Source organism: Odocoileus virginianus, unplaced genomic scaffold (assembly GCF_023699985.2).
Source record: "Odocoileus virginianus isolate 20LAN1187 ecotype Illinois unplaced genomic scaffold, Ovbor_1.2 Unplaced_Contig_10, whole genome shotgun sequence".
NCBI lineage: Eukaryota > Metazoa > Chordata > Mammalia > Artiodactyla > Cervidae > Odocoileus > Odocoileus virginianus.
In genome coordinates, this window is record NW_027224327.1 from 1691868 (window position 1) to 1763956 (window position 72089).

General features: G+C 39.4%; 1 long non-coding RNA gene across 1 annotated transcript; it reads right to left on the bottom strand.

Moving 5' to 3' along the window:
- Positions 1-34511: 34511 nt before the first annotated feature.
- Positions 34512-37508, bottom strand: LOC110142333 (uncharacterized). Its single transcript, XR_002315294.2, has 2 exons — positions 37106-37508; positions 34512-34660 (listed from the first exon to the last, which is right to left on the bottom strand). It is a non-coding gene; the product is annotated as an uncharacterized lncRNA (long non-coding RNA).
- Positions 37509-72089: the final 34581 nt, after the last annotated feature.

Consider the following 72089-nt stretch of genomic DNA (forward strand, 5'->3'; position numbering starts at 1 on the left):
GAGTTGACTCATTGGAAAAGAGCCTGATGCTGGAAGGGATTGGGGGAAGGAGGAGAAGGGGATGACAGAGGATGAGATGGCTGGATGGCATCACCGACTCGATGGACATGAGTTTGAGTAAACTCTGGGAATTGGTGATGGACAGGGAGGCCTGGCGTGCTGAGATTCATGGGGTTGCAAAGAGTCAGACATGACTGAGGGACTGAACTGAACTGAATAAGTGTGTAATGGTAGTTCATTTCAATGTGAAATTATCTAATGCCAAAAAATTTTTAGTGTTTTTTTTATATGCTTATTTTCTGTCTACTATATATCTTCTATTCAAATAGAACATAGTCTAATAGTCTATTCAAATCGTTTGTCCAGTTTTTAGAGATTTTTTCCCCTTTTTTAAATTACAAAAGTATGATAATACATTTTCAGAAGACTTAGAAAATACAGAACAAATGTACCTATAATTTCAGTGTATATTTCAATTATTTCTTTTAAGTAGGTAAATTAAGATTTTAGTTGGAATTTCAATACCAAACCCAAGAAAAGCAATAAAATGAATAGACAGGAAACAGAAGAATATATAGTAGGCCTGGAAAGAACTATGAAGCAATTCAACATAAGTAAGACATGTACAATTATCACACAACATCTGCATTAAAAATCTATTCAAGTTCCCATAGACGATAACCTAGGAGACACTGGAACATATTCAGGGACATAACATGAGGTACAAAAATTTTATGGTCTAAAGGTATTGAAATCACATAGAATCTGTCTGCTTATCACTGTGGAAAAATGTTAGAAATCAATGTCAAAAGATATTTGAAAATAACCTTTATATTTTCAAGTACAATGTGACATTTACCAAGAGAGATCTTTGACATAGCCACTGAAATCTTTAATAGTTAAAACACTAAAAAAGCACATGAAATTAAAAGATGCTTGCTCCTTGGAAGGAAAGTTATGACCAACATAGATAGCATATTAAAAAGCAGAGACATTACTTTGCCAACAAAGGTCCATCTAGTCAAGACTATGGTTTTTCCAGTGGTCATGTATGGATGTGAGAGTTGGACTACAAAGAAAGCTGAGTGTTGAAGAATTGATGCTTTTGAACTGTGGTATTGGAGAAGAGACTTGAGAGTCCCTTGGACTGCATGGCAATCCAACCAGTTCATCCTAAAGGAAATCAGTCCTGAATATTCATTGGAAGGGCTGATGCTGATGCTGAAGCTGAAACTCCAATATTTTGGCCACCTGATGAGAAGAACGGACTCATTTGAAAAGACCTCCTACTGGGAAACATTGAATGTGAGAAGAGGAAGGGATGACAGAGGATGAGATGGTTGGATGGCATCACTGACTCAATGGACATGAGTTTGAGTATACTCCAGGAGTTGGTGATGGACAGCGAGGCCTGGTGTGCTGCAGTCCATGGGTTTGCAAAAAGTTAGACATGACTGAGTGACTGAACAGACTGACTAACTGCCCTCTGATAGACACGGATAAGAGGTTGTTTATTGAAGTTTCCTGTTGGGAGAGACTGTCTGTGGGGGAAGCTTGGTCTTGTTGTGATGGGCAGGGCCATGCTCAGTAAATCTTTAATTCAATTTTCTGTTGATGGACGGGGCTGTGTTCCCTCCTTGTTGTTTGACCTGAGACCAAACTATGGTGGAGGTAATGAAGATAATGGTGACCTCCTCAAAAGGTCCCATACATCACTGCTGCAGTCAGTGTCCCCGACCCTGCAGCAGGCCACTGCTGACCCACGACTCTGTCAGAGACTCTTGAACACTCACAGGAATGTCTGGGTCAGCTTCTCCTGGGGCCACTGCTCCTTTCTCCTGGGTCCTGGTGCACACAAGATTTTGCTTGTGCCCTCCAGGAGTCTGTTTCCCAGTACTGTGTAGGCTTTCTAATCAAATCCCACTGACCTCCAAAGTCAAAGTCTCTTGTGGTTCTCAATCCCTTTTCCAGATTCCCCAGGTTGGGAAATCTGTTGGCAGTCCTAGAACTTTCTTAACAGTGTGAGAATTTCTTTGGTATAATTTTTCTGCAGTTTGTGGCTCATCTGCTTGGTGGCTCTATGGTAGGATTCATAGCAACCTCCTCCAAGAGCAATTTTGCCACAGGCTGTGTAACTCAGGTAGGTTCACCCAGAGTCTCTGCCCCTGCAGCAGGCCACTACTGACCTGTATCTCCTCAAGAGACACAAACATAGGTCTGGCTCAGTCTCTGTGCAGTCTCTGGGTCTTGGTGCAACTCTATGGACTATGCAGTCCACGGAAATCTCCAAGCCAGAATCCTGGACTGGGTAGCCTTTCCCTTCCCCAGGGGATCTTCCCAACCCAGGGATCGAACCCAGGTCTCCACATTGCAGGTGGATTCTCTACCAGCTGAGTCACAAGGGAAGTCCAAGAATACTGGAGTGGGTAACCTATTCCTTCTCCAATGGATCTTCCTGACCCAGGAATTGAAACAGGGTCTCCCACATTGCAGGCAGATTCTCTACCAGCTGAGCTTTCAGGGAAGCCCATGACCAACCTAGAGAGTATATTAAAAAGCAGAGACATTACTTTGCTGACAAGGTCTATCTAGTCAAAGCTATGGTTTTTCCAGTAGTCATGTATGGATATAAGAGTTGGACCATAAAGAAAATTGAGTGCTGAAGAATTGGTACTTTTGAACTGTGGAGTTGGAGAAGATTCTTGAGATCCCTTGGACTGAAAGGAGATCAAACCAAGTCAATCCTAAAGGAAATCAGTCCTGAATATTCAGTGAAGGACTGTTGCTGAAGTTGAAGCTCCAATACTTTGGCCACCTGATGTGAAGAGCTGACTCATTAGAAAGGACTCTGATGCTGAGAAAGACTGATGGCAGGAGAAGAGGGTAACAGAGGATGAGATATGTGGATGGCATCACCAACTCAATGGATATGAGTTTGAGTAAATTCCATTAGATACTGAAGGACAAGGAAGTCTGACGTGCTCCAGTCCATGTGGTCACAAAGAGTTGGACACGAATTAAGTGACTGAACAACAAGACCAACCAGAATAATGGAAATAAAAGCAAAAATAATCAAATGAGACCTACTCGAAAAACTTTTGCACAACAAAGGAAACAATAAACAAAATGAAAAGAAGACACACCAGTTGGGAGAAAATATTTTCAAATGATGTGACTAACAAGGGATTAGTTTCCAAAATTCACAAACAGCTTATGACGCTTAACAGCATTAAAGCAACCCACTCAACGAGTGGGCAGATGATGTAAACAGACATTTCTCCAAACAAAACATACAGATGGACAAGTGGCACATGAAAATGTGCTCATCATCACTATTTATTAGAGAAATGCAAATCAAAACTAAAGTGAAATTCACCTCACAGCAGTAAAAATGGTTATCATTAAAAAAAAAAAAAATCCACAAACAACAAATGCTGGAGAGAGCATGGAAGAAGGGAGCCCTTCTACACTCTTGGTAGGAATGTAAATTGATATAGCCACTATGGAGAATAGTATGGAGCTCCCTTAAAAAACTAAAAATAGAAAAATAGGGCTGTAATATGACCCTGCAATCCCACTCCTAGACAAATTTTGAGAGAAAACATGATCTAAAAGGATACATAACCACCGTGTTCATTGCAGCAATGTTTACAATAGCCATGGCATGGAAAGAGCCTAAATGTCCAACAACACAGGGGTGGATAAAAACCTTGTGGGGCATATATACAATGGAATATTAATCAGCCATTAGAAGAAGGAGATAACATCATTTGCAGCAACATGAATGGCCCTAGGGAGTGACATACTGAGTGAATTAAGTCAGACAAGGAGAAATATTGTATGCCTTTCCTTATATGTGTAATCTAAAAGCAAATGACCCTAATAAACTTACTTATATACAAAACATAAAGAGACTCACAAATGTAGAAAACAATCTTATGGTTGCTGGAGGGAAGGTGTAATTAGAGAGTTTGAGATAGTCATGTGTGCACTGCCATATTTATAATGGATAGCAAAGGACCAGTTTTATACCACATGGAACTCTGCTCAATGCTTTGTGATAGCCTGGATAGGAGAGGGTTTCAGGGGAGAATGAATACACATATATTAAAGCTGAGTCCCTTCACTGTTTACATGAAACATGCAACATTGTTAATGAGATATACCACAGTACAAACTAATAAGTTAAAAAAAAAATTTTGTGATTTTCATTTTATGTTTAAGTGTTTTGAATTAATTTATGTGAAAATCATAAGACCTGTGTGAAAGTATTTTTTCATAGTAATGTCTAATTATTGCAGCAATATTTTTTGAAATATATATTTTCCATTGAAATTGTCTTTCTTCCTTTTCAAAGATCATTTGACTATAGATGGGTCTATTCCTGGGATTTCTATTTAGTTCTGTTAATCTACATGTCTGTTTTTTCCCTGACACCAAATTGTCATGATTAGCTTTGTAGTAGCCATGAAATTAAAAGATGCTTACTCCTTGGAAGGAAAGTTATGACCAACCTAGACAGCATATTCAAAAGCAGAGACATTACTTTGCCAACAAAGGTCCATCTCATCAAGGCTATGGTTTTTCCAGTGTCACGTATGGATGTGAGAGATGGACTGTGAAGAAAGCTGAGCACCGAAGAATCTATGCTTTTGAACAGTGGTGTTGGAGAAGACTCTTGAGAGTCCCTTGGACTGCAAGGAGACCCAATCAGTCCATCCTAAAGGAGATCAGTCCTGGGTGTTCATTGGAAAGATTGATGCTGAAGCTGAAACTCCAGTACTTTGGCCACCTCATGCATAGTGTTGACTCATTGGAAAAGACCCTGATGCTGGGAGGGATTGGGGGCAGGAGGAGAAGGGGACTACAGAGGATGAAGTGGTTGGATGGCATTGCCAACTCTATGGACATGAGTTTGAGTGAACTCTGAGAGTTGGTGATGGACAGGGAGGCCTGGTGTGCTGAGATTCATGGGGTCGCAAAGAGTTGGACACGACTGAGCAACTGAACTGAACTGAAACCTCAAATAGTAATAGCAATACAGTAGATCTCAGACAGTTGAGTCTTCAACATTGTCCTTCCTGTTTGCTAGTGTATTAGTTACCCTAGGTCTTTTGACTTTTTGGATACACTTTAGAATTTGATTGTTGGTCTCTACAAAAAGGTCTGATAGCACATAGAATTTCAAGGGACCCCAGGTTGCCAAGGCAATTTCAAAAGATAAGAGAGTTGGAGGACTCATTTATCCTGATTTCAAAACATACTGCAGTGTTACAGTGATCTAAATAGTTTGATACTGGCATAAGGCTAGACATATAGACCAGTGGAATAGAATCAATTTGCCAGAAATTAATCATTATATCTATTGCCAATTAATTCTAAACACATATGCCAAGGCCATTTAATGGAGAAAGAACAGCCTTTTAACCAACTTATGTTACTAGGAAAACTGGATATCCACATTCAATAAAATGAGCTTTCCTATGTCACATATATACAAAAATTAATTGATCAGAGCAGATCAAACACCTAAGTGTAAAAATGAAAACTATAAAAGTCCAAAAGGAAAATATGGGAGTATTTTTTTGACTTTGGACTTTGCAAATGAGTCTTAACTATGATACTCAAATACAAGAAACAGAAGCAAAAAGAATAATTTGGATTCTTAAAAAAAAAAAAAAAGAACCTTCATCAAAGGACAATAACAAAAAAGTTAAAAGCTCACCTGCAGCATGGTATAAATATTTGCAAATAATATTTCTGATAATGGTTAGACATCTAAAATATATGAAGAACTCTTAAACAACCCAATTAAAATCTGGCCAAAGATCTTGCACAGACATTTCTTCAAAGAAGATATATAAATGGATCCGAAGCACTTGAAAATGTGTTCAGTATCGTTAGTCTTTAGGAAAATGTAAATCAAAACCACAGCCGGAAGGAGAACAAGATGGCAGAGAAGTGCACGTGTAATACATCTCTCTACGGATGCATCAGGACACAGATGAGCTTGCAGACCACCAGCTAGGAGAGGGCAGAAGTACTTGACCACTGGAAAAGAATGGATATAAGCACACAAAACTCGGTAGGATGAAGCAAGTTGGGGGAAAAAGAGAAAAATTAGTAGGACTGGATCTGCCCTTGGTGGGTGGAGGAGCAGAAGAAAGTATCTGATCCCCACATCAGGGCACTTGTTTGGGACAGAGGAGAAACATTTGAGGCAGAGAGAGTGAAGCACCTGATCTGCAACAGTCTAAATGGAATAAGAATAAGAATCGCACAGACAGTCCTTGCCACAGCCATACGTACCTCGGACAGGGACGTGGGTCCCCTAGAAGGCACAGTGACTGGAAGCTTGAGTGTAGTGATCGTGGAGCAATCCCGGGACAGGTCTGCTGTTGACTACAGGGAAATGGCCTGAGGGGACGTGAGGGGGGAGACTGTGATGGGAAATGCCTGTGAAGGAAAACCTGACAGACACGGAGGCAAGGCAGTACTGCTGAGTCATGTGTAGGGGGTGGAGCTATCACCATATCCTCTCTCTCCCCAAATGCCAGTACCACTGGCAGCTGAACTATAGAGAGGTTGGCCCTTTAAGTGCCTGAAGTGCCCAACAACAGAGAAGGACCTCAGACAGTGTGTTCTTCAAGTGCCTGAATGGGTGGAGCAGCCAAAGAGGCCCTTTGATTGCCATCTGCCAGAGGCTAGAAAAAGACTGATAGGGCCACAGCTCCTGCAGCTGAGGGAGTCAGTCCCAGCACACTTGGCACTGCCAGGGTCCCTGAGACCCAAGCTGCTGCACCACCGTTGCATTCAGTCCTCACTGGGGCAGAGCTGCCACAGGTTAGAGAAAGCCCTAGTAGCACCATATCTCCCGTGACAATAGCCACCAGTGCTCATATTTATTCAGCATGGCCAGGGTTCCCATGATCCAAGCAACTGCGCCACCTCCATGCATGACCCTAAGTGGGGCAGAACTGCCAGAGGCTAAAAAAGTTCTGCATCCATGCATGCTGCATCACTTCAGTCATGTCCAACTGTGCGAGTCTGTGGACTGTGACCTGCCAGATTTCTCTGTCTGTGGAATTCTCCAGGCAAGAATACTGTAATGGGTAGCCATGCCCTTGTAGGGTACCATATGTCCTGCTGCCCTAGCTGATGGCTCCCCTGAGTATCTGGTGCTGTCAGGGTACCTGAGACACAAGCAACTGCGCCACCTCCACACCTGGCCTTCACTGGGAAAAACCCAAGTCCTCCAGGGCAAACTCAGGAGCAAACCCCCATGGACGACTCACATGCAGTGAAGTGAAAGTAGCTCAGTCGTGTCTGACTCTTTGCAACCTACATGGACTATACAGTCCATGGAATTCTCTAGGCAAGAATACTGGAGTGGGTAGCCTTTCCCTTCTGCAGGGGATCTTCCCAACCCAGGGACTGAACCCAGGTCTCCCGCATTGCAGGCAGATTCTTTACCAGCTGAGCCACAAGGGAAGCCCAAGAATACTGGAGTGGGTAGCCTATCCCTTCTCCAGCAGATCTTCCTGACCCAGGAATTGAACCGGGGTCTCCTGCATTGCAGGTGGATTCTTTACCAACTGAGCTATCAGGGAAGCCCACATGCAGATGTGGAGATAAAACCACAACTGAAATCCAGGGGCAGTGTGGCTAAGGAAGAGAACTCAAAACCTCCCCACCAGTTGTAGAAGCTCAGATTAAATCTAGATGATCAACTATTCCATTGTCTATGGACTATACAAAAGGACAATGGTAGTTCCCACAAAAGAAAACACACTAGTTCTGACAACTGTGGACATTGGAGGCAAGAACACACAGGAGTAGGACCAGATTAGAGTGTGAACTGTTCCCACAGTAGGTCCAGAGTCTAGCCTAATGTTGAAGGGTGTCCTAGGGAGGTGAGGTGGACAGTGTCTTCCAGCAAGGGAAAGGACTCTGACAGCGGACATTAAAGAAAAACATCGATTTATTCTCATATTTTAACTTGTTCTGTAGTTGCTTCTGGATTTTCTTTTTCCTTTTACCTTCTTTCCCCCTCTGTTATTGTAGTTGTTGATTTTATTAGTACTATTAAATCTATTTAGACTTCCCTGGTGGCTCAGATGGTAAAAGCGTCTGCCTACAGTGTGGAAGACCTGGGTTTGATCCCTGGGTCAGGAAGATCACCTGGAGAAGGAAATGGCAACCCACCCCAGTATTCTTGCCTGGAAAATCCCACGGACGGAGGATCCTGGTAGGGTACAGTCCATGGGGTCACAAAGAAGCTTTTGAGAATTTCTTTAAAATCACACTTTCTATTTCTTTCATATACTCCTGCCTCAACATTGGGCCTGTCATGGTTTTGTGCTGTTCTCTGTTTTTCTTTTTTTCTCTCTCTTTTTTAACTTTAATTTTAAACTTTTCTACATTCACAATTGTTATTTTTTTCCTACATTTATCCTTTTGTTTGTTTTTCCAACCAAAGAAAAAAGCCTTACTTCTGGGGTATGTATGGCTGTTTGTTCTTTTCTGTTGTAGTTAATCTATAACATATATAAATCTTCTTTATCTACCCCTGTGTTAACTTTGCATTTCTATTCTTTCTTTTCTTCTTTTTCTCACCATGTTTGTTAGTTTGTTTTGTTTTCATTGCTTTATTTACCAGTTGACACCTTACTTTAATTTTTTTTTCCCATTTTGTGCTTCAGATAGTTTTGTTTTTAACTGTAGATATCATTTTTTTGGTTTCTTTTGTTTGCTGGGTCAATCTATTGTTCTTTATTTATTTATTGGACTCTTTTGGTTTTGTCTATTGGTGTATATGTATATGTGTGTATTTCATTATTTTAGCTATTATTTGCCTGATTTTGTAATTGCCATTTGTCTGGGGTGCATCTTTTGTTTCTCATTTTTGTGTATTTGTTTTAATCCCATCTAATGCCATAAAAACCTCCTGTGAAATCTCCATTCCCCAGCCAGAGATCAAGTGCTGAGGCTTTGGAGTGGGAGTGCTGGTTCCAAGACCCTAGATGACCACAGAACTTCTAACTCTAGGAAGTATCAATTAATGAGAACTCTTATAAAGGCAACCGCTTGTATGCAACACCTGGCATCACCCAAGTGACACCAGCACCCTGTGCAGGATGCCTCATCCAAACAGCAAAGACAAAAATATAAACTCTAGGAAGTATCAATTAATGAGAACTCTTATAAAGGCAACCGCTTGTATGCAACACCTGGCATCACCCAAGTGACACCAGCACCCTGTGCAGGATGCCTCATCCAAACAGCAAACAAGACAAAAATACAAACCCAGTCTTCAGCAGACAAGATTACCACTTCAAACAGACCTGCCCATCAGAGAAAAAAAGAAAAAACAAAAAAACTAACCTCCTCCCACCAGAATGCAAGCACCAGTCATACCCTACACAAAGTTACACAAACCACTGGACCAACCTTATGAGGGCAGAAACCAAAAGAAAGAAAGAATTCAGCCTCAAAGCCTGGGGAAGGTAGACATCAAGTACAATAAGTTAAGAAAAAACAAAAACAAAAAACAACAACCAACAAAGGCAGAGAAATACTGAACAAATGAAGGAACAACCTAGAAACACACAAGTCAAAATAAATGAAGAGGGAATAGGCAAGTTACCTGACAAATAATTCAGGGTAATGGAAGTAAAGATGATCCAAATCCTCAAAGATAGAATGGAGAGAATGCAAGAATTAACACATTTAACAAAGACCTAGAAGAAATAAAGCAAAAATAACCAGAGACAAACAATGCAGGCATGCTAAGTTGCTTCAGTCATGTCTGACTCTGTGACCCTATGGACAGCAGCCCACCAGGCTCCTCTGTCCACGGGATTCTCTAGGCAAGAATACTGGAGTGGGTTGCCATTTCCTTCTCCACAAACAATACAGTTACTGAAACTAAAAATACTCTAGAAGGAATCAATAGCATAATATCTGACACAGAAGAATGGATCAGTGAGCTGAAGATAGAATGGTGGAAATAACTGCTGAAGAGCAGAATAAAGTAAAAAGAATGAAAAAAATGAAGGATAGTCTCAGAGACCTCTAGGAAAATATTAAACATACCAACCTTCTAATTAAATGGGTCCCAGAAGAAAAAGAGACAAAAAAAGGGTAAGAAAAATTTTTTTGAGGAGATTATAATTGAAAATTTCCCCAACATGGAAAAGAAAATAGTCAATAAAGTCCAAGAAGTACAAAGATTCCCATGCAGGATAAACTCGAGGAGAAATATGTCAAGACAAATACTAATCAAACTAACAAAAAGTGAAACTGACTCAGTCATGTCTGACTCTTTGCGACCCCATGGTCTATACAGTCCATGGAATTCTTCAGGCCAGGATACTGGAGTGGGTAGCCTTTCCCTTCTTCAGAGGATCTTTCCAACCATGGGATTGAACCCAGGTGTCCCACATTGCAGGCATATTCTTTACCAGCTGAGCCACAAGAGAAGCACAAGAATACTGGAGTGGGTAGCCTACCCCTTCTCTAGCAGATCTTCTCGACTCAGGAAAGTAACAAAGATTAAACACAAAGAAAGAATATTAAAAGCATCAAGGGAAAAGCAACAAGTAACATACACGGGAAACCCCATACTCTTAACAGCTGATCTTTCAGCAGAAACTCTGCAGGTCAGAAGGGAATGGCAGGATATATTTAAAGTACTGAAAGGGGAAAATTTACCACTAAGATATACTCTACATGGCAAGGATCTCATTCAAAATTGATGGAGAAATAAAAAGCTTTACAGACAAGCAAAAGTTAAGAGAATTTAGTACCACCAAACCAGCTTTACAACAAATGTTAAAGGGACTTATATAGTCAGGAAATACAAGAGAAGAAAAAGATCTACAAAAACAAACCCAAACAATTAAGAAAATGCAATAGGAACATATATATTAATAATTACTTTAAATGTAAATGGATTAAATGCTCCAACCAAAAGACACAGACTGAATGGATACAAAAGCAAGACCCACATTTATATGCTGTCTACAAGAAGCCCACTTCAGACCTAAAGACACATATAGACTGAAAGTAAGAGGATGGAAAAATATATTACATACAAATGAAAATCAAAAGAAAGTTGGAGTAGCAATCCTCATATCAGACAAAACAGTCCTTAAAATAAAGAATATTATAAGAGATAAGGAAGGACATTACATAATGATCAAGGGATCAATCAAGAAGAAGACATAACAATTGTAAATATTTATGCACCCAACATAGGAGCACCTCAATACATAAGACAAACACTAACAGACATAAAAGGAGAAATTGACAGTAACACAATAATAGTAGGGGACTTTAACACCCCACTTACACCAATGGACAGATCATCAAAACAGAAAATTAATAAGGAAACACAAGCCTTAAATGACACATTAGACAGATGTGTTAGGTAGTTAGAACAGGAAAAATAAGTCCATAATGGCAGTGGCTAAAAGACAGTGAAAATAGAACAAAGGAAGGTCTGAGGACTGGAGTGAGGACCTCAGGTAAAACAAACAGCCCTCCTGGCTAGCCCAGTTTACATAGGGCAGGCTCAGGGGGAGGAGAAAAAACATATAAAAAGAGGAGCCAAAATTGAGCTGGGGGCTTCTCTTCTCTTTTGGGTCGACTAGCCTTCACAACTCGAGGAATTTTCCCTTGCTTGCCAATAAAACTGAGCTATAACATTGGTTAGTCCTTTGCTTCAAATTTTTATGCAGCGAGACAGAACCAAGGAAATTATACACTCCCCCGACATCTATGGTGCCGTGACTCAGATTTAACCTGGCTGAAACAGCCTTGGCTTGGCCTCCCAGCAGAAGCCCAAATCAGTGAAAACTCCTACAGTGGAAGCTGACTGCAAAGAAAACCCAGGGCAGTGGAAATGACAAGAGGCCCACCGTGCTGGAAATAGGGATAGCAAAAACAAACTCAGCAGACAAACAAGCTCACACAGCTCAGTCTCAGATTCCAGGAGACCTCTGGTTGGGGTAGGAAGTCCTCACCTCTATGGCTGGAAGGACACATGCCGGGAGCCAGCACATGAGATCCCACCCATGACAAGGTCGTGAGGAGGAGACCTGACAAGCAAGGCAGATCAGGACTTCAGGGATTTTGAAAAGCTGCCCCGGTGCCCACCTTAAAGATGATCTCTGTCTTTCTGATGCTTGCTATATTAGACTACTCCCTAATTTCTGTGACATGGGTAGAAGGCCTTCCCTGATCTCTTTCCAAACAGAATCAACTTAGAACTTTAATTAATATGTCCCCCGGATGGTGGTATCCTATAAGATTATCCAGGATGAAAGGAGTGTTTCAATTTAGACCCCTTTGCTGGCATTCTAGCCTGCTTGGCAAATGTGTACTGAGGCACATGACTGCTCACAACACCTTAATCATAAACAGCATAAAGAACCTGATCACACAAAAGGCCCTAATAGGTACAGAGCCCTTCGGGGGTGAGGAAGCCCTATTAGAGAACATAAAATATTATTCTAAAAGTGGTTATAGTTAAAGATTTAGAAAAATAAGAGTTTAGAATTGTTAATTTTAACCAGGAATGCTAAACAGGCGCTGCCTCACTGGAGCTGCAGAGTCTTTGTATGGTAAATCTTTTAGATAAATTTAACTGATAACTTCTGCAAAAGGACTGAACTTTGCGTTCATTAAAGAATAGATTACAGAAATGTCTGTTTAGTTCTTTGGCCCATTTTTTGATTGGGTCATTTATTTTTCTGGAGTTGAGCTGGAGGAGTTGCTTGTATATTTTTGAGATTAATCCTTTGTCTGTTGCTTCGTTTGCTATTATTTTCTCCCAATCTGAGGGCTGTCTTTTCACCTTGCTTATAGTTTCCTTTGTTGTGCAAAAGCTTTTAAGTTTCATTAGGTCCCATTTGTTTATTTTGCTTTTATTTCTAAAATTCTGGGATGTGGGTCATAGAGGATCCTGCTGTGATTTATGTCGGAGAGTGTTTTGCCTATGTTCTCCTCTAGGAGTTTTATAGTTTCTGGTCTTACATTTAGATCTTTAATCCATTTTGAGTTTATTTTTGTGTATGGTGTTAGAAAGTGTTCTAGTTTCATTCTTTTACAGGTGGTTGACCAGTTTTCCCAGCACCACTTGTTAAAGAGGTTGTCTTTTTTTCCATTGTATATCCTTGCCTCCTTTGTCGAAGATAAGGTGAAATGACCCAATCAAAAAATGGGCCAAAGAACTAAACAGACATTTCTCCAAGGAAGACATACAGATGGCTAACAAACACATGAAAAGATGCTCAACATCACTCATTATCAGAGAAATGCAAATCAAAACCACAATGAGGTACCATTATACGCCAGTCAGGATGGCTGCTATCCAAAAGTCTACAAGCAATAAATGCTGGAGAGGTTGTGGAGAAAAGGGAGCCCTCTTACACTGTTGGTGGGAATGCAAATTAGTACAGCCACTATGGAAAACAGTGTGGAGATTTCTTAAAAAGCTGGAAATAGAACTGCCATATGACCCAGCAATCCCACTTCTGGGCATACACACTGAGGAAACCAGATCTGAAAGAGACACGTGTACCCTAATGTTCATCGCAGCACTGTTTATAATAGCCAGGACATGGAAGCAACCCAGATGCCCATCAGCAGACGAATGGATGAGGAAGCTGTGGTACATATACACCATGGAATATTACTCATCCATTAAAAAGAATTCATTTGAATCAGTTCTAATGAGATGGATGAAACTGGAGCCCATTATACAGAGCGAAGTAAGCCAGAAAGATAAAGACCATTACAGTATACTAACACATATATATGGAATTTAGAAAGATGGTAATGATAACCCTATATGCAAAACAGAAAAAGAGACTCAGATGTATAGAACAGACTTGTGGACTCTGGGAGAAGGCGAGGGTGGGATGTTTCGAGAGAACAGCATCGAAACATGTATATTATCTAGGGTGAAACAGATAACCAGCCCAGGTTGAGTACGTGAGATAAGTGCTCGGACCTGGTGCACTGGGAAGACCCAGAGGGATCGGGTGGAGAGGGAGGTGGGAGGGAGGAACGGGATGGGGAATACATGTAAATCCATGGCTAATTCATTTCAATGTATGACAAAAACTACTGTAGTGATGTAAAGTAATTAGCCTCCAACTAATAAAAATAAATGGACAAAAAAAAAAAAAAAAAAAAAAAAGAATAGATTACAAAAAAACAGCTTTGCATTCACCTAGGTCATAAAATGTCAATAGGCCCCAAGGCCAGAAGATAATGTACAAGACCCTCATAAACAAAGAAGCATGCAGAAAACACCCTGGTTTCGTGAAGAACAAGCTGATGTAATGTTAAACTATCTTCCCCTTAGAAATGTACTAATTTAGGGTATAAAAGCCACGGTAAAAAATAAAGCATTGCCAGACCCTGCTGCACCCCCCGTCTGGTCACTCTGTCTCTCCCTTGCAGACTTGGCCCTATCAAGGCTGGTCTCGTGTCTCTCTCTCGCCGACGCCGTTCATCCTGAGGGTATCCCCTGGATCCTGCCTAGGCTGGACCCCGGCAGACATATGGCTAACAGAATCTTAATTCCTTTACAATCTCTCCTTTCTTGTTTCTCTGAAACCCCCACTGACAGGCGAGCAGCAGTGGGTGCAATTGAGGGACTCTGGAGGGGCTACTCCCCAGTGTGTCCTGAAGGCTCCACTATCTGCTGTGCCCTAGTAGCTGTTGCCCAAGTGGGTGGGGGTTCTTCTGTCCTTAATCTTCTTTGTGCCAAGGATCAGGCCAATGAAAACTGTGAGCACAGGTCAGGTATTTAGCAGATTTTCCAGCAGGTTATGAAGGGGATTCCTCAGCACATTTTTCCCACTGCTTTTTCCTCCCGTCCTTCAGCTCCTCTCTCCATCTATGCCACTGCTTACAAAGTATTGGGCAGGTCATCATCTTTCCATTTCTGAATGGAAAAGTTTAAATGTTTGAAACCATTTACCTAAGATTGGGACTCAAACCCATGTGGCAGGGACTCTGTGCTATGCTTAGTCACTCAGTTATATCTGACTGGGACTTGAGCCTGGCCAAAACCCACAGTACCTGGTTTTAGGACCTAGTAAAGCTCAGGCTCTTGATATCTCATTGCTAAAAGTTCAGTGAGAGACACAGCCATAGGTAAGAGGTGGATTTGTTTGGATTTAGAGAAGGACACTTCACAGGGAGTGGACCATTGCAGTGGTGCCCATGGAATGTGGTGTGGTTAGTTTTCCTGAGCTGGGTGATTTCATATGCTAATGAGTGGGAGGATCATTCCAACAATTGGGGAACCACCCACTCCTTGGTCTTTTGACAGTGCCTTGGAACTGTCCTGGCACCTCTGATATTTAGCTTGCAGATTGAGGATCAAGGTTTAGTTGAATCTGACTTGTCATCTTGGACCCATTTGATTTTAATCAGTTTATGTTATGCCCTTGGGCTATGTCATTCTTTCAAAAGTTGTGCCCTGCCCCCTTCCCTCCTGTTTCATGCTCTTTTCCTGAGCCCTGTCCAGGCCCACAATGTTGCCTCTACAATCTTCTGGAGGGACAACCAGAAAATAGCTGGCCCTTGGGAGGGAAATACTGTATAATATCCAATCCCTCTAGATATTCAGGCCTTCATCTTCCATGTTTCCTACAACATGTGCAACAACAGCATCTCTCAGTGAACCTGCTAGGGCAGGTGACAGGCACACAATGCCTGCTAGAAGTCCATCTGTTGGTGGCATCCCTTCAAGGGCAATTGGGCTTCCAGGGATAATGTTTGCCACTTTGGGAGTTAGCCCTGCAGGCCTGTTTGGGCCCAAACCCTTCTCCTAAAGTTACAAACATACCCCCAGATCAAATCTTCACTCCACTTTTATGGAACATCTGGTCTGTTGCCTCTTATCAGTTTGTTCTTAAGCCACTTTACTAACTCCTAAAGGATCTGTCCCACTTATTATTATTAAAATAATCCTAATGCCCCTAATAGGACCAGATAACCCACTCCTTTGTCATTACTTCTGTTATTACCTAAAGTGGGTCTATGACAATGAAATGTTTACCATTGGAAACACCCTAAACTGCTCTTATGGAGGACTAGGGGAGGAAATCAGTGACTTACATTCCCTCAGAGCAATAAGAGGATAAGGCTTATGGCTGTTTCACCAGGTTCCCAGTCTCAGGGCACAGGCTTGGATTGCTTTACATCATGGTATCTATTCCCATCTGCAGTGGACAAACCAGCAATGAGTTAAGATTACAACCCCTTAATCCTACCCAGCACTGGTCACTCTGGAGACCTTGGGGATGCCAAACTCCAGTCTGGGGGGTCCCAGGAGGTCGACCTGACTCAACCTACCTAGGGATCTGGTCCTTGTAAGGTTGTCACGCCTCAAACTGCTCAGGGATCTGCCAGTCCAGGGGTTCCATCAAGTCGACATGCCTCGACCTGCCCAGGAATTCCATCTCTAGGAGGCTGTCATGCCTTAGCCTACCTGGGGATCTGCATCCTGACCCAGGGACACCTGGCTCTCAGGTTGCAACAGTATTGGGTAGGATAAGCTTCAGAAAGACTCACCCCTAAGGAAGTCACCCATGGAAACAGAAGGAAGCCTAATAGTTATGGGAATGTGCCGAGTCTCAGGAATAACTCAGGAGCCCAACAAGAACCCCATTGCTTTTCTGGAAAATCTGAAAGAGACCCTCCAAAAGTTTGCCGATCTGGACTTGGACTCTTACGAGGGACAGATGATTTTAAAGATGATTTGCAGCAGACATCGGGATAAATTTACAACAGCTACAGCAACAGGACCCTGATGCCTCTTTGACTAAGATGGTCCAGACAGCCACCAGTATCTCTTATAACAGAGTACACGAGAGGGAGGCCAAAACCCAGGAAAGGGAGAAAAGGAAAGTGAAAAGCCATGCCCACATGCTGGTCGCTCTCCAGGGAAGTCCTATGGCAAAACCCGAATCCTTAAAGGACAAGACATAAGGCAAAAGCCTAATCTGTGTACAAGCGGGACATTGGGCCAAAGAGTGTACAAACTATGACAAGTTTCCTAAAACAGTGGAAACTGTGATAGAATTTATTTTGGGGGGACTTCAAAATCACTGCAGATGATGACTGCAGCCATGGAATTAAAAGATGCTTACTCCTTGGAAGAAAAATTATGACCAACCTAGACAGTTTATCATAAAGCAGAGACATAACTTTGTCATCAAAGGTTCATCTAATTAAAGCTATGATTTTTCTAGTAGTCATGAATGGATGTTGAGACTTGGACTATATATAAAGAAAGCTGAGTGCAAAAAAATTGATGCTTTTGAACTGTGGTGTTAGAGAAGACTCTTGAGAGTCCTTTGGATAGCAAGGAGATCCAACGGGTCCATTCTGAAGGAAATCAGTCCTGAGTATTCATTGAAAGGACTGATGCTGAAGTTGAAACTTCAATACTTTGGCTACCTGGTGCAAAGAACTGACTTACTGGAAAAGACCCTGATGCTGGGAAAGATTGAAGGAAGGAGAAGAAGGGGATGACAAGGGATGAGATGGTTGAATGGCATCACTGACTCAACGGACATGAGTTTGAGTAAACTCCGGGAGTTCCTGATGGACAGGGAGGCCTGGTTTGCTTCAGTCCATGGGGTCGCAAAGAGTTGGACATGACTGAACAACTGAACTGAACTGAACAAGAATTGAAAAGAAAAAAAAAAAAAAAAAAAGCTTGCTGGGATTTTGATTTTAATTATGTTGAATATATATTAATAGATCAATTTGAGAATAATTGATATCTTAGCAGTTTCCAGTCCATGATTATGAAATCTTTCCATTTATTTATATCTTTTTTTAATCAAGGATTTTCTGCTTGTTGACCCTATAAATATTTTGTTAAACATATATAACAATTTCAATTATTGTTGATAGTGTAGGTGAAAGTAATTTTGTAATTCAAATTACTTTTTTTATTGCTTATATACACAAAATTTATTTTTGTATATTTAGCTTGTATTTTGCAACCTTGATATACTTGTTTGTTTGTTTCATAAAATATCTGTTGATTCTGTGGAAATATCTACATGACTTTCAGGTCATCTGTGAATAAAGATAGTTTATTTCTCTCCAATATGTAACTTTTATCTTTTTGTCTTATTGAAATAGTTATGACTTTCAGTATGATACGGAGTAGGAGTGTTGAAAAGTTATACCTTGCATTGCTCCTGATTTTGTGGGAACCTATTATATTTTCTACCTTTAAGTATGATGTTAGCTGTTGGATTTTGTTGTTTTTTAAAAACTGAAGTTGAGGAAGTTCCTCTCTACTTCTAAATCTCAACTACTGAGTTGAGATACTGTAAAGTTGTCCTTTTCATTAAAGGGGACTGGAATGCAAAAGTAGGAAGTCAAGAAACACCTGGAGTTAACAGGCAAATTTGGCCTTGGAATAAGAATGAAGCAGGGCAAAGGCTAACAGAGTTTTGCCAAGAGAATGCACTGGTCATAGCAAACACCCTCTTCCAACAACACAAGAGAAGACTCTACACATGGACATCACCAGATGGTTGACACCAAAATCAGATTGATTATATTCTTTGCAGCCAAAGATGGAGAAGCTCTATATAGTCAGCAAAAACAAGACCAGGAGCTGACTGTGGCTCAGATCATGAACTCCTTATTGCCAAATTCAGACTTAAATTGAAGAAAGTAGGGAAAACCACTAGGCCATTCAGGTATGACCTAAATCATCCCTTATACAGTGGAAGTGAGAAATAGATTTAAGGGACTAGATTTGATAGACAGATCTATGCCTGATGAACTATGGATGGAGCTTTGTGACATTGTACGGGAGACAGGGATCAAGACCATCCCCATAGAAAAGAAATGCAATAAAGCAAAATGGTTGCCTGAGGAGGCCTTACAAAATACCTGTGAAAAGGGAAGTGAAAAGCAAAGGAGAAAAGGAAAGATATTCCATTTGAATGCAGAGTTCCAAAGAATAGCAAGGAGAGATAAGAAAGTCTTCCTCAGCAATTAATGCAAAGAAATAGAAGAAAACAACAGAATGGGAAAGACTAGAGATCTCTTTAAGAAAATTAGAGATACTAAGGGAACATTTCATGCAAAGAAGGGCTCAATAAAGGACAGAAATGGTATGGACCTAACAGGAGCAGAAGATATTAAGAACAGGTGGCAAGAATACACAGAAAAACTGTACAAAAAAGATCTTCATGATCCAGATAATCATGATGATGTGATCACTCACTTAGAGCCAGACATCCTGGAATGTGAAGTCAAGTGGGCCTTAGGAAGCATCACTATGAACAAAGCTTGTGGAGGTGATGGAATTCCAGTTGAGCTATTTCAAATCCTGAAAGATGATGTTGTGAAAGTGCTGCACTCAATATGCCAGCAAATTTGGAAAACTCCGCAGTGGCCACAGAACTGAAAATATCAGTTTTCATTCAAATCCCAAAAAGGCAATGCCAAAGAATGCTCAAACTACTGCACAATTGCACTCATCTCACACGCTAGTAAAGTAATGCTCAAAATTCTCCAAACCAGGCTTTAGCAATGTGTGAACCATAAACTTCCAGATGTTCAAGCTAGATTTAGAAAAGGCAGAGGAACCAGAGATCAAATTGTCAACATCCACTGGATCATCAAAAAAGCAAGAGAGTTCCAGAAAAACATCTATTTCTGCTTTGTTGACTATGCCAAAGACTTTGACTGTGTGGATCACAATAAACTGTGGAAAATTCTGAAAGAGATGGGAATACCAGATCACCTGACCTGCCTCTTGAGAAACCTGTATGCAGGTCAGGAAGCAACAGTTAGAACTGGACATGGAAAAACAGACTGGTTCCAAATAGGAAAAGGAGTACGTCAAGGCTGTATATTGTCACCCTGCTTATTTAACTTAATATGCAGAGTACATCATGAGAAACGCTGGGCTGGAAGAAGCACAAGCTGGAATCAAGATTGCTGGGAGAAATATCAATAACCTTAGATATGCAGATGACACCACCCTTATGGCAGAAAGTGAAGAGAAACTAAAAAGCCTCTTGATGAAAGTGAAAGAGGAGAGTGAAAAAGCTGGCTTAAAGCTCAATATTCAGAAAACTAAGATCATGGCATCTGGTCCCGTCACTTCATGGGAAGTAGATGGGGAAACAGTGGAAACAGTGTCAGACTTTATTTTTGGGGGCTGCAAAATCATTGCACATGATGATTGCAACCATGAAATTAAAAGACACTTACTCCTTGGAAGGAAAGTTATGACCAACCTAGATAGTATATTAAAAAGCAGAGACATTACTTTGCCAACAATGGTCCATCTAGTCAAAGCTATGGTTTTTCCAGTGGTCATGTATGGATATCAGAGTTGGACTGTGAAGAAAGCTGAGTCCCGAAAAATTGATGGCTTTTGAACTGTGGTGTTGGAGAAGACTCTTGAGAGTCCCTTGGACTGCAAGGAGATCCAACCAGTCCATCCTAAAGGAGATCAGTCCTGGGTGTTCATTGGAAGGACTGATGCTGAAGCTGAAACTCCAATACTTTGGCCACCTCATGTGAAGAGTTGACTCATTGGAAAAGACCCTGATGCTGGGAGGGATTGGGGGCAGGAGGAGAAGGGGGCGACAGAGGATGAGATGGCTGGATGGAATTTCACTGATTCTAGGTTCTCTCAGCTGATGTATAAAGGAATATATGTTTATATACTAACTGATAAAGTATATATTTAAATATGTAGTCTTCTGTATCTGCACTGAATTAAACATGTTTATACTGATATCTGTATCCCCTTTTCTTGCTGTAATATCACATTCCATCAGTGTAAACATGGCCATATCTGGCATTTACTTATCAAAATGTTCATTTCGCTATAAGGAGAATGATTTGTCCATATTCCACATGTAACAAAGTACTGTGAAGAATGCAGAGCTTATGTGCAGTTCCTTTTACAGTTAGTTTTGCAGACTCCACTAATTTCCAAAATTACATGAATTAATACCCTTTCTCCCGACCTTCAATGTAGTTTTTTGACTTATGATTTTATGTGTTTGTTCTCTTCCCTCCTTTATTTTTGATACCTAGACCAGTGACTGCACATTTTTTTTATACTCTTTTACTTCTTCTATTTTTATTACTTTGGGGTAATTCTTTTCCTCACTTATTTTCACTTATGCAGGAAATTTTTATATATCCTTCATATGACTTTATGTAAATCATTCAATTGTGTCAAGTGTCTTTTGTTTTCCATGTAATCCAGTTTCCTTTCTGACATGATCTTTTCTCTCTCATTTATTTTATGAATTCTGCAAGTTCCCAACATTTTCCTATTGTAGGTCCATTTATTCTCTAAGTTTTATTTTAAGCATTTTATTACCTTCTTTTTTAAATGCATTCACTCACTTAAAAAATATATTGAAATATTATTTTGCTAGTCTCCTCTGATTTATGGTTGTATTTTCTGGCAAGTATTATTTTGCTTTTAATTGGCTCTGATTTTATACTTTTAATTATTTTTAAATTTAAAAATATATGGCATTTTTTGGTATTAATAATTTAATGAACTGGTTCACTTATTAGCAGAACAATCATAGTGTTGAAATATTTAAAGTCACTTTCCCTTTTTCTCAAGTAAAGCTTTCCCCTTATTGTCACAATGAGGATTTATTCTTTCATATGTAGCTTTCTCCTTAATTTCCCAGTACTTATACTCTTGTCATCTCAACTTATTTTCTTTTTTTAATCTATTGGTTATTAAAGTATACCCATTGTTCCCACACTGAGCTAGGTAATTTCTGAGTTGGAGTGAATCTTAGCCAGTATTTTTTGGATACCATTTTCTCTTGTGTGTACTGTGGTAAATTACACATACTGGTCATGCATACATAGGTTTATTTCTGGACACTTGACTCTATTCAATTGGTGTATATGTCTATCTTTGCACCAACATCACATCTTATTGATAACTGTAACTTTGTAATAATAAAATTTGAAATTGGGAAGTGTCAGTAATCCAATTTGTAATCTGAAAGTGAAAGGTTGTTGCTGAACCACAAAAGATGCCGGGATTCTTGGCCTCTGGAGGAGAAGAATTCAATCCAGGGCCAGAGACGAGGCTTGATCGCTCAGAGCTTTTGTGTAATAAAGTTTTATTAAAGTATAAAAGAGATAGAGAAAGCTTCTGACATAGACATCAGGAGGGGGCAGAAAGAGTGCCCCCCCCTGCTAGTCTTTAGCTGGATGTTATATAGCTACTAGCAGTCTGCTAATTAAAAAAAGAAAATCGCTCAAAACTCAGAGAATGGCACGAGGACCCTCACCCACATCACGCATTTTGAGATAGCATTGGAACCAGGTGAATCATTCTGGGCCATAAAATGATTAACATGAATCTTGAAGAAAGGCAGATTTCCATACAGATATATAGTTTTATTAACATAAATTAGGAGAACAACGTATGAGTGTAACATACCAGTTTGTCAACCAGATTCTGAGCCTTTATGCAAAGGGATTTAAAGACAGAGTCTAGGGTAAATACATAGCTAAAGACAAACATTTCCATAAGAAAAATACATTGGTTAGCTCAAGGTTTGAGAAAAGTTAAGTTCAGGTGGAACCAGGTGTCATTATGGCAACACAGAATTTTAAGAGAAACCTCTTTTTAAATTTGTATACATAAGGGAAAATATATATATATATATATATATATATATATATATATATATATATAAAACACTAGTTTGTTTCCTCCTGCTGCTTAAGAGAGAGATAAAAATATCTGACACTTGCAGCCTATTTCCTCCATTTGGAGACCCCTGGCCTTCCTGCCTGTTACCTTCTCAAAAGTTTTATGAGATTGTTTTGCCTACTGAGGGTCTTGCACTTCCATATGAATTTTTAATATCAGCCTTTTCAATTCTCTACAAAAGGTCACTCAGATTTTGATAGGAATTGTGTTGATTCATAGGTTGTTTGGGGGAATTTGGCATATTAACAATATTAACTCATTTAATTTACAAACGTAGGATTGCCCTGTTTATCTAAGTCTTCTTTATTTCAACAATGTTTTGTACTTTAAAGTCAGGCTTGTTGGTTAATTCTTAAGCATTTTATATTGTAAATGTTATTGTAAATTAATGGCTTTCTTAATGTTCTCAGATTGTTTATTGCTAGTGTATGGGAATACAACTGATCTTTATGTGTTAATCTTCTATCCTGAAACTGCTAAATTCATTTATTAGCTCTAAAATGTTGCTTTGTATATGTGTGTGTGTGTGTTTGTGTGTGTGTGCATGTATTCTTGAGGATTTTCTCTATGTAAAATAATTTTATCAGCACCTAGAGTTAGTTTTACTTCCTTCCAATTTGCATATCAACTGTTTCTTTTCCTTATCAGAATGCCTTGGCTAGAATTTCTAGTACAGAGTTGATTCAAGAAGCAAAAGGAGGCATCATTGTCATAATCCCAACCTTAGCAGAAAGCTTTTGGTATTTCAAGTATAATCTTGGTTGTGAGATTTTCATATATAGATATTTCATGTTGAAACTTCTTTTCTATCACTAGTTGATAGACATACAACTTTGTTGACTGTTTTATAGAGGAAGACTGTTGGATTTTTCAGATGCCTTTTCTGTATGAGTCAAGATTATCATATGCTCTTTTCTTTATTCTATTTACATTATATATTACATTGATGTTTATATATTGAAACACATTGCATTCCTTAGAGAACACACTTTGAAATGGAGTATCATCGCTTTTAAGGTGTTGCTGTATTCAATTTGACAATATTTTGTTGAAGATTTTCCATTTATGTTCATAGGAAATTGACCTAAAGTTTATTTTTTGTGTGTGATGTCTTTGGCTAATAAGGGTAATTCTGGCCTCATGGAATGAGTTAAGAAATGTTATCTCAGAAGGATAAAATATTAACATACAGATTTTTTTTTTACACTGAAATATCAGAAAAAGAATGTAAGCAAGCAATGCACTTAAAAAATGCATCAAAAAAGCTACATACTTAGGAAGATAAGAGATAAGATACTCCTTACCAAGGTGAAAGACTTATGCTGAGAGCTAATAAAGAAAATAGACCGGGATGGGGAATACATGTAAATCCATGGCTAATTCATTTCAATGTATGACAAAAACCACTGTAATGATGTAAAGTAATTAGCCTCCAACTAATAAAAATAAATGGAAAAAAAAAGAAAATAGAGCAATATTTAAAGAAATGGAAAAATATCCTATTCTCTTGGATTGGAAGCATTGATATTGTTAAAATAGCCATACTACTGAAAACAAATCTACATATTTAATACAATACTTATTAAAATGCCAATAACATTTTCCACAAAACTAGAACAGATTATTCTAAAATTTGTATGGCATCATAAAAGAACCAGAATTGCTAAAGTAATCTTGAGGAAAAAGAACAAAGCAAGAGGCATAACCCTCCTAGACTTCAGACAATACTACAAAGCTACCGTGATCAAAACTGCATGGTATTGGTACAAAAACAGACATATTGATCAATCAAACAGAATAGAGAGGCCAGGAATAAACCCAAACACCTATGGTCAGCCAATCTTTGACAAAGGAGGTAAGACTATACAATGGAGAGAAGACAGGCTCTTAAGCAAGTAATAATGAGAAAATTGGATAGCTGCATGCAAACCAATGTAGTTAGAACACAGCCTCACACCATATCCAAATTCAAACTCAAAATGGCATAAGTACTTAAATATAAGCCATGACACCATAAAACCCCTAAGAAGAGAACATAGGTAAAATACTCTAACATAAATTGTATCAATGTTTTCTTAGGTCAGCTTCCCAAGGCAATAGAAGTGAAAGCAAAAATAAACAAACTGGACATAATAAAACTTCTAAGCTTTTCACAGCAAAAGAAACCATAAAACAAAAAGACAATCTATGGATTAGGAGAAAATATTTGCAAATGATGCAACTGACAAGAGTTTAATTTCCAAAATATACAAATAGTTCATACTTTCAATAATAAGAAACAACCCAATATAATAACAGGGAGAAGACGTTTCTCCAAAGAAGACATATAGATGGGCAATAGGCATATAAAAAGATGCTCATCATCACTTATTATTCAGTTTGGTTCAGTTCAGTTCAGTCGCTCAGTCATGTCCCACTCTTTGCAACCCCATGAATCACAGCACGCCAGGCCTCCCTGTCCATCACAAACTCCCAGAGTTTACTCAAACTCATGCCCATCGAGTCGGTGATGCCATCCAGCCATCTCATCCTCTGTCGTCCCCTTCTCCTCCTGCCCCCAATCCCTTCCAGCATCAGGGTCTTTTCCAATGAGTCAACTCTTCACATGAGGTGGCCAAAGTATTGGAGTTTCAGCTTCAGCATCAGTCCTTCCAATGAACACCCAGGACTGATCTCCTTCAGGATGGACTGGTTGGATCTCCTTGCAGTTCAAGGGACTCTCAAGAGTCTTCTCCAACACCACAGTTCAAAAGCATCAATTTTTCGGCACTCAGCTTTCTTCACAGTCCAACTCTGACATCTATACATGACCACTGGAAAAACCATAGCCTTGACTGGATGGACCTTTGTTGGCAAAGTAATGTCTCTGCTTTTTAATATGCTATCTAAGTTGGTCATAACTTTCCTTCCAAGGAGTAAGCATCTTTTAATTTCATGGCTGCAATCACCATCTGCAGTGATTTTGGAGCCCCAAAAAATAAAGTCTGACACTGTTTCCACTGTCTCCCCATCTAGAAATGCAAACAAAAAGCAAAATGAGTTACCACTTCATACTGGTCACAATGGCCATCATAAAATGTCTACAAATAATAAATTTTGAAGAGAGTGTGGAAAAAAGATAATCCTTTTACACTGTTGTTGGGAATTAATAATTGGTGCAGCCAATAAGGAAAACAGTATGGAGCTTCCTCAAAAAAACTAAAAAATAGAATGCCATATATGATCCAGCAGTCCCACTGCTGAATGCATATACCCATGCAAAACTATGATTTGAAAAGATATATGTATCCCTATGGGCTTTCTCGTTACCTCAGCTGGTAAAGAATCCACCTTCAATGCAAGAGACACTGGTTTGATTCCTGGGTGAGAAAGACCTGCTAGAGAATGCATAGGCTATCCATTCTGGTATTCTTGGGCTTCCCTGGTGGCTCAGACAGGAAAGAATCCACCTGCAATGTGGGAGACCTGGGTTTGATCCCTGGGTTGGGAAAATCCCCTGGAGGAGGGCATGGCAACCCATTCCAGTATTCTTGCCTGGAGAATCTCCATGGACAGAAGAGCATAGCAGGCTACAGTCCATGAGTGGCAAAGAGTTGGGAATGACTGAGTGCATAAACACAGCACATTTTCACAAGATAGCTGCAATGTTCATAGTAGCACTATTTGCAAAAGCTAAGACATAGAAATAATCTAAATGTCTACTGGCAAACTAATAGATAAAGTGATATATGTGTGTGTGTGTGCAATATATGTATATGTGTGTATACATATATGTATACATATGCACATATGTATACACATATACACATGTGTATATATACACATATATATATATACACACATATATTATATACATGGAAAGCGGAAGTGCTAGTCACTCAGTTGTGTCTGACTCTTTGCAGTTCCAAGGATTGTAGCCCACCAGGCTCCTCTGTCCACGGGACTCTCCAGGTATAGTCCTGATATGATTATTGTTTGCTGGAGGTCTTCAGCCATATTATATTAGTTTGATCAATAGTCCACAGACAGTGCAATTTATGGTGAAAAGGGTTTTGTTCTGAAGGACTAGAGTCTTAGTAGCTGAGGTCAGTCATACAGGAGATGTATGCTCTTATAAATGATCCCCAATAAAATCTCAAGTTTTGAGTGCTCTTCGTTGGTTGACAAAATTACACATGTGTTACCACACATTATTCCTGGGAGAACAAAACAGGTCCATATAAATCTCGGACTTCACCCATGCACATTTTTTTTCCTTGATTATTTTCTACCCCACGTCCAAGGTAAGGAGCAGTGGTTGCGCTTTGCTGGAGCAGCTGTGAAGAGATACCCCACATTCAAGGTAAGAAACCCAAGCAAGATGGTAGACACTGAGAGAGGACATCAGAGGGCAGATAGACTGAAACCACAATCACAGACAACTAGCCAATCTGATCACATGGACCACAGCCTTGTCTAACTCAATGAAACTAAGCCATGTTGTGTGGGGCCACCCAAGAAGGACAGGTCATGGTAAAGAAGTCTGACAGAATGTGGTCCACTGGAGAAGAGAATGGCAAACCACTTCAGTATTCTTGCCTTGAGAACCCCATGAACAGTATGAAAAGGCAAAAAGATAGGACACTGAAAAGATGAACTCCCCAGGTAGGTAGGTGCCCAACATGCTACTGAAGATCAGTGGAGAAATGACTCCAGAAAGAATGAAGGGATGGAACCAAAGTAAAAAAACAAACAAACAAAAACCAGTTGTAGATGGGACTGGTGATAGAAGCAAGGTTTGATGCTGTAAAGAGCAATATTACATAGGAACGTGGAATGTTTGGTCCATGAATCGAGGCAAATTGGAAGTGGTCAAACAGGGGATGGCAAGAGTGAACATCGACATTCTAGGAATCAGCGAACTAAGATGGACTGGAATGGGTGAATTTAACTCAGATGACCATTATATCTACTACTGTGAGCAGGAATTTCTTAGAAGAAATGGAGTAGCCATCATAGTCAACAAGAGTCCAAAATGCAGTACTTGTATGCAATCTCAAAAATGACAGAATGAACTCTGTTCATTTCCAAGGCAAATCATTCAATATCAAGGTAATCCAAGTCTATGCCCCAACCAGTAATGCTGAAAAAGCTGAAGTTGACCAGTTCTAGGAAGACCTACAAGACCTTCTAGAACTAACACCCAAAAATGATATCCTTTCTATTATAGGGGAATGGAATGCAAAAGTAGGAAGTCAAGAAACAGCTGGAGTAACAGGTAAATTTGGCCTTGGAGTATGGAATGAAGCAGGACAAAGGCTAATAGAATTCTGCCAAGAGAACATACTGGTCTTAGCAAATACCCTCTTCCAAAAACACAAGAGAAGACGCTACACAGGGACATCACCAGATGGCTGACACTGAAATCAGGTTGATTATATCCTTTGCAGCCAAAGATGGAGAAGTTCTATACAGTCAGCAAAAATGGACTGTGGCTCATAACATGAACACCTTATTGTCAAATTCAGACTTAAATTGAAGACAATGAAGAAAATATTATAACATTCAATATTCAATCACCTATACCATTCAGGTATGACCTAAATCAAATCCCTTATGACTATACAGTGGAAGTGAGAAATAGATTTAAGGGACTAGATCTGATAGAGTGCCTGATGAACTATGGATGGAGGTTTGTGACATTGTACAGGAGACAGGGATTAAGACCATCCCCATGGAAAAGAAATGCAAAAAAGCAAAATGGCTGTCTAAGGAGGCCTTACAAATAGCTGTGAAAAGAAGGGAAGTAAAAAGCAAAGGAGAAAAGGAAAGATATACCCATTTGAATGCAGAGTTCCAAAGAATAGCAAGGAGAGACAAGAAAGTCTTCCTCAGTGATCAATGCAAAGAAATAGAGGAAAACAATAGAATGGAAAAGACTAGAGATCTCTTCAAGAAAATTAGAGATACTAAGGGAACATTTCATGCAAAGATGGGCTCAATAAAGGACAGAAATGGTATGGACCTAACAGGAGGAGAAGATATTAAGAAGAGGTGGCAAAAAATACACAGAAGAACTGTACAAAAAAGATCTTCATGACCCAGATGATCATGATGGTGTGATCACTCACCTAGAGCCAGACATCCTGGAATATGAAGTCAAATGGGCCTTAGGAAGCATCACTACAAACAAAGCTAGTGGAGGTGATGGAATTTCAGTTGAGCTATTTCAAATCTGAAAGATGATGTTTTAAAAGTGCTGCACTCAATATCCCACCAAGTTTGGAAAACTCAGCAGTGGCCACAGGACTGGAAAAGGTCAGTTTTCATTCCAATCCCAAGGAAAGACAATGCCAAAGAATGCTCAAACTACTGCACAATTGCACTCATCTCACAAGATAGTAAAATAATGCTCAAAATTTTCCAAGCCTGGTTTAAGCAATATGTGAACCATGAACTTCCAGATGTTCAAGCTAGTTTTAGAAAAGGCAGTGGAACCAGAGATAAAATTGCCAACATCCGATGGATCATTGAAAAAGCAAGAAAGTTCCAGATAAACATCTATTTCTGCTTCATTGACTATGCCAAAGCCTTTGACTGTATGGATCACAATAAACTGGAAAATTCTGAGAGAGATGGGAATACCAGACCACCTGACCTGCCTCTTGAGAAACCTGCATGCAGATCAGGAAGCGACAATTAGAACTGGACATGGAAAAACAGACTGGTTCCAAATAGGAAAAGGCTGTATATTGTCACCCTGCTTATTTAACTTATATGCAGAGTACATCATGAGAAACACTGGGCTGGATGAAGCACAAGCTGGAATCAAGATTGCCAGGAGAAATATCAATAACCTCAGATATGCAGATGACACCACCCTTATGGCAGAAAGTGAAGAAGAACTAAAGAGCCCCTTGATGAAAGTGAAAGAGGAGAGTGAAGAAGTTGGCTTAAAGCTCAACATTCAGAAAACTAAGATCATGGCATCTGGTCCCATCACTTCATGGAAAATAGATGGGGAAACAGTGGCTGACTTTATTTTTTGGGCTCCCAAATCACTGCAGATGGTGATTGCAGCCATGAAATTAAGAGACGTTTACTCCTTGGAAGGAAAGTTATGACCAACCTAGACAGCATATTCAAAAGCAGAGACATTAGTCAACAAAGGTCCATTTAGTCAAGGCTCTGGTTTTTCCAGTGGTCATATATTAATGTGAGAGTTGGACTACAAAGAAAGCTGAGCACAGAAGAATTGATGCTTTTGAACTGTGGTGTTGGAGACGACTCTTGAGAGTCCCTTGGACTGCAAGGAGAATCAACCAGTCTACCCTAAAGGAAATCCATCCTGACTATTCATTGGAAGCACTGATGCTGAAGCTGAAACTTCAATACTTTGGCCACCTGATGCAAAGAGCTGACTCATTTGAAAAGACCCTGATGCTGGGAAAGATTGAGGGCAGGAGGAGAAGGGGCCAGCAGAGGATGTGATGGTTGGCTGGCATCACTGACTCAATGGATATAGGGTTGGGTGGACTCCGGGAGTTGGTGATGGACACGAGGCCTGGCATGTTGTTGTTCATGGGGTTGCAAAGAGTTGGACACAACTGAGCAATTGAACTGAACTGATTTTAATCTGTATCCTTTCACTGTGATCAGCCATTATTATGGTTATAACATCTTTTCTGAGTTCTGTCTTCTTAGAAAGTTAAGTCCGAGAGTAATCTTAAGGGATTCCTGACACATTTACCTTTTAGCTTGCATTGTTATTTTCTTTTTATTAAAATTATTATTCAGGTGCAATTCATGAAAGTCGTTTCATTATTATTTTCCTGTTTAAAAAATTTTGTCAAGTTTTTGCCTTTGCTATGTACTTAGAGAAAACAGAGAGGCAGAAGGTTAGATTAAGATGTAAACTCACAGTCCTATCTAACTAGGTTTGATTTTCTCTCTTATTTTTCTATTAATTTTTCTTTCTTGGCTTTTGAAATCTATTCCTCTTCTTTTTAAACTTTCTTTTTTCCTCTTCAATTTAAAATTTTTTTCTACTTGGAAATTATCCTTGTCTTTCCTACTTTCCTTTGTGCCTATATACCTTACTGCCCTTCTACTTTCTTGCCTTTCATAGATAGTTCTTCTACTTTCCATACTTCTACTTTTCTATACTTCTATTTTTTACTTCTACTTTCTTCCATAGCTGCGGCTTCTACTTTCTTGCCTTCCATAGCTACTGTTGTATTTCCAACATTCACACTTGACCCAGGCAACTCTATCATTAATTAATAATATCTACCAATTCTTGAATAAGACAAAGACATGGAGTGCTTGATTATTATTCTCTACTCTCATACATTTTATTATATTATTTCCATGTCATTTTATATCTCTCAAATTAGGAAGTACTACTATTTCTGTTACTTGTTATAAATCACATGCAATTATTCAGCTCTGCCAATTTCTTCTCTCATCATTTCCCCCCATTATGATCTTTCCATTGAGACAAATTTCTTTTTGTCTTCATACTTCATTTTATTGCTCTTTGTAGATATTGTGATTTTTACAATTGAAAGTTTAAAGCAACTGTTCCTGGTGCAAATCCATCAGTATCATTTTTCCAACAGTGTTTGTTTGCTTTGTATCTGTATATCACATTTTGATAATTCTTGCAATATTTCAAATTTACTTCTATGACTAATGAAGACTTAGATGATTATTTTTTAGCAATGAAGTTTTTTTAAAAGTATGTACAAAAAAATAAAAAAAATAAAGTATATACATTGTTTTTTAAAGGATATAATGTAATTGCACACCTAGTACACGATGATGTCATCATAGAGTACTATGATGTAAACATAACTTTATATTCACTAGGAAGACAAAATATTCATGTGACTTGCTTTATTGTGGTGGTCAGGAACTGAATCCACAATAATGCCAATGTATACCAGTACCCTGTAGAAGGAAATGGCAACCCACTCCAGTATTTATGCCTGAAGAATCCCATGGACAGGTGAGCCTTGTGGGCTACAGTCCATTGGGTGCAAAGAGTCAGACATGACTGAAATGACTTAGCATGCATACCAGTATCCTGTAATTATTTTGATGAGAGTTTATGAGAAGTAACCTCTCAAAAATTGTTCAATGTATCTTAATTTTGCCCATATTCTTGAATAATAGCTTAGTTAGCCATATTACTTTAGTTTGACTATTACATATATTCTCTGTGAAAGAAAGTGAAAGTGAAAGTCACTCAGTGGTATCCAACTCTTTGCGACCTCATGGACTATACACTCCATGGAATTCTCCAGGCCAAGAATACTGGAGTAGGTAGCCTTTCCTTTCTCCAGAGGATCTTCCCAACCCAGGGATTGAACCCAGGTCTCCCACATTTCAGGCGGATTTGTGACCAACTGAGCTACCAGGGAATCCTATATTCTCTGTGTATTGAAGAAAAATGTTCTCTGTTGCATTTTCTTGCTACTGTAAGTCTGCTGTCAGCCTAATTATTATTTCATTACAAGTAATATGATTTTTAAGGAAACTAACAACTTTAGGATCTCAACGCCTTGGCATTTTTCTATTTTACTGTAATATATCTATGTATCATTTTTTATTTAGTTGCTTTGGAATCCATTGTACATCTTAAATGTGAAAGAGTGTACTTTTAATCAAATTTGAGAAATCTAATCTATTTTCCCTTGAAATATTACTACCTGTTCATTCTATATTTCTAGAATTCATGTATGACATAAATTAGATCTTATAAGTATATCTTTTAACTCAACATTTCAGTATGTTTTTGAAAATTGTTTTAATTTCTGGATTTTTAAAAAAATGTTGGATGTACTTTATCTTGATGTCTTATTTTTTATTATAATTTTATTTAGTTTATATGTTTAATAATTTTAAATATGCTAATTTATACTCATCATGTGAGATTTAGGGGACTCATTCTATTTATTTTGATCTTGAGGATCATGCAGGATCATTTTCTGATTCATTTTATTACTTTGGATTGTGTGTTCACTTTTAAATTTTGCTTTACCTGTAGGAATGCTTTATAGCCTGCATTTATGACTTTTCTAGCAAACTTTTTAACTGGTTCTGCAAGTCACTATAAGAGAGTCACTGGCCTCACACTGCTTTTCATGTTAATGTCTTGGGATCATGTATCATTCCAGGTTCTCCAGAAAAACAGAACCAATAGGATAATCTATCATTTATCTATCATCTGTCTATCTATGTCATTATCATTATGTGCTATATACAAAAAGATGTATTATAAGAAATTGGCTACTACAATTATGAAAACTGGCAAAACCAGTGCAAAATCTGCAGAGACAATGTCCTCATTGAGTCTGAAGCCACTTCTAGAGAAGTTATCTTGCTTTGAGCCCAAGGCCAGGAGACTGCTGTAGAGCCAGGCAGAGCTAGTGTCCAGTTTGAAGGCCATCAGACAGCAGAATTCTCTTACTTGAGAAAATGTCTATCTTTTGCTATATTCAGGCATTTGAGTGATTGGATAGGCCCATCTACATTATGAAGGGGGATTGCTTTACTCACAAATACTGATTTAAATATTAATCTCATCCCAAATCACACTCACAGAAACACACAGATTAATGTTTAATATCTGGCCTGGTCAAGTTAACACATAAAATTAATCATCACAGACTGTGATGACAAAGTAAATTCAAATCTCAATTAACAAAGTGAAAGAGCTTACATTATGTATTCTTAGAGGATAATTCTTTAATCTTATATTCTGAAACCAGGTAAAATGAGCTAAGTTTTGTTGTCCGTTCTTTGTTTTTTTTTTTTTTTCTGTTTAATCTTATGCTCATGGATGAAATATTTCAAATTAAATAATTTAGTAATTATTCAGATATATTTATATAATGGTCTTAGTTCCAATTCCCTATCATTACTCTCTTAAAATGTTTTTTCATTATCACTGGGAAGACATTAAATTCTATTTCTTCAGTTGCAGATACTGGGAACCCTCTTAGCCTATCCCTTTCCTAGGGTGGTTGCTGCATGACCGCTTATATTTATTGGTCTTTGTTTCATTTCTATTCTCTTGGAATCTGAGGATTTCTCTATTAGTCACATTCTTTTATACAAGCTAAATATTGCATTTAATGTAACGCTTAGTAAATATTCTAGCATTCATAAAGGTTTGTAGTAAGAAATTTCCAGTATGTAGTGTCCTATTATGCTAATACCCAGAAGTCAAATCAATCATTGATATTTTACAGTTTTGGGAGCCAGTCTACACAAATATAGTATTATTGTATTCTAAAACTAGTAGAATAGAATCAGTAGTTTCTGAAAATACCTGAGGTAAATTATGGTCCATTCATTCAGTTATATTCCTTTCTTTATTGTAACATTTTTGAATTTTATACCTCCAAACTTGATTGTTTTAAGCTCAGCTCAATTTTTTTTTATTAAATTGCACATGAATAAGTGGGAAAAATATCTTCCCTTTGTTTATCTTCATATATGTAATTATGATTAGAAGAGAAATATTTATAGTTTGTTCAATGATAATTCCTATTTTATTGTATTTACTGGAAAACATAAAATCACAGCTTTTAATGAAACCTCTTGCTACATGCTCCATGTACCAGTCTGTGTTTGAAAACCAATAGGATAAATGAGCTTTTATTCCCACAGATGATATATTATTCCCTGTATGGTCACCCTGGACAGATAATGAAAAAATTTTACTCTTGCCTCAAGTCCTGCTGAGTCAGTTGCATGGAGATTTTTAATTAGATTCTGGTACTGGTTTGATCTTCTGTAAAGAGAAAGGATTGCTGAATGCAGATATTCACTGCAGAGTTATCTCAGAGCAGCTGGGAGATCCAACTGGGAAATTGTAGAAATATGTATTCCAACCTGCATTTTCAGGGAAGGCAGTTATTTTAGATCTAATGTGAATTACTTGGGATGCTCAGGAAATTTAAAATAAAGCTACATTTTTAAAAATTGTTGAGAGACTATTTTATAATAAATCTATAAAACATAACATTATACATTTAATTCTATGATAGATGTTAACTTACAGAAAAGTTGAAAGAGGCTACATACATTTTCCATATAATATAGACCCAGTTTTCCTATGATTAATATTTACATTGGTATGGCAAACTTTCACAGCAAGTGAATTACTTACTACTGATACATTATTATGAACTAGAATCCATACTTTATTCAGAATTCTTTGATTTTCCCTTTACTCTTTCAGGATTCTACCCAGAATAACACATTATATGGAGTCATCAAGTCACTTCAGGATACTCTTGGCTATAACAGATTTTCAGACATACTTATTTTTTGTGACATTGAGAGATTTTAGAAATATTGTCCATGTACTTGTTAACTGGGTTTTTTGGGGTATTTTTCTCATATTAGGATGGAGTTATGAGATTTCGAGGGGATGACTACAGATGTAAAATGTCACTTAAATCACATTATATCAAGACTATATACTATCAATAAGATAATCAATTAACTGAAGCTAATCTTGATCACCAAGCTAATAGAGTTGTAGAGCTACTCTCCTTCATCTTTCTTTCTAAAATGTTTATTTGTATTTATTTGGCTGTGCTGCGTCCTAGTTGCAGCATGCAGGATCTTCAGCTGCAGCATGTGGGATCTAGTTTCCTGACTAGGCATAGAACCTGGGCACCTTGCATTGGTAACATAGGCTCCTAGCCACTGTACCACCAAGTTACTTCTTCCCCCTTTCAATATAATACTCTTTGGAAGAAAGTCACTACGCAGAGCTTACACATAAAAGGTAGGGAGCTATGCATCACATATGCCTTCAATTGAAGGCATAGTATCTACAGAAATTATTTGGAAATCTTCTGCTTGAGAAATTTGTCTACAAACTCCCTCTTAATTTATTAATTTATGTCAATATAGACTCATGGATGTTTATGTTATACTTGAGTTATAATAGAAAATGTACCTTTTTTTCCCCCCCCTCAGTTTACTCCAGCTTTGGTTATTGGGAACTGATAGGGCCCACATGGGGGCTCATGGTAGAAATGGCTCATTATGTCAACCTCACAAACAAAGAATAAAATCACAGTGATCTTTGAAATGGACCGAATTGTCCAAACGACTCCGTTTTCTCACTGGCACCTACCTTCTCAAGGCTAGGAGACCCCCAGATTCCAGACCGCCTCGTTATGTGACCACAGGACTCAACTACAGGCTAAAAATTAATCATCACTTTGGAGAATCTTTTGTTGGCGGGCTGTCAGGAAGCATTGAACAGGAGGCTTCCTGTGTGCTGTTTTGGATCTGTCAGGAATCCTCTGGCCTTATTAATTAAGAGGAGAGGCACACCTTTCCTGGGGCTGAGGAATCCAGGCATGTCCTTCATTAGTTTTTCAATATGGTGATAAGTACCCTCTTCCTTCTTATGAACCATATGGTAAAAAGTGATTGTTTACAACTCTCTCTCTTTAATAGGGATCGCCTTATGTTTTGTAAGTCTGGAATTTTAATCTTTATCTTTGCTGAGAATAACTACCTTGTAAGACAGTATATATGCCCACACCATGTTGATTAAAACACCTTTGCTCCATCAGAGCTTGGGTCCCCCGTCTCTCTCTCTCTCTCTCTCTCTCTCTCTCATATATGCGGCTAAGTCACTTTAGTCGTGTCCGACTCTGTGCGACCCCATAGACAGCAGCCCACCAGGCTCCCCCTTCCCTGGGATTCTCCGAGCAAGAATACGGGAGTGGGTTGCATTTCCTTTTCCAAGTCATGAAAGTGTAAAGTGAAAGTGAAGCCACTCAGTGAAGTGAAGTCGTGTCCGACTCCTAGCGACCCCATGAACTGCAGTCTACCAGGCTCCTCCATCCATGGGATTTTCCAGGCAAGAGTACTGGAGTTAGAACTACTGCCCTTGCCGTCTCCGATATATATATATATATATATATATATATTTCTGGCTGATTCCCTGGAGCGCGAAAGCCGGCTGCGTAACCCAGGGAATATTAGCCTCTTTCCTTCTTTCACTTTCTCATCGTCGACTCCGGACCACCAGGTTCTGGTCCAATAAAGGAACAGGTTATAAGAAAGCTACAATAAGAAAGGGAGGACACTGTTTCTCCTTCAGGGCCAGTCACCCTCTAATGAATTTTCCTTTTGCCTGATTGCCCGGCTCGCTTTTTCTCTGCACTCACCTTACATTCTGGTGCCAAAACCCAGGAGGGAAGATCCACCACAACTGGGCTCCTCGCACAAGCCCACCTCTGGTGGTCCCCCTCCCTTGGACCTTGCCGAGAACCTGAGATGAGCTCTAGGACAGGGCTCTCCACTCACCTTGCTGGACTGACATCCACACACCAGCCCACATTTCATCCATTGGTTACAAGGGTGAGTGAAATCCCATTCTCTCGGATCCTCTCTCTCTCGCCTCCTTTCCAAGTCCTAGGGCTAGGCGGGAGGACACCCACGGCCCTTAGGCCCTCAGCCTTGTGCCCAGTCTGACTTTGAAATAGGGGATGCCCCTTTCAAAACAGACTATTATTACTCTCTGAGAAAGTCCTGAGAGTGGGGATGCCTTTTCCCTCGGATCTTTCTCCTCACTTTTGCTCGCACTTGTCTAACCTCACCATTCAGCCACAATGGGAAATTCTCAATTCCAGTCCTCAAAATCTACTCCTCTAGGATGTCGTCTCCAAAACCTAAAAGCCTTGGGCTTCCAAGGGGAGATAAGACCAAAAAGACTTATTTACTATTCTAACACTGTCTGGCCACAATACAGACTTGATAATAGGTCCCAATGGCCAGAAAACAGAACTCTCGATTATAATACTCTATGGGACCTCAATAACTCTTGCTGCCAGAACAACATGTGGTTAGAAATCCCTTACGTTTAGGCTTTTTTTGCTCTTTGCTCTCAACCCTTTCTCTGTGAATTCTGTTCTACTTCTCAAACACTCTTAGCCCACTCTGGGCCACATCCTTCTAATACAATCTCTCCCGATCCCTGTTCAGACTTTCCTTCTTCCTTCGACCCTTCTGACCACAGCCCACTCCCTATTGCTCCCAGTCCCATTGCAGCAGCTCCAGATCCAGTTCTGAAACCTCCACCTTATGCCCCCTCCTCGTTCCCCTCTTCTGCAGCTTCCCACCCCCTCCCCTGCCTGTGCCAGAGGCGAGCTCTGAGGCCTCATCCCCACACTCTACTCCAAGGGTCCCAGGTCTCTATCCCGACCTCCCTCGATCCCCTCCCCATACCCAGCCCCGAACAAGCTTAAAACAGGAAACTTCACAGCAGGACCCCACTCCTTTCCCTGTTCCATGCCTCCCTTTACAGAAAGCAGCTGGAGCAGAAAGCATTGTTCGGGTTCGTGTCCCATTCTCCTTCACCATCTGTCTCAAATTGAAAAGCATCTTGGCTGCTTCCTCTCAGACCCTAATATTTACCTAAAAGAATTCAAGTATCTTTCCCAACCTTTCACTTAACCTGGCCTGATATTTACATCATCCTCCACTCTTCTCCAAGAAGAGAAGGAAGGAGTATGGCAAGCCTCTCAGGTGCATGCTGATGAGATACACAGGCCTGAGGACACTAAGCCTGTAGGGCAATGTCTGTCCCCCAAGATGATCCCAACTGGGGTTACCAGTCAGGGAGACCTGGACAAGCATCCCGAAATCACGTGATTGCTTGCCTCATTGTGGGCCTTCAAAAGGCAGGGCATAAAGCTGTCAACTTTGATAAGCTCCAGGAAATAACTCAAAGACTAGATGAAAACCCAGCACAATTTCTAGCCAGGTTAATGGAAGCCCTACAAAAATATACAAAATTAGACCCCACTTCAGCAGAGGGCACCATTGTCCTTAACACCCATTTTATCTCCCAGTCATCCCCAGATATCCAAAAGAAACTAGGTATAAAAAGGTCCTCAAACTCCTCAACAAGACCTTTTAAATTTATCGTTCGTTGAACTGGGAAAAACAGGCAAAACTAGAGAAGGCCCAATGAGATTAGGCCAAATACCACCTTTTAGTCACTGCCCTACATGGCTCCAAGCCTCCATCAACCAACAAAGAAAGGAAGCCACCTGGGCCCTGCTTCAAATGTGGCAAAGAAGGCCACTGGGCCTGCTCATGCCTAAAGCCAAGGCCCCCTCCAGGTCCACATGTCCCAGCTGTGGCATAAAGGGACATTGGAAGGTCGACTGCCCAAATCCCCTCTAGGGAGCTGGACATCCCCTCCTGCTCCAAGCAGTAGTACTCCAATCCAGCTCTGCCCAGCCTCCTTGGACTTGCTACTGAAGACTGAAGTTGCCCAGGGCCCCAGGCCCCAACTCTCATCACCTCTATGGAGCCCAGGGTGACTCTCACTGTGGCAGGTAAGCCCATCTCTTTTCTCATGGACATGAGGGCCACTTACTCTGCTGTGCCTACCTGCTCTGGAAAAACCAAGGTCTCTCAGGTCTCTGTTATGGGGGTTTAATATCTACACCACGAATAACTGAGCCTCTACCTTGCACACTTCAAGATACCCCATTTTCCCATTCTTTTCTCATACTCCCAAAATGCCCCACTCCTATTCTTGGGAGAGACCTTCTCTCAAAATTCAAAGCCTCTATTACTATCCCAAGTCCACCCTCTGATCTAGCCTGGCTACTGCTCCTCAACCCCACCTCCTCTTCCCCTACCCCGTTGCCCTTCTCATCTGTAAACCCCATAGTTTGGGATACACACATCTCTCACCATGCTCCAATTCATATCTGTCTCAAATGCCCCTCTAAATTCCCCAATCAACCACAATACCCCATCTCCAAAAACATCAACAAGGGTTAAATCCTATCATCACAAAAATCCTACATCAGGGCCTCTTGTGCCCAACTCTCTCTCCCTATAACACCACTGTCCTACCCATCAAAAAGCCAAATGATCTCCTATCACCTGGTCCAGGACCTGAGACTTATCAATGTGGCTGTTATCCCCATACACCCAGTAGTTCCAAATCCCTATACTCTTCTCTCTCTCATTCCCTCTTCCACTACCCACTTCACTGTTCTAGACCTCAAGGATGCCTTCTTTACCATTCTGTTACACCCAGACTCTCAAGACCTCTTTGCCTTTACCTGGTCAGATCCAGACAATTGCTGCTTCCAACAGCTGACATGGACAGTTCTCCCACAAGACTTTCGTGATAGCCCTCATTTTCTTGGCCAAGCTCAAGCATCAGACCTAACCTCTCCTGACCTCACTCCAAGTACTGTCCTCCAATATGTGAATGATCTCCTCCTTTGTAGTCCTTCATTTACACACTGTCAACAACACACTATACAACTCCTTAATTTTCTAGTTGATAGAGGCTATTGAGTATCTCCCACCAAAGTCCAGCTGTCTCTTCCTAGAGTCACCTGTCTCAGAATCCTTTTAACACCAAACAAACAAGATATATTAGTACTGATTGAAAGTCCCTTATATCCATCCTACCACTCCCTACATCAAAAGGACAGAGATCCTGTCCTTCTTGTGGTTAGCTGGATACCCACACCTCTGTATTCCTAATTTCACCTACTAGGCACAAGCCACCTGAGGAGGTATTTCAGAACCCCTAGAGCTAAAATAAAATATCTGTTCAGCCTTTAACACCCTTAAGCAAGCCATTCTCTCAGCCCCAGCTCTAACACTTCCTGACCTTTCTCACCCCTTTATACTCTATACTACTGAGAGACACAAAATTGCCCTAGGAGTTTCGGGATAAAATCAGGGCTCCACTTTCACTCCTGTCACTTCAATCTTATGAAAGCAATTAGATACCACAATTTGAGGATGGCCAGGCCTGCCTACATGCTCTGGCAGCAGCTGCACTCCTTGCTCAGGAAAGTGAAAAAAAACTTACTTTTGGAGTATCCACTGTCATTTGTTCACCACATGACCTTAAGGACTTATTGTCTCACAAATCAGGGCCCTTCTATTTCCTTCATGCATCCAACTAAATCTTGTCACCCTTCTCAAATCTCCTGAGTTCTCCTTTGAACACTGTCCTACTCTCAACCCTGCCACCCTTATCCCTAATTCTGAGCCCCCATCCATACTTGCACAGAGGCATTAGAAGACCTGATGCCCCATTTCTCCCACATTTCCTCAACCCCTTTAAATAACCCTGACTTTACTTGGTATATTGATGGCAGCTCCTCCATGACATCAGAAGGAAAAAAGTAGCTGGATATGCAATTGTCTCTGACACCAAAATTATTGAATCACAACATCTCCCCTTGTGAACCTGTTCCCAAAAGGCAGAACTTACTGCACTAACTAGAACTCTCATCCTCACAGCTAACAAGATAGAAAGCATATACACCAATTCTAAATATACTTTCCACATCATACACTCACATGCTGACATCTGGAAGGAGCGAGGGCTCCTATCTACTAAAGGTTCTCCCAAAACACCCTGCTTATACTCCAACTTTTAAAAGCAGCTAACATGCCAACTGAAGTAGGCATCATACATTGCCAATGTCATGTACGGCCTCAGACCCCATGTCACAGGGCAACGATGCTGCAGACAGAGAAGAAAAATAAGCCTCACTCTGATAATCAGCTCACCAACTTATAGTAATCTCCAACATAAAGACCCTTTACCTCCCTGAAGAAAAACCGTGATTATTACAAGAGGGAGCACAACCACAAGGAGACTGAGGTTACAAAAACAGGCCGCTATGTCCTTCCCCAATCTCAGGCCACACAGATTCTTTTTTTTTTTTTCCCCCAATTATTTTTATTAGTTGGAGGCTAATTGCTTTACAATATTGTAGTGGTTTTTGCCATACATTGACATGAATCAGCCATGGATTTACATGTGTTTCCCATCCTGAACCCCCCTCCCCTCCCTCCCCATCTCATTCCTCTGGGTCATCCCAGTGCACCAGGTCCGAGCACTTGTCTCATGCATCCAACCTGGACTGGCGATCTGTTTCACACTTGATAATATACATGTTTCGATGCTGTTCTCTTGAAACATCCCACCCTCGCCTTCTCCCACAGAGTCCAAAACTCTGTTCTGTACATCTGTGTTTCTTTTTCTGTCTTGCATATAGGGTTATCATTACCATCTTTCTAAATTCCATATATATGCATTAGTATACTGTATTGGTGTTTATCTTTCTGGCTTACTTCACTCTGTATAATGGGCTCCAGTTTCATCCATCTCATTAGAACTGATTCAAATGTATTCTTTTTAATGTCTGAGTAATATTCCATGGTGTATATGTACCACAGCTTCCTTATCCATTCATCTGCTGATGGGCATCTAGGTTGCTTCCATGTCCTGGTTATTATAAACAGTGCTGCAATGAACATTGGGGTACACGTATCTTTTTCAGATCTGGTTTCCTGGGTGTATATGCCCAGGAGTGGGATTGCTGGGTCATATGGCAGTTCTATTTCCAGTTTTTTAAGAAATCTCCACACTGTTCTCCATAGCAGCTGTACTAGTTTGCATTCCCACCAACAGTGTAAGAGGGTTCTCTTTTCTCCACACCCTCTCCAGCAATTGCTTGTAGACTTTTGGATAGCAGCCATCCTGACTGGCGTGTAATGGTACCTCATTGTGGTTTTGATTTGCATTTCTCTGATAGTGAGTGATGTTGAGCATCTTTTCATGTGTTTGTTAGCCATCTGTATGTCTTCTTTGGAGAAATGTCTGTTTAGATCTTTGGCCCATTTTTTGAGTGGGTCATTTATTTTTCTGGGGTTGAGCTGGAGGAGTTGCTTGTATATTTTTGAGAGTAATCCTTTGTCTGTTTCTTCACTTGTTACTATTTTCTCCCATTCTGAAGGCTGTCTTTTCACCTTCCTTATAGTTTCCTTTGTTGTGCAAAAGCTTTTAAGTTTAACTAGGTCCCATTTGATTCTTATGGACATTCATGAGACCCTACATGTAGACACTAAACCTCTTTATCATCTCTTAAGACCTCTTATCACCTATCCTAACCTTCTTTCACTCCTACAACAAATCACTCACTCTTGGATTATCTGCTCCTTAGTCTCACTGCAGGGAGTCCTCAAGCCTATTTCCTCATTCCCAACACATCAGACTCCAGGACAAATCCCAGAAGAAGACTGGCAAATTGATTTCACTCATATGCCACCAACACAAAAAATAACTCATGCTCACTCTAGTAGACACTTTTTCAGGGTGGATTGAGGCTTTTCCTATGAGATCAGAAACTGCCTCAGAGGTAACACAATTTCTCATATGAGAAATCATCCCTCACTTTGGCCTCCCACTCTCTCTCCAATCCGATAATGGGCCAGCTTTTATCTCCCAGATCACTCAACAGGTAGCCCAACCCCTTGGCATAACCTGGAAACTACATATTCCTTATAGACCAATCCTCAGGAAAACTAGAAAAGGCAAATTCTGTTCTCAAAACACATCTAACCAAACTCTCTCTAGAATCACAAAGGCCATGGACCAAACTCCTTCCCATGGCTTTGGCTCACATTAGGGCTACTCCACAGGCCCCATCTTTCCTCAGTCCTTTTGACTTCATGTATGGATGCCCTTTTCTCTTTGATCAGTTCAATACTGGGAGGTTATCTTCCCACCCTTAACCTTATTAGACACCTCATGAGAGAACATGAGATTGCTCTCTCCCAAAGCCTCATCAAAAAAAAAAAAAAAAAAAAAATCCAGCTGATTTAACATTCATACCTGGGGATTGAGTCCTTCTTAAGACCTTACACCACTCCAGCCTCAATGGACTGGTCTGTTTGAGGTTGTTTTAGCCACACCAAGAGCTGCTCAGCTAGCAGGTCATTCCTCTTGGTTTCATAGCTCTAGATTAAAGCAAACCCCAAGAAACTCTCCATCTCTGCCAAAAACATTCCTTACTCAGATGCTCCTCACTACACCACCATTGTTCTGTGACCCCCCCCCAGGCTTCAACTGGATCAAATTCCTAAAGAAACAGAATAGTCAAAAACAAATATCAATAAGTAAAACAAAAACAGATGTATTGGTTACTAATTGGACTGGGATTTCCCCTACTTACCCTATTCACAATAGGACTTTACTCTGTGTCTCCCCTGAGTGGACTATCATTCAAAAGCTTTCCCTCTGTTTTACCTACTTCTCCATAGTTCTTGTTTTTTGGGGTGTGGTCCTCCTCTTACTGTGATCAGCCTAGATGAATTCATTATCCACTTTCCTTCACATAGTAACACAAGCCCTTACCTTTCCTGGAAACACCACTGTTACTGATCTCCCTTTACTCCTTGACTTTATAACTGATCTTTGGCTCCAGGGAGATTTCATAGAGTTCACACCAACCCAAATTGATTTCTACACCTGGATTCTTATTTTTATCATTTTCTCCCCTTAGACATGAGACATCACATCATGATTTTACTCTTACTCCCTCTTCTTTTACAGTCCAAACTTCACATTAATACCCTGCCTATAACTCACCCTGCCCCAAACCTTGTCTCCCTATTCAGAACTCTAAATCTGACTCTTTACTCAACACCTCAAACCCAACCCTGACCAGTGATTGTGGGATTTGCTTATCCATCTCCTCCTCCTGAGGATCAGCACTCCCCAGGTCCACAGATCAATGGGCTCACATAAACACTTCTCTTTTTCACACATAATCCCCCCCTTTTTTAATCATATGTACGTTATTTATATTCAATTGATAAAATTCACAATTCTGACAAGACACTGACCTCCCTCCTCACAGATCTCACTTCTGCTCATGAAGGACCAGCTATAGGATGACCCACAACCTCTGATGCTGATCTACAACAACAGGATCCTTTCTGTTTTTCCAGAAAAAAATTCTATAAACAAGTCTCTCCTTCCTTTCAGGCCTCACTGTATACCATGTCTCTGAAACTGTGGGACATTCTCTTACTTTCTCAGGGAGATGCCCTTATGCATATGCCATAAATACTCCTCCTATAGGGCTACACTGGAGAGTACACTGTCCTTTTCAGAGACTACTAACAAGTTCCCAGAAAGACTATTTGCTATCAATTTCAGCTGTTGTCTTCTTACTCCTGGAATATTTTTCTTATGTAGAGCCACCGCCTGTTTATGTCTTCCCACTAACTGGACAGGAGCATGCACTCTGGTGTATCTTGCCCCAGTTATTTTTATTGCTCCTAACAATCAGACCCTCCTTATCCCACTAACTCATAACCAACTCAGACAGGCAGTTCAATTCATTCCTCTATTAATCTGTTTAGGAAGAATGGCTGGAATTGGGACAGGTACTGCAGGAATTGCAACCTCTTTAAATTACTATCAAAGCCTTTCTAAAGACCTCACTGAGAGCCTAGAAGAAATAGCTAACAGCCTTATCACTATCCAAAACCAGCTAGATTCCCTGGCAGCCATGGTCCTCCAAAACAGAAGAGGATTAGACCTCCTCACAGCAGAAAAAGGAGGCCTATGCCTATTTTTGGAGGAAGCCTGCTGCTTCTACACCAATAAATCAGGCATTGTAAAGGAAGCAGCAAGAAATCTGACAAAAAGGGCCTCAAGAATACGTCAGCACCTCAGTAATTCATGGGAAAACTGGTTAAGCAATTGGAATTGGATGCCCTGGGTCCTACCTTTTCTAGGCCCTCTCCTTCTACTTACCCTTATTCTAATTTTCAGCCCATGTTTAATGCATCTTTTTTCAAAATTTCTTCAGGACCACTTACAAGCCTTCACCAACCAAACTATCCATGAGCTACTTCTAACTCGCTCAGATTATCAAAAACTTCGACCCCACACAAACCCCCTTGACCCACATTCCAGCCTTTTCTTATCTCACCCCCATGACACCCCTGTCCCAGAGGGAACAGTTACAGAAGATTGACCTTCAGCCCTCATCCTAAATCAAAAAGGCTGGAATGATCAGGCCCACATGGGGGCTTATGGTAGAAATGGCTCATTATGTTGACCTTTGCAAACAAAGAATAAAATCACAGTGATCCTTGAGACTGACCAAATTGCCCAAATGACATTCTGTTTTCTCACTGGCACCTACCTTCTCAAAGCTATGAGACCACCAGATTCCAGACCTCTGGCTACGTGACCACAGGACTCTATAGCCTAAAAGTTAACCATCCCTTCAGAGAATTTTTCATTGCCAGGGTATAAGAAAGACCCCATCAGAAAGGGAGGACACTGGTTCTCCTTAAGGGCCAGTCACCCTCTCATTTCCCTCTAATAAATTTCCCTTTTTTGCCTGACTGCCCAGCTCACTCTCTTTTTCTCTGCACTTGCCTTACATTTCCCACTTCTGAAAATCCTGTTGACAGAGGAACCTGGCAGACTACAGTCTGTGGAATCACAAAGAGTCAGACACAACTGAATGACCAGCACTTTTTTGTTAGCTACTTTGTCCCTTTGACACATCCCTATCATTGTAGTTTGAGCACTTTCTCAATTTTGAATTCTTCATATGCACCTATGTATTTACTAATTTTATCCTAGAACCATCCATTTGCCCAAGGATCTCTAGTTTCTTTTATTGGAGATTGATAGTAGAAACCAAGATCTGAACACTAGGTGTGCTCATTACTTCTGAGGTATTGTTTCTAGGCTCTCTTAGCTGGCAGAGAAAGGAAATGTGTGCATGTGTACTGATCTGTGTATATACCCATATCAATACATATATCTGTTTAATGATATATATCTGTATAAAAATAAACATGAGTTCATTAATATCTTCAATTTCCTTTTGAAGAAGGAATTCATAGGACCTGGACTCCATCTTAGGCCTGTTTATGCTGATTATGCTCAGCCACCTCTCCAATGGACTCTGAACTCTGTGTGTAGTGTCTTTGGAAATGACAACAGAAGGATAAGACCCCGTCCAGACAGGGGAATCTTGAAGATCTTATCCAGGTTACTTGTCACCTAAGAGAACACATACAATAATCACCCCTTCCTCCAGACAGGCCATACATTTTTCTGTAAATGTCAGAATGTTACCTTATGCTTATTGATTATTGACTAATTGAAAAAGCAAGAGAGTTCCAGAAAAACATCTATTTCTGCTTTATTGACTATGTCAAAGCCTTCGACTGTGTGGATCACAATAAACTGTGGAAAATTCTGAGAGAGATGGGAATACCAGACCACCTGACCTGCCTCTTGAGAAACCTGTATGCAGGTCAGGAAGCAACAGTTAGAAACTGGATATGGAACAACAGACTGGTTCCAAATTGGAAAAGGAGTACATCAAGGCTGTATATTGTCACCCTGCTTATTTAACTTATATGCAGAGTACATCATGAGAAATGCTGGGCTGGAGGAAGCATAAGCTGGAATCAAGATTGCCAGGAGAAATATCAATAACCTCATATATGCAGATGACGCTACCCTTATGGCAGAGAGTGAAGAGGACCTGAAAAGCCTCTTGATGAAAGTGAAAGAGGAGAGTGAAAAAGTTGGCTTAAAGCTTAACATTCAGAAAACTAAGATCATGGCATCTGGCCCCATCACCTCGAAATAGATGGGAAGACAATGGAAACAGTGTCAGACTTTATTTTTTGGGGGCTCCAAAATTACTATGGATGGTAACTGCAGCCATGAAATTAAAAGACGCTTACTCCTTGAAAGGAAAGTTATGACCAACCTAGATAGTATATTAAAAAGCAGGGACATTACTTTGCCAATAGAGGTCCCTCTGGTCAAGGCTGTGGTTTTTCCAGTGGTCATGTAGGGATGTGAGAGTTGGACTGTGAAGAAAGCTGAGCGCCGAAAAACTGATGCTTTTGAACTGTGGTGTTGGAGAAGACTCTTGAGAGTCCCTTGGACTGCAAGGAGATCCAACCAGTTCATCCTGAAGGAGATCAGTCCTGGGTGTTCATTGGAAGGAGTGATGCTGAAGCTGAAACTCCAATACTTTGGCCACCTCATGTGAAGAGTTGACTCATCGGAAAAGACCCTGATGCTGGGAGAGATTGGGAGCAGGAGGAGAAGGAGATGACAGAGGATGAGATGGCTGGATGGCATCACCGACTCGATGGACATGAGTTTGAGTAAACTCCGGGAGTTGGTGATGGACAGGGAGGCCTGGCATGCTGCGATTCATGGGGTCGCAAAGAGTCGGACACGACTGAGTGACTGAACTGAACTGAACTGAACTGAATTGTTTAACTGTCTGAGCACATGGCACATGACTGATGGGGTTATTGGGATTGTATTTACCCTTCCTTAGTTTATGTAAGTCTCAAGGAATTTGGGGTGGTAGGCTTAGACATGTACACATGGGGTATAAAATGTTTTCACAAATGCTGGTTGGGGTCCTTAGTTAAGAGGAGACTCTGCCTTGGGCCCGCAGATGTAATGAACTGCTCTCCACTATCTGCGTTGTCTTTCTGAGTGAGTTGGTTTCCTGGAATGTGTGGCTACAACAATTTCATTACCGTGTGAATCATTCTATCCTCCTCCCCCTGCTTATCTGTAACTTTCTTCTTCAACAGTGAGAAATTTGGCTCTCCTTATCTTCTGTAAATTTATTTAATTTTTCAATTCCAATACACATTTATAGAGGTTACTGTGAAATGAAAATATTTCCTGTCATATCAATAAACAAGAAATGCCACAGTCATCGGTGATTTCTGGCCTCAAATGTGATTAAATCTTCCCCAAACTGCCATATCAGGCAGATGCTGCCACCCCCCAGGGGGATTGCTGAGGAGCTGGGGGAATACAAGAAGCAACCATCTGCCACTCCTTAAGGTGAACAAAGAAACAGGATTTGGCCCCAGATAGCTGAGGTGCATATGAAAGGAATGAATTCAGTGAGCCCAGAGGCTTGCATCTTCCCAAACACAGAATGCTAAATTCCTTAACTTGATACCTTATCTTTATGCTCAGATTGCCTGCTCCCTTTGTTACAAACTTGTGTATAGCATGACTTCCCCTTCTGCCTCCTTGGAGCAGTCTCCCAGAGCTAACTCATGTGCCATCTCCTGAGCTGCAGTCCTCATTTTGCCCCAAATATAACTTAACATGCAACTCTCAAGTTGTGCATATGTTTAGTGGACATTACAAAATTAATGCATACCTCATATGAAGCTACTTTGTTTTAATGTGCAGATTCATCTACCTTCCGTGTATAGACCCCACATTGCCAGAGTTACATAGGTCAGTAATTTTTCTCACATTCTTTCCTATAATAGAAGTTAGTTTATTTTGTCATGCTCTGCATTCCATTTTGAAGTCTGATGACCTAATTCTTAACATTTGCATACATAAATATTCATGGTTCTAGTTGTAGAATTTTATGGGTTCACATGTCCATCATTATAATGTCATTCAAAATTGTTTCAACACTCTAATCAAATTCCTTTCGCATCTCCTATTGAACCTTTATCTCCCTTAATCTGGGGTGAACACTGATAGCCTCTTTGTAGTTTTTCATTTTGCCATATAAATAGAGTCATGCACTATGTAACCATGTCCTTGAAAGACTTGATAGCTCATCTTTTAAATCACTTCATAGTATCTCAATATGAATATGCACCATTTGTCTATCTACTCCCATACTGAATATTGGTTGATTCCAGGGCTTTTTTTTTAATGATTATGAATAAGGTTTCTATATAAATTAAGTTGCAGATTATTGTGTGGGCATAGTTTTCAAATCAACTGGTAGATATGTAGGCCCAAAATTACTGGATTGTATGGTGTGTTAGGCTGAATGATATCCCACAAAGGTAACCAGGGCTTATTCCCGTGAACTCAAAATAATGCCTTATACAGAAAAATGGACTTTTTATGTGCTATCAAGCTAGAATTCTGAAGTGAGGAGATTATCTGGGATTATTTGGGTGAATCCTAAGATTAATCACATTTGTCTTACAAGAGAAAGAAAGAAAATTAACTACAGTGTAGAAAATGACATAAAAGCAGAGAGAGGTTTGAAGATGTTACACTGCTAGTTTTGAAGATGGAAGATTTTAAAAGCCAAGGAATGGAAGGAATGCAGCTCTAAAAGCTGGAATAGGCAAGAAATTAATTGTTTTGAAAGTGAAGTGGATATTGATTCATTACTACTATTGTGTTATCTATTTCTGCTTTAAATTGCTTATATTTGTTTAATATATTTAGATGTTCTGATGTTGCTTGCATATATACCTACAGATGTATATTATCTGGATGATTTGATCCCTTTATGTTGTTGCTGCCTATTCAGTCACTAAGTTGTGTTCAATTCTTTGTGACCCCATGGACTGTAGCATGCCAGGTTCCTCTGTCCTCCACTATCTTCCAGAGTTTGCTCAAATTCATGTCCATTGAGTCAGTGATGCCACCCAACTATTTCATCCTCTGCTGCCCTCTTATTCTTTCATCTTAGATCTTTCCCAGCATCAGGATCTTTTCCAATGAGTTGGCTCTTTGCATCAGGTGGCCAAAGTATTGGAGCTTCAGCTTCAGCATCAGTCCTTCCAATGAATATTCAGGGTTGATTTCCTTTAGGATTGACTGGTTTGATCTCCTTGCAGTCCAAGGGACTCTCAAGAGTCTTCTCCAGCACCACAATTTGAAAGCATCAATTCTTTGGCACTCAGCCTTCTTTATGGTCCAACTCTCACATCTGTACATGACTGTGGTAAAAACCATAGCTTTGACTGGACAGACCTTTGTTGGCAAAGTGATGTCTCTACTTTTTAATATACTGTCTAGGTTTGCCATAGGTTTTCTTCCAAGGAGCAAGCGTCTTTTAATTTCATGGCTGCAGTCACCATCCACAGTGATTTTGGAGACTAAGAAAATAAAATCTGTCACTGTTTCCATTGTTTCCCCTTCTATTTGCCATGAAGTGATGGGACTGGATGCCATGATCTTAGTTTTCTGAATGCTGAGTTTTAAGCCAGCTTTTTCACTCTCCTCTTTCACCTCATCAAAAGTCTCTTAGTTCTTTTTCACTTTCTGCCATTAGAGTGGCATCATCTGCATATTTGAAGTTGTTGATATTTCTCCCAGAATCTTGATTCCAGCTTGTAATTCACCAAACCCAATGCTTCACATGATTTACTCTGCATAGAAGTTAAATAAGCAGCATGACAATATACTGCCTTGTAGTACTCTTTTCCCAATTTTGAACTGGTCAGTTGTTCCATGTCTAGTTCTAACTGTTGCTTCTTGACCCGCATACAGTTTTCTCAGGAGACATGTAAGGTGATCTGATAATTCCATCTTTTTAAGAATTTTCCAGTTTGTAGTGATCCACGCAGTCAAAGGCTTTAGCATAGTCCATGAAGCAGAAGTAGATTTTTTTTGGAACTCCCTTGCCTTCTCCATGATCCAGTGAAGGTTGCAGATTTGATCTCTCGCTCCTCTGCCTCTTTGACACCCACTTTGTACATCTGGAATTTCTTGGCTTACATACTACTTAAGTTTATCTTGAAGGATTTTGAGCATACCTTACTAGCACATGAAATGAGCACATTTGTATGATAATTTGAATGTTCTTTGACATTGCCTTTTTTTGGGACTGGAATGAAAGTTGACCTTTTCCAGTCCTGTGGCCACTGCTGAGTTCTCCAAATTTGCTGACATACTGAGTGAAGCATGTTAACAGCATCATCTTTTAGGATTTCAAATAACTCAGCTGGAATTCTGTCACCTCCAATAGCTTTCTTCCTAAGTAGTAATACTTCCTAAGTCTCACGACTTTACACTCCAGGTTGTCTGGTTCTACATGAGTGACCACACCATCATGGTTGTCTGGGACATTAAGGCTCTTTTGAATAGTTCTTCTGTGTATTCTTGCTACCTCTTCTTAATCTCTTCCACTTCTGTTAGGTCCTTGCTGTTTCTATTTTTATCATCCATGTAATGTTCTCTTGATATCTCCAGTTTTCTTGAAGAGATCTCTAGTCTTTCCCATTCTATTGTTTTCCTCTATTTCTTTGCATTGTTCATTTAAGAAGGCCTTCTTATCTCTCCTTTATTCTCTGGAACTCTGCATTCATTGGGTATATCTTTCCCTTGCCATTCACTTCTCTTTCTACCTCAGCTATATGGAAAGACTTTGCAGACAAAAAAAAAAAAAAAAAAATTGCCTTCCTGCATTTCTTTTTATATGGGATGGTTGTGGTCACTGCCTCTTGTACAATATTATGAACTTCGGTTGATTTTCATTCAGGCATTCTATCTACCAGATCAAAACCCCTTGAATCTATTCATCACCTTCACTGTATAATCATAAGGGATTTGATTTAGGTCATACCTGAATGGCCTAGTGATTTTCCCCACTTTTTTTCAATTTATGCCTGAATTTTGTGATAAAGAGCTCAAGATCTGAGTCACAGTCAGCTCCATTTTTACTGACTGTATAGAGCTTCTCCTGATCTCTTTATCTACTTTTACAGTTCTTTATTTTTTATTTTTTTGTCTTTAAGTTTATTTTGTCTGATATTAGTATAGCCATGGGCTTCCCAGATGGTGCTAGTGGTAAAGAACCTGCCTGCCAGCACAGGAGACATAAGAGACACAGGTTTGATCCCTGGGTTGGGAAGATCCCCTGGAGAAGGAAATGGCAATCCACTCCAGTATTCCTGCCTGAAGAATCCCATGAGCAGAGAAGCCTGGCAGGCTACAGTCCATAGGGTCGTAAAGAGTCAGACACAACTGAAGCGACTTAGCATGTACACGCTTCTATTCTCTTTTGGTTTTTCACTTGGATGGGATATCTTTTTTGCATCTTTTCACTTTGAGCCTTATGTGTCCTTGAAGCTGAAGTGAGCCTCTTTGTAGGCACTATGTGTTGAGTCTTTGTTTTTCAATCCATTCAACCACTCTATATCTTTGAACTGTCCAATTTAATCCATTTAATTTAAAGTAATTATTGATAGGTGAGGACTTTCTATTCCCATTTTATCATTTTCTACTTTGTAGTTCCTTTATTCCTTCTTTTCTCTATTGCTGCCTTTCTTTGTGGTGTGATGATTTTTCATGTTGGAATGCTATGCTTTATATTTTGTTTCTAATATAAGTTTTTGTTTGTGTTTACTGTGAGGCTTACATATTAGTAAAATATTTATATCATAGCAATATATTTTAAGCATAACATAACTTCGATTGTAAAGAATCCTTCCCTCCACATTTTATGTTTCTGATCTCATGATTTGCACCATTTTCTATTGTGTGTCCATTACTATATTATTGTAGTTATATTTATAATAATGTTTTTTAAACTTTATATGAGTTAAATGACTTATATACCACTTTTATAGTACTAGATTATTCTGATTTGATTATATACTTACTTTATTAAGAGGTTTTATACTTTAATATGTTTTAATCTTAATAATTAGTGTCCTTTAATTTCAGCTTGAAGAATTCTTTTTAGAATTCTTGGTAAGGCAGGACAAGTGGTGATATATTACCTCAGCTTTTGTTTAACTGGGAAAGTCTTATTCTCCCCTTCATTTCTGAAGGACAGATTTGCTAGGTAAAATATTCTTGATTGGCAGTTTTTGTTTTCTTTTATTTTTCTTTTTTTTTTTTAAATTTCAGCACATTGAATATATCATCCCACTCTCTCCCTGGCTGCAAGGTTTCTCTTGAAAACTCCACTGATAGCTTTATGAGATTCCCTTTAACGAGATTTTTTTTTCTCTTGCTGCTTTCAAGATTTTATCTGTTTTTAAATTTTTGACAGTTTGATTACAATGTGTTTCAGTGAAGTCTTTTTTTGGGGGTGGGTTTGAATTTGTGTGAAGACCTATAAGCTTCAAATCTGGATGTTCACATTTCCTCCCAGATTTGGTAAGTTCAGCCTTCATTTCTTTAATAAGCTTTCTGCCCCTTTCTTCTTCTCTTCCCCTTCTAGGACTCCTACAATACAAATATTGTTTTATTTGATGATATTCTATAATTAATGTAGACTTTCTCTAGTCTTTTTTTCTTTTTCTCCTCTGATTGGATAATTTCAAATAACTTGTCTTTTAAGTTCACATATTTTTTCCCTTTGCTGATCAAGACTGCTATTGATGCTCTCATTATTACATTGTTCATTTCATTCATTGTATTTTCAGCTCCAGATCATTGCTTATTTTAATTACTTATATTTATTCATTGAACTTCTTATTTTATTCATTACTTTCCTGATTTCATTGAGTTATCTCTGTACTGGAGTAGGTAACCTTTCCCTTCTCCAGGGGATCTTCCTCAGCCCAGGGATCAAACCCAGGTCTCCTGCACTGCAGGCAGATTCTTTACCAGCTGAGCCACAAGAGAAGCTCATACTCTCTTTTAGAGTTTCCTTAAAACAGTTACTTTGAATTATTTGTCTGACATGTTATAGTCTATTTATTCAGGCTTGGTTACTAAAAAATAATTGTATTTCTTCAATAGTCTGCTGCTTCCGTGATTTTTTATCTTTCTTTTAGACTTGCATCAATGCTTGTGCATATGATTTATAAAACCAACATTTTCAGTCTTTGCAAACTGATTTTGATGGGGAAGGATGATTGCCTATGGGTGTGTGTAAGAGTAATGACTGGGTGGGTTATGGTGGTCCCAGATCTGAAGGATGCCCAGCATCAGAGTCTCCATGAAGCTTATTCTGCTGAGTTCAACTTTGAAAAATATTTCAGGGATCCTCAATGACCAAGGTTACAGGTAATCTACAGTAGAGGTGAAAATAGTTGGTTTCTTTGGTGGCAGGGCTCCTGGGAATCACTTTATCTGTTTTACTTTCATGGGGGATGTTGTGGCTGAGGGCATCATTTCTGGCATCTGATCTGGCTTAGAGATGATCTTATGTTGGTGTTAGTAATGGTATCTGATTTACAGGGATCTTGGGCACTGGTTAGCCTGCAGCAATCATGCCTCTAGTGCCCGAGTCCTTGAGACCTCATGGAGTCGGGGACAGGAGTGTGGGCACTTGCAAAGCAATACGGTTTGAAACTTGAGTTAATCCATAGCCGTGGTGACTGGCATAAGTAATGCAGGTGGACAGTGTGCAGCTAAGAGCCAGGGTCTTAAGTATAGATACATGTGAGGAAACAGGAGCTCTGGACTTAGGAAGCTGATCAGCCCACAGAAGTGGTGACTCTGGTACCTGAGATACAGGTGCAAGTGGAGCAACCACAGAGTCACAGTCTGAAACATATGTGTGCAGGGCCCAGCTGCAGAGCCAGAATCTGGATTATGGGCTGTCAGTTATTTCACTAGCAAAAGCTCCTGGTGTCCTACATGGAGCAGGCTGCTGGGGTCTGTACAGAGATACACTACTCAGTCCTTTACTATGAAATTTGTGGAGAATTCATAGCCATCTTTAAGGATGCTAAAGTCCTTTGTGGTTATCCTATATTTTTGTTTGTTTGTTTGTTCTTCTACATTTTTGTATGCTTTTAATGGCACCCTTAAGCCCACCTGGGCTATTTTTGTTCATGGAAAACTGTTTAATTATGTTATTTTGGGAAGATGGGTGGGTACAAAACTGATTATTCCCTACTCTGCCATTTCATTGATGTCAAACAGCCTGCAGCCTGCACTGATTGATTTTGAATGTTGAACCAGGTTTGCACTCTTGTAATATGTGTCCTAATTCTTTCTTACATTGTTGAATTTAATTTGCTAATATTTTTTTGAGAATTTTCACATGTGAGATACTGTTCTGTAGCTTTCTTTCCTTGAATGTTTTCTGATTTTAGTTTTAAAGTAATGCCAGCCTCATAAGATAAATAAAAAATGTTTCCTCTGCTTCTAGTTTATGGATGTAATTATGAAAATTATATCTTGGTTGAATACTTACAAGAGTTCCCCGTCTTAGCCTTGAAATTTGATTTTTGATAGTGACTAATTACTAATCCAATTTCTTTAATAGATAAAGGGATATTTTTTTTTCTTGTATGCATTTTGGTCATTTGAATCTTTCAAGAAATTGTTTCATTTCATTTAAATTATAAAACTTGAGACATCATAGCTTTTCTTTATTATTCTTTTAATGGCAATGCAGTTATGATGATTCCTTTTCATTTCAATATTAAAATTTGCAAATTCTTTCTTTTTTTTCTTACTTAGCCTAGTGAGATATTAATTTTTTGATCTATTCAAGCAATCCTTTTATTGATTTTCTCTATTGTACTAATTTCAATTTTATTAAATTCTACTGTATTTTTTTCCTAATTATTTATTTATTTTTTGACTGTATTGGGCTTTCTCTAGTTTCCTAAGGTGGGAACTTATTTTATTAATTTAGTTATTTTTCTTTTCTAATATATATATTTATTGCTGTAAGTTTCCCTATAAGTATTATTTTCACTCATACTACAAATTTTGATAATTTGTTTTTCATTTTTATGTTGTTTTAAGTACTTTTTGAAAATTATTTTGCTCATGTATTATTAATACATATGTTTAATTCTCAAATATTTGAGGAATTTTCCAATTATCTTTTTGTTATTGATTTTTTGTTTAATTCCACTGTGGTCTGAGAACATGCTTTGTGTGAGATTACTGTTTTTAATTTGTTAGTGTGTTTTATCTTGGTGAATGGTTCACCTGAGCTTGAGAGTAAAGTGTGTTGTGCCATTGTTGCATAAAGTATTCTATAAATGTCAATTTGATCTGACCAACTGATGTTGCCATCTAGTTGAACCATTGACATTTAGTTCAGCTGTATCATTGGGGTTTCCCTGGGAGCTCAGCTGGTAAAGAATCCACCTGCAATTCAGGAGACCCTGGTTCAATTCCTGAGTGGGGAAGACCCACTAGAGAAGGGATGGGTTATCCACTCCAGTATTCTTGTGCTTCTCTGGTGTCTCAGCTGGCAAAGAATTTGTCCGCAATGTGGGAGACCTGGGTTCCATCCCTGGGTTGGGAAAATCCCCTGAAGAAGGGAACTGCTACCCACTCCAGTATTCTGGCCTGGAGAATTTCATGGACTATAGTCCATGGGTTCGCAAAGAGTCAGACATGGTTGAGTGACTTTCACTTTCAACTTTCAACATATCATTACTGATTTACTGTTTGCATCATTTTCAATTACTTTAAAAGAGATGCTGTGCTCTCTAACTATAATGGTGGAATGTCTATTTCTCCTTCAGATGTATAAGTTTATAACTTCACATATTTTGTTGTTTTTTAATTTTAAGTAAATATGTATTTTTTATTATTATTATCTAGTGAATTAAATCCTCTGTCATTAGGTAATAGGCCTCTTTATCCCTTATAATATTTCTTGCTCTGAAGTCTGTTTTGTCTAAAATTAATGAAGCTACTGCAGTTTTCTTTTGATTAGTGTTAATATGGTATATTTTCACCATTTCTTTACTTTTACCCTATCCGAATCTGTTTTTAAAGTGGATTTCTTACAGAAAACTTACAGTTGTCTTATTTTTTAATCAACTCTGACACCTTTTATCTTATTATTGATGTATTAATGTTTATATTTGTAACTGCTTTCTATTGATTGCATTTCTTTCTTGTTTTATTTTCTCCTTTTGATTTCTTCTCTTGTTTGGAGCATTTTTTATAAATTCAGTTTATGTCATGTCTTGCTATATCAAACATTATTTTAAAAATTGTGGTTGCAATAGAGTTCACAATATACATTTTTAACTGATAAAAGTCTACTTTTAAATGACAGTATAGCAAAACATAAATAAGTAAATAAATGACAGTATAGCAACTCACATGTAGTGGTGGTACCTTATAATAGAGTGTTCTTTATTTCTCTCTCTTACCTTTTTGGATAGTGTTGTCATTCATTTCATTTGTCCAATCTGTAATCACACAATATATAGCTACTATTATTGTTTTAAACAGCAACCTTTTAGGTCAATTGAGAATTAGAAACATAAAATATTTTATACTCATTTATTCATTTTATAATTATCTTTCTTACTTTATATATATTCTAGCGTCTGACTCACATAATTATTTTTCCCACCTGAAAATTTTTTTTCAACAGTTCTTGATGGGCAGGTATGTTGATACTGACTTTTCTTGGGTTTTAAAAACTTGTTTTTTTCTGGAAAAAATGTTTATCTCTCTTCAAATCTGAGCAATATCTTGCTCAATATAGAATTCTAGGCTGGTGGCTTTTCCTTTCCACACTTGAGGTATTTCATTCTCTCTTATTTGCATGGTTTCTGATAACTCCACTGTAATTCTTTTTTTTTTACTTGAAGGATGGTCATTTTACAATATTGGGATGACTTTTGCCATACATCAACAAGAGTCAGCCATAGGTGTACATGTGCAGGCCCCATCCCTCCAGATTTTCCCAAAGCACCCACTGTTGTTCTTATCCATGTTCTTCTGTATATAATCCCATCCAGCATCCTGCCACTACTTTGGGTTTTACTCTTTTTCTTTGTCTTTGGTTTCCTGCAACTTTAATACATGTTGGTGTATGGGAGAATGGCAATTTTTCTCCTGCTTGGTGTTTTCTGAGCTGCTTGATCTATGGCAGTTTGGTGTTTATTTCACATTTTGAAAAGTTCTTGGGCATAGTTACTTCAAATATTTTTTTGCTCTATTCACTTATCCTTCTCTTTCTGATGCACTAATTACTCATGCATTACATCTTTTCATATTATACTCCATTTCCTGAATAATTTGTTCTGTTTTATTTATCACTATTATTTATTTATTATTTATTTATTATTTATTTTCTTCGCACTTTAGTTTGGGAAGTTTCAGTCGTCTCATCTTCAAGCTTGTTGATTTTTTCCCTTGGCTATCTCAAATTTACTGATGAAACCATGCAGGCATTCTTCATTGTTGCTATAGTATTTTTGACTTCTACTATTTCTTTTAGATTCTCTCTTAGCATTTCTATTTCATTTGTATGTTGTCTACTTTTTTTTCACTAGAGCTCTTAACAAATTAATCACAGTTCTTTTAAAAGTTTTCTGACAATTCCCAAATCTGTATCTTAGCTAGGCCTGGTTCTTACATTGCTTTGTCTCTTCAAACTATGTTTTCTTCTTGGGATTTTACATACACTGCAATTTTTTGCTAAAATTCAGCCATTAGAACTATGCCAGTAGAAATTGAGGTAAATAAACCTTTAGTATGACTTATTTCACAGTGGTTATTCTTCTCTTTCCTTTGCTAGAGGCCTAAAGTGGTTTTTCTCAATCTTTACCGTAAGAATCTAGTTGTTTTCCCAGAGTTAAGCCCATAAACTTCTGGGGTCCCCTAAGACTGAGGTCCTCAGGCATAGTTTAGTTTTAAATTTGTCCACACTTATACTCTAACACTTTGTCAAAATTAGCATTTACACGTTTCTACTAGGTTTTGGTTTCAGCAACTTCCACCTAAGGTGAGTGGACCTCAGGTGTGTCTCACTCAAAGGGTTGGTTTCTCCAGGATTTGAGGCAGCAATTTGCTCTGTAGCCTCAGTTTTCTGATAGACCTATATAAAGTTGCTGATTTTCAGTTTGACCCGCTTTTTCTTATAGCTAGGTTGGGAATTATTATCCAAGATCTCTGAATACTAGTACGGAAATTGGAAATTACAAGGGAGATTTTTGAATTTGGAGTTTAGGTGTGGCTTCTGCCTTCTACTTGAGAGATATCCTTTCAAATGCTGAGTCCATTTACAGTTGTGTGTGTGTGTTTTTTTTTTTAAACCAGATATGACCTGTAGATTTTTACTGTAACACAAAACAGTGGCAAGGAAAGGAGAAAAATGAAGTTGACTGATCATATGTAGTGCTAACATAAGGGAATAATATTAAAAGTTTTCATTTAAAAGCAAATAGAACAAATGTTACATATTTGAGGATCACATATTGAGTTTTTGGTGCCTGAGTACTACTTTACCTTTTACTAAATCTTTTCCTTCTATCAATCAAGGGTGATATAAACAAAAGTATTACATTACTGATTTTTATTAACATATGGGCAAATGTCTTTCATCTCAAAACCAGTCTCCTTTGAAAGATAGACTGGAGAAGGTGGTTTTGGCCAATCTCTACTTCCTCCACCTGTCTGGGGGCTGAAGCATTAGGTGAGAGACAGAACTAAGGGATACTGTTGAATAACTTCAAATGTGTTTATGGATATCCTCCTGAGACTCTGGAATCGATGAGTATCAAATGCAGTCAGACCTATCTTCTCAGTGGATCGCATTGCCTGTGTACAACCAAGAACTTGGATGAAATGGTGGAACAAGCATTAACTTTGGACTCTGGCAGATCAAGTTTCAGGTGACAGAGCTATCACTTCAATGGTAGGGAAGCACTGCTCAGACCTCCCTGCAGAGTGCCCATAACTTACAGACTCCAGAGGTTAGAAATTTCAGAAGCCAATCTCAGCTTCTGATTTGGAACTCTTCTTTAGGGTCTCCAACCAGTGACTAAAAACAGCTGAGATACCAGAGTCTGCACATATCAAGCTAACACAGAACTTCCTTTTCAGGCAATCTCTTTTTTCTTAACTTTGGAATATATTGAGTTAGCATCTTGTGGCCTGGTATATAGCCAATTTCCTTTATTTTTTGTCTTCTTATTTTTTTTTTAATTTTAAATTTGTTTATTTTTTATTGGAAGATAATTGCTTTACAATGTTGTGTTCATTTCTGCCATACATAAACATGAATCAGCCATAGGTATACATATGTCCCCTCCCATTTGAACCTCCATCCCACATTATACCCGATCCCACTGCTCTAGGTTTTCACAGAATACAGGCTGGGCTCCTTGTGTTATACAGCAACTTCCCGTTATCTATTTTACACATGATCATGTTTATCTTTCAATCCTTCTCTCTTAATTGTCCCACCCCTTCCTGTTCTCACTGTGTCCACCAATCTGTTCTCTATGTCTGCGTCTCTATCCCTGCCCTGCAAATAGGTTTATCAGTACCACTTTTCTAGATTCCATACATATGTACTAACTTTCTGACTCACTTCACTCTGTATAACAGGCTCTATGTTCATCCACCTCACTAGAACTGACTCAAATTCATTCCTTTTTATGGCTGAGCAGTATTGTATTGTATATATATGTGTGTACTAAAACTTCTTTTTCCACTCATCAGTTGGTGAACATTGAGTTTGCTTCTATGTCCTGTCTATTATAAATAGTGCTGCAATAAGCATTGGGTACATGTGTCTTTTTCAATTATAGTTTTCTTAGGGCATATTCAGACAATTTTTGTACTTGAGCTCCTAGTTGGATTGGCTGAGACTGTCAGTTGTCATTGAGATGTGAGGCTCACCTTCCAAATCCTGATGTCCCATCCTCTTTTTTTATTTGCAGATGTAAGCCTCTCCCTCCCCACTTCTTACACTCTTAGCTTTTGTTTGTTGTAAAAGAAATGTGGGGAAACTATATTAAGTCTAATGGATCTCTGATTCCATTCCTGTAACTCGCACTTAGGTAGTATCTGACAAGTACAGTACACTACCATCCATATTTATATACACTGTACACATTCTCTTTATTGTAGGGGGAGTGTTCAAGGTGAATTGAAGTAAAAGTGAGAGGTAAGAGAGGAGATAGATCAGGAGGTGGAAATGGAAAGAGGTGGAAAAAGACAACTGGTTGTGCAGATTAAAATCTACCTACTAATGAATACCAGGTCATCAGGTCATGTAGGAAGACTATATAAATGTTATGGGGCAAAAGACTCACTTTGCCCTATAAGAATTATCTGATAGAATACTTTTGTTTCTCTAGAAACTCATTGTTAAGAGGGTTGGAAACAGATGGGCTGGTGACCCTGGAATTCAAGATAAACAGCAGTGAATAAAGTCTGAGGTCTGCAAAAGTTCTAGGATTGGGGTAATTGAAATCAAGAAGCACATGTGTATTTTAAATATCTCTATCACAAATATCTCAAAAACAGTTGTTGAAATACACTGAATTCATTTAAAGTCCTTCATATAAATTACTTATTGTATTTACAAGAGTCTTGCAAATTAGAAATTATCTTTTTCACTTTGTTAAAGAAGAGAAATAAGGCAAAGCCCCATCCCAAAGTCATACAAGAGAAGGTGATGGGCTAGATTCAGAATATCAAATCAACAGCATCTGTACCATTGCCTTTATTTAAAGCATGTTTAATGAGCAAAATTGTTCTGTTCAAGAAGAGCAGATTGTCCAATGTCTGCTTAGAGACATTCATTTTTAACACAGCTTATCTTTGAGTTCAAATTATTTACTAAATGGAGAAACCATGAAACCTCAGAGAATTTGGCAGATACATGTAAATGGACCTTGAGCCTACTCTGGACTAGCACTGCAAAATCAGTGATTAACAAATTCAGTCCAATAATCCCATTTCACAGGCAGTAGGAGGGGTAGGTGGCAACTGCAGCTCCAGGTGCCTGTGTACTGCCAGCTTCCTTCCTGCTTATGGAGACTCCCCACACTGACATTCAGCTCAGTCTTATTCCAAGGAAGAGCTATTCAAAAGGTAAGCTTATTGCCTAGTTAGTAAAACAATTATATAACAAGGCAAATACCAGAAACTTGTCTAATGTCTGGTATACAGTAGTGCTCAAAAGCCTCTTTAAAGATTGAATGAGGCATTTAATATCGAGAAACTTCTATTTTTCTACATAGTTTCCTTTAAAAAGGCAAACACATCTAGGTTGCTTCCACGTCCTGGCTATTATAAACAGTGCTGCGATTCATGTCAATGTATGGCAAAAACCACTACAATATTGTAAAGTAATTAGCCTCTAACTAATAAAAATAAATGGAAAAAAATAAAAAGGCAAATACATAGTGATTTGGAAAAAGTTTTCAACAAAGATTAAGCAAAATCATTATTATTTATTAAATGCCTAAAGTGATGACTTTTAGTTATGTAATTTATATAATCTCATTTAATCCATACACTTATCTTGAAAGCTTTTATTTAAAAAGAAAAAATAATCAGATAAAATAAAAATACGCCCACAGTTACCTGCAAGTAAATGGTGCTGTAACAATTTGGATCCCGGAGAAACTGACTTCAGCTGTATAGCATGTTTTCTATCATATCTGGTTTCTAGGTGTGGTTCTTGGACTAACAGCATCAGCATCACCTGGAACTTGTTAGATGAGAAAATGTCTTTGTTCCAACTCAGAAATACTGAATCAGTAGGTCTGGAGCTAGCACTCAGAAGTGTTGTTTAGGTAGATCTTCAGGAGATCCTGATGTAGTTCAAGTGTAAGAGTTCTTGTACTAGATCATCACCTTCTCAGAGTTCATTTGCTATCCTTTCACTATGCTTTTGCTCTTATCCTTGAATTTGGGCATAGGCATACCCTGGGGATATTTGCAGGTTTAGCTCCAGACCACTTCAATAAAGCAAATATTGCAATAAAGTGAATCACATTAGTTTTTGTTTCCCAGTGCTTTTAAAAATTACATTTATATATATTATAATCTAGTAAATATGCACTAGCATTGTGTCTAAAAAATGCACAAATTATAATTTAAAAATATTTATTACTAAAAATGCTTACCATCATCTGAGCCTTCACTAGGTCATAATTATTTTGCAGGTGGAAGTTCTTATATTAATATTAATGGGTACTTACTTATCAGGATGGTGGTTGTTGAAGCTTGGGGTGGCTCTGGAAATTTCTTAAGACAAAAATGAAGTTTTCTGAATTGGTTAACTCTTCCTTTCATGAATGATTTTCCTGTAGCATCTGATGCTGTTTGATAGCATTTTACCCAAAGTTACTTTTACTATTATTAGCTCAGTCATGCCCAACTCTTTGCAACCCCATGGACTGTAGCCCACCAGGCTCCACTGTCCATGGGATTTCCCAGGCAAGAATACCAGAGTAGGTTGCCATTCCCTTCTCCAAGGGATCTTCCCAACCCAGGAATCAAACCCAGGTCTCCTGTTTCACAGGCAGATTCCTTAATGTTTGAATCACCAGGAAAGCTCAAAGTAGAACTTCTTTAAAATTGGAGTCAATCTTCTCAAACCCAGATGGTGCTTTATCAACTAAATTTATGTAATATTAGAAATCCTTTGTTGTCATTTCTATCATCTTCAAAGCTTCTTCAGCAGGAGCAGTTTCCATCTCAAGAAACCACTTTCTTTGTTCATCCATGAGAAGCAACTCCTCAGTCATTAAAGTTTTATCATGTGATTGCAGCAATTCAGTCACATCTTCAGGCTCTACTTCTAATTCTAGTTCTCTTGCTATTTCTACCACATCTGCAGTTACTTCCTCCACTGGTCTTGAAGCCCTCCAAGTCATCTATGAGAGTTGGTATCAAATTCTTTCAACTTCTGTGTTTTTTGATATTTTAACCTCTTCCCATAAATTGAAAAAGTTCTTCTTGGCATCTAGAATGGTGAATCCTTTCCAGAAGGTTTTCAATTTACTTTGCCCAGATCCATCAGAAGGATCATTGTCTATGGCGATACAGCATTATACAATTTATTTCTTAAATAATACAAACTGAAAGTTAAAATTACTCCTTAATCCATGGGATGAAGGATGAATGTTGTGTTAGCAGACATGAAAACAACATTAATCTCATTGTAGTAGAATTGATGTTTTTGATTTGTGGTGCTGGAGAAGCCTCTTGAGAGTCCCTTGGACTTCAAGGAGATCAAAGCAGTCATCCCTAAAGGAAATCAGCCCTGGATATTCACTAGAAAGTCTGATGCTGACACTGAAGCTCCAATACTTTGGCCACCTTATGCAAGAAAACCAACTCACTGGAAAAGACCCTGGTGCTGGGAAAGATTGAGGGCAGGAGGAGAGGGGGTATCAGAAGATGAAATGGTTGTATGGCATCACTGGCACAGTGGGACATGAATTTGAGCAAACTCTGGGAGACAGTGAAGGACAGGGAAGCCTGGCATGCTGCAGTCCATGGGATCGCAAAGAGTTGGACATGACTTAGTGACTGAACAACAGCAACAAACATCTTCATCAGAGCTCTTGGGTGAACAGGCGCATTGTTGATGAGCAGTCCATGGGGTCACAAAGCATCAGATATGACTTAGCAACTCAACAGCAACAATCATATTTGAAAGAAATCTTTTTTTCTCCCCTCAACATTAGGTCTCAATAGTGGGCTTAAAATATTCATTAAACCATGTTGTAAATAAATGTCGTCCAGGCTTCATTTTTTCTGTTTATAGAGCAGAGTAGATTTAGCATAATTCTTAAGAGCCCTAGGATTTCCAGAATGGTAAATTAACATTGGCTTCCATTTAAAGCTACCAGCTGTGATAGCCCCTATCAAAAAAGTCAGCCTGTTATTTGAAACCAAGCATTGACTTTGCCTCTCTAACTATGAACGTCTTGGATGGCATCTCCTTACAACAGTAGGGTCTTTAATCTACAATAAATATCTGTTGCTTAGGGATGCCACCTTCATCAATTACCTTACCCAGATCTTTTGGATAAGTTGCTGCAACTTCTATATTAGCACTAGATGCTCTATCTTGCATTTTGATATTATGAGGATGATCCTTTCTTAAACCTCATGAAGCACCCCCTGACAGCTTCAAACTTTTATTCTGCAGCTTCCTCACTCCTCTCAGTCTTCATAGAATTGATTGAAGTTAGGACCTTGTTCTGGATTAGGATTTGGTTTAAGGGAATGTTGTGGCTGATTTGATCTTCTATCCAGACCATTAATAAACTTTCTTCATATCAGTAAAAAGCTTATTATGCTTTCTTACCATTCCTGTGTTCACTGGAATTGTACTTAACATTTCCTTTGAGAACTTTTCCTTTGCATTCACACTTTGTTAACTGTTTTCAGCCTGTCTCAGCTTTCAACATGCCTTTCTCCCCAAGTTTAATAATTTCTCACTTCTGGTTTTTAACTTCAAGTGAGAGATGTGTGACCCTTCCTTTCACTTGAACACTTAGAGGCCATTGTAAGGTTATTAATTGGCTTAATTTCACCATTGTTGTGTCTAAGGGAATGGGGGAGTGGGGAGGGGGAGAGGGAGAGGGAGAACAGCTGATTATTGGAGCAGAAGGAACACACATATATCACTTAAGTTCAAACTCTTATATGGGAATGATTTGTGGTGCCCCAAAATAATTACAATTGTACACCAAAAATCACTGAGCAAAGATCACCATAACAAGTATAATAATGAAAAAACTTGAAATACAGTGAAATTTACCAAAATGTAACATGGAGATACAAAGTTAGCAAATGCTATTGACAAATGGTACTAATAATCTTGCTCAACTCAGGGTTGCCACAAATCTTCAATTTGTAAAAAAACACAAATATCTGTGAAGCACAATAATGTGAGGTATAAGAAATAAAGTGAAAATGTTGGTCACTCAGTCTTGTCTGACTCTTTGCAACCCCATGGACTGTAGCCTGCTAGGCTCCTCTGTCCATGAATTCTCCAGGCAAGAATACTGGAGTGGGTAGTCATTCCCTTCTCCAAATCCAGGGGATCTTCCTGACCCAAGGGTCAAACTTGGGTCTCCTGAATTGTAGGCAGATTCTTTACCATCTGAGCCACCAGGGAAGTCCCAGTGCCTGTATACTATTTACAGGGATTGTTCTGACCAAAAATGTTTTCTGTTGGCCTCAATAATTTGTCAGACCATTTCTGCAATGGAAATACTTTTCTCACATAAAAATTAATAACATTGCACAGTTCTTCTGGGGATACTAAGTATCTTGGAAATCAATTTTTAAATAAGGACATTTTTTCCCCCAAAGAAAATTGCTACTCTTTATAGTTTTATCACAAATCTTAATAGAGTTTTACTTTACCTGCCAAATTATTTCAGTATGACAAATGATCCTACAATTAAATGTTAAATGGTGATTCATTGTGGAACATTTCCCAAAAAAGATAAAAATGATCAACTAAGTAAACTAGTCATTGAGGTGGGATTTGTTCACCATGAATGTAAATGATTCATTTGTTTATCAGTGTCATCTGAAGGTGGCCCAAATTCTGTGGGCAGCTTCTATTTTCCATAATGAGGTCCAAGTCAGCACTTTATCGCATCCATCCATGACCACAGTACAACAGCACAATAAGAGTAACCTTGATTCTGACTACAGCAGCAGTAGTATGCTGGGAGGAAGCTTTCTAGAAAAGCCAGAGAAAGGTCAATCTTGCAACACACACAGAAAAATGAGATTATGTTCTGCGAACCTGCTGGTGCCAGGCCTGCTGTCCCTCTGTGATTCGCCAGAGAGTCTGCCCCACTGTGCTGGCTTCAGCCTCCTCCCTCTGATCTTTCCCCTCTCCCTTCCTCCCTGATCCTCTACAAACAAAGAAACTTTCTTGAGATCCATTTCTCCAAGACACAGAGCTAATCATAAATATGTTTGTATTATATATATTCAAAATGAAGTGAAGTGAAGTCACTCAGTCATGTCTGACTCTTTGCGACCCCATGGACTGTAGCCTACCAGGCTCCTCTGTCCCTGGGATTCTCCAGGCAAGAATACTGGAGTGGGTTGCCATTTCCTTCTCCAGGAGATCTTCCCAATCCAGGGATCGAACCCAAGGAAACATCTAATTTTTGAAACTACCCACACTGATTTTACAACACCATAATGGAGCATGGAGACGTCACAGAGGTTTTCAGTAAAAGCAGGGACAGGCAATAGAACAGGTGCTGCCGCCACCATGGATCTTGCCATCCAGACGTGCCAGCTGGTGCTAGGTCTGAGCAATGTTGGTGGCCCCATGATATGATGTAAACCTTCACGTTAGATGGAACCAAGCAAAAGATGAGGCTTGCTTTTGCATATGAATTTAGATTTAAATTTCTGTTTTCTCTTCATCTCTCTGCTAGCTCCCTCTTATCTTTCTCTGGGGAAAGAATAACACTGATGACAAGCAAAGACCTCACCTGTGATTACGCATGTCTAATTTGGTGTTGATTATTATTGAATCTATTTAAGAAGCATGATATACCTTTTACTGACATATTTTTATGCTCTCTTTTGTCCTTAAGGAAACAGCCACCACATTATTAGAAAAGCAAAACATCCCACAAGCAAGACAAACATTTGAGGTGATACGAAAAATAGCAATGCTGATATTTGAGGCCTCACAGTACAGAGGTCTCTGAAACACAGGAGCTCAGTACTGAAGGTGAGGCAGCCAAGTGGGAGACATGACCCAAGACAAACTCATCTGGCTTTCAGGACTTGTCCCCTCCCATCTGGCCTCGTGACAGTTGGTATAGGACCCTCACAGGAGGCGGCATTCTGGAACCAGACAACTTGGGGACTAAAATCCTGGTTCTGCCACGGCGTAACTGTGTTACTGTGGGGAGTCATCTACTTTCTCTGTGCCTCAGTTTCCTCATTGATTAAATGAGGGTAACAAAGTACCTGTGTCTGGTTATCATCAACAGTGCTTGTGCTAAGTCACTTCAGTCATGTCCGACTCTGTGATACGCTATGGACTGTAGCCTGCCAGTCTCTTCTGTCCATGGGGATTCTCCAGGCAAGACTACTGGAGTGGGTTGCTGTGCTCTCCTCCAGGGGATCTTCCCAACCCAGGGATCGAACCCACTTCTGTTATGTCAAACCTGCACTGGCCACCTGGGAAGTCCCTATAATCTATTACTGTGTAATGAATCACCAAATAAGTGGCTTAAAACAGCAGCCGTTGCATTCTCTCTCACAAATTTTGTGGGTCATTAATTCAGGAAAGGCTCTGCTGGCCAGTGCTAGCTCAGGGTCTCTTCCTGGGTTGTGGTGGTCAGGCAGGGTGGAACTGGACCTGAGGGTGAACATATAAAACAACAGGGGATGGCAGCTGCTTCATCTGCATTTGAAAATGTTACTAATGATTTATTGTCAGTAAGAAAGACTGGCTAATGGTAGTTTTCAGTAGCAACCTCTACAAGTCCATTGCATCACAAATATACAGACACTATGAAAACCAGGTCTTGGTGGTGGTTTTGATTCTAAACAGGTCTGCAAAAGGTCCACATTACACCTTCCAAAAATGAAAAATGTGTAAATATAAAACATAGCAACCTACTTAAGACATGTCCATGTATCAGATCTGTCCTTATCCTGGGTACAGCTGGAAAGGAATGACTATACTGAAATACATGAATGAAATGTCATATTTCAGTTGAAAATGATGTACAGTGAAATCCTGGTTATGTTAAAAAATCAGGATGCTATGTAACGACACTAAACCACCACAATTTGGTCAAAAAAAGTGCACAAAGTGTCTTGGAAATATCTCCCCAGGCAGCCTCAGAGCTTTCTCATCTTATCTCTCATGGGCACCTCATGGCAGTTGGGGTGCTAATCAGGCAGCTAAAGGTTTTGAGGAGTATGCTAGCAAGCAAAGTGGAAGTTGTGTCATCTTCAGAGAACCAGCCTCAGAAGTCACTCCACCAGACTCTTGATGGAAGTCACAACAGCCGCACTCTCAAGGAGATGCTGCTTCTCCAAGGGACGAACATCGAAGTCTCACGCTACAGTTACCCATGGGAGGGGAGGCAATGGTGTGATCATCTCCGCAAGGCAGGATCTGTTGCAACAGGTGGGCCAAGGTGTGTAAACGGGCTAGTTTGTGTAAAGTGCTCGGACTGTGCCAACTAATTAACATGAAGGAGATTACTTATAAAGAGGCATTTGGGAAGGGAATGGATATCCATTAGCTTACTTGACCTTCTTGGATTCTGGTAAAATCATTATTATTATTTACTGGAGTATAGTTGATTTTGGGGCTTCCCAGATGGTGCTGGTGGTAAAGAACCCTTCGCCAATGCAGGAAACATGAGACGCGTGTTCAATCAAGCTGACTGAAGCGACTTAGCACACCTAGTCACTTTACAATGTGTGTTAGTTTCTGCTGTACTGTGAAGTAAATCAGCTGTATGTAAACAAACATCCCGTCCCTCTTGACATTTCCTCTCACTCCCCTGCCCATTCCACCCTCGGGGTCACCGCTGAGCACCACGCTGAGCTCCCTGTGCCGCACAGCTGATTCCCACCAGCTATCGATTTTACACGCAGTAGTGTATATATGTTAATCCCAATCTCCCAGTTCATCCCACCCCCCACCCCCCCCACCCTGCCATGTCTGCATGCCCATTGTCTGCATCTGTGTCTCTATTCCTGCTTTGCAAATAGGTTCATCTCTACCATTTTTCTAGATCCCACATATACATATTATATGATATTTGTTTTCTGACTTCACTCTGTATGACAAACTCTAGGTCCATCCATGTCTCTACAAATGACCCAGTTTTGTTCCTTTTTATGGCTGAATAATATGGCACATATGTACCACATCTTCTTTATTCATTCAGAAAACCATAACTGTGACAAAAAGACAACCTCTCAGAATGGGAGAAAATATTTGCAAACAAAGCAACTGACAAGGGATTAATCTCCAAAATATACAAACAGCTCATACAGTTCATAACAAAAAACAAACAACCCAGTCAAAAAGTGGGCAGAAGATCTAAATAGACATTTCTCCAAAGAAGACATATAGATGGCCAAAAAGCACATGAAAAGATGCTCAACATCACTAATTATTAGAGAAATGCAAATCAAAACTACAATGAGGTAAAATTATTTTTGATCTTCAGAATTAAAACATTTTTCTCTTGGGAAAGTTGCTTCTTGTGTACAAGGTTGTGTGTTTAATTCCATTTCTTGGAGGTTCCTTATCAATGACCTAGTAACCCTTAGATTATATCTTTGTCTCTCTTTCACACTGATCACCTTCTCTCTAGTTAATTTATTTATATAAAAATCAAGGCTTTCTGCTTGAAATTTAGTTGCCAGCGGTGATCATTCAGTTCTTTACAGTTACAACATTTCACTGGGTCTGAGATAGTACACTCATAGTATTACTTTTGTTCTCAATTTAACTTAAGCCTGCAGTCTTACCTTTGGCCTCATTCTATGTTTTTTATCACCTCTTCCTTGAATTTTAATCATGTTCTTATTAACCGATTCTTCAGAATAAAAGTGTATTGGTAAGTTTTCCTGTATGTCTCTGCTTAGCTTTTTTTGGATTTGGCATGATGCCATCTGTCTATCTATATTTTAGTTTTAGTGAGTTTGCGTACTTGTCATGTTGACTCTTTTTCTCCTGCTCTTTCCTATGGTGTAGAGTGAATGATTCATTCCCTTTCGCCACACAATGTCTGAGAACAGCTTGTTTCCTTTTCCTTATAACCACTGGAAGGCAGGTATTGGGTGCTCACAAGATCTGGTAGATCTTTGTAGCTTGGAGGTATGGTGAGCACTTGAAGAAATCTAGGTTCCAACTATAGACAGCCTTAGTTGGGTGGCCTAGGTGTGACTCTCCCTGTGACTTTCTTTTAATGTTTCACACTAAGATTCCTCAGCCCACCATTTCAAGTGTAAATACCATTCCCATGAGGGAGAACTCGCTGGGGCCTCAATGTCAAGACAGAACCAATACTGCTCCGCACAGTTCTCTTTCTCACTCATTTCTCCCCAGCCCTTACTCTCTCTTTGCTTTAAGAACAAGAGGAATAAGAAAAGGCAAACTACTCACTTTTTGTCTCTTCAGTTTTGGGGTTACTATGCAAATTTTCATGATCAGCAGGCTTTTGGGATGTGGGAACAGGATTAACATTGGAGTCCTTCAGTACCTTCCAGATGTTCTAGAATGGGATATTCTTCTCATTAGTCACAATTTTTGCAGTGTTTTTGGTGTGTTATAGTGTAACTCCAGTCATCTGTGCTTGATGGTGGCTACTTTTACTGCAGAGCTACCCTTCAGATCTGTCATCTTAATTATGACTTTTCTTCTAAATGAGAGCTTCCATGGAATCAATACTCATGTGGTTCAGACCCAAAGCACTGTTGCACTTAAAGTGCAATCCGCCACCAAAAACAAGTAATAAAATAACCTTAAAGGACTCTGTTTCTCACTTGTACCTCTTGGAGGGTTCAGTCAGTTCAGTTCAATTGCTCAGTCGTGTCCAACTCTTTGTGACTCCATGAATCGCAGCATGCCAGGCCTCCCTGTCCATCACCAACTCCCGGAGTTTACTCAAACTCATGTCCATTAAGTCGGTGATGCCATCCAGCCATCTCATCCTCTTGTCGTCCCCTTCTCTTCCTGCCCCCAATCCCTCCCAGCATCAGGCTCTTTTCCAATGAGTCAACTCTTCACATGAGGTGGCCAAAGTACTGGAGTTTCATCTCCAGCCTCAGTCCTTCCAGTGAACACCCAGGACTGATCTCCTTTAGGATGGACTGGTTGGATCTCCTTGCAGTCCAAGGGACTCTCAAGAGTCTTCTCCAACACCACAAAAGCATTGATGTTTCGGTGCTCAGCTTCTTTCACAGTCAACTTTCACATCAATACGTGACCACTGGAAAAACCATAGCCTTGACCAGACAGACCTTTGTTGGCAAAGTAAT